This window comes from Miscanthus floridulus, chromosome 2 (assembly GCF_019320115.1).
Source record: "Miscanthus floridulus cultivar M001 chromosome 2, ASM1932011v1, whole genome shotgun sequence".
NCBI lineage: Eukaryota > Viridiplantae > Streptophyta > Magnoliopsida > Poales > Poaceae > Miscanthus > Miscanthus floridulus.
This window is the reverse complement of record NC_089581.1, coordinates 135,320,919-135,393,007: the sequence shown is the minus strand read 5'-3', so window position 1 is coordinate 135,393,007 and position 72,089 is coordinate 135,320,919. Positions and strand designations below refer to the sequence as shown.

The following is a 72,089-nucleotide window of genomic DNA, read 5'->3' as shown; positions in this document are numbered from 1 at the left end:
GGTAAAAATTTCAGGAGTTTGGGATTTACAGTTTAAGAGTTATAAAAATAACAAATGCCCTGTATTGCTTTGCTTCTACTCTGAACAGTTCTGCATGTTTGAATTAATTGGCTCAGTTAAGTTATGAATCATGACTTGGTGAAAATACATGAGTTGTGGTACTTTTCTTAAGCTTTACAAAAAGTTAAATATCATGATTTTTGGCTAAGTAGATCTTGAGTTATACTCGCTTGAATCTCTCTGGCTATTTCTGCCCAAACCCAGAGAGGGTTTCCGTGTTCTTATTGTGGAGCCTTCTTAATAGTATAATTAGTTTTAGGTGTTTACAACAAAGTTGTTTAGAATTTGCTAAGCTTTCTAAAAAGTCTAGAATCACATTTATGGGACATGTATAACTCCATTTATAGCTGTTTAAAGTGGCATGTCAGTTTCTGTCTATATTTTGGACAGAGATACAATTATTGGATTAATTGACCCTTCTAACTGTAGAATCATCTTAATATGAGAATAAGAAAGTTGTAGGTAACTTCCTAAGATTTTAAAAAAGTTATGGTTCATGTTTTTTGGAGGTCTAGAACTCCAGTTATGCTTCTGTGAAGTTCCGATCAGTTTTCTGTACCACTGCTGTTGGGTTGCAATTGCAGTTTTGCTTGTGCAATTATTTTCGTGGTGTAAATGATGTTTGCTATGGTTGTAGTGAATACAAAAGTTGTAGACAATTTCATGATCTTTCTTGTGTTCAAATTGTAAGGTCATAGGCCAGATAGTGTAGGAGTTACATGACTTTTAAGTCTTCTGTCAGGTTTTGATTTCATTCTGAGCAGATCTGAAAGATGCTAGTGTTTGATCTAGTTAGGATTTGAATGAGTTTTTGGTGATAATAACAAAGTTGTAGATAATTCATGTATCTAGCTGCTGTTAAAATTTGGTGGTATTTGGCCTTGTGGTTGGTGAGTTATGCCTGTTTAGAGTTGGGTTTCAGAAATGGCTGCTCTCTGTCAATTGTGGACCAGTTTCTGTAAATGGGTATATATGACTTAGTTAACTTGATAATCATGATAAGATGATTAAAGATGAATTATATAAAATTTCATAAGCTGTCCATAATGTCTTATTGCATGGCTATTGGATTTGTATAACTCTAGTTATGATCCAAACATGAAGCTATTGTTTCCAATCCAGAAATAGACATATGCTAGTTGTGGTTGTTTACTCCATGTGTTGCTAAGTGTGGCTTATGCCCTTGTTGATGGTTAAGTTATGATACTTGTGACCTTGTTAAACTTGTGTCATGCTTGATGTGCTTGCTCTCTATGGTTAGTTGTGTGATGTTAGTTAAATAGCTATTGGTGTCTATGTCTTGTATAATCTTGTGTTGGTCTTGAATGCTTATGTGGGGCATCTTGTGTTACCATTCATCACATTCATACACATGCATCTTGCATCTCATTTAGGTACGCTAGATGAACCACGTGAAGGATGTGATGTGGAGCCAAACTCGAAGATTTGGTTTGGTGGATCTATCCCGAAGATGGAAGGACTAAGCAAGTGCTAGGACCGGAGTTGTCACCAAGTCGGTGCAAGCTAACTGAACTAACTTGTGTTGGATCCCAGGCAAGCCCCAGAGCATTCTAAGTCTCCTAGTATTTTACAAAATATTACTCAAGTTCTTATGATTGCTGCATTAGGTTATAAGAATTGAATGGAACCACTTGATGCATATAAATTCCTTGTCCAGATATATACACCGTTAACCCTGTGTAGGTCCAGGATCAAACATATGCTTAGCCATGCTTAGACCGGTAGAAGTCGGGTGATTCCCTGTCACCTGCGAGAGATAGGTGGAAATCGGAGCACGGTTGGCTATATTTGCTATCGTGGAAAAGAACCATGGGGTAAAAGTAAATCGAGGCCGGGCAGAGTCTATGTGTAGGTTGACTCATGTGATTCTATCTATGTCGATTAAGGACCGTACCGTTGTTGGTGCTTTTGACAAGATTGAACGCATGCCTATCACTTAGCTGGCCGGATAACTCGTTCCGACCGCGAAGCCGAGTAGCTCAACTCAGGCCGAGACCCATTCTGTTGTGCGCTCCTTGTGGGGGGCGATCAGACTGAGCCCAAGGGCAGGCTAGGCCTAAACGTCCTGACATCTGGTGTCCCAGATTGTGCGACGCGGTACGGACCCATGAAATGTGGACCTAAGTTGTACCAAAGGTGACCTAAGGTGACCGTTGATCTGGTCTGCCTGGGTTTGTGTTAGGAATAAATTCCCAGCTGGTTGAAATCGATTCGAATCGCCGTCTCTCCCGGATAGTGAGAAACTTGGCTAGTCCCAACATCGTAGTAATTGTATTATGGAATGTGATGGTTCGGATAAACATGGAATTACTACACCTGCTATGGTTACTATTGTATGATCTAAAAAGATATACCACATGTTTGGCACAGGATAGTTGCTAATCTAGAGATGGATAGTTATAATTAACTTGATGACAGAATTATAATTGTATAATTAAGATAATCGCTTTTTATGCAAAATGTTGTTAAGCTACCTCCACTTATAAAGCCTTGCATACTCCTTGGAGTCAATTTTACTTCTGGTTATGACGGGTAAGTCTAGCTGAGTATATTTGAGTACTCAGGGTTTATCCCACCATGTTGCAGGTGAGATTTTGGCCTGCTGAAGATGGTGGCTAACCACTGATGGGCTCGGTGACTCTATATTCACTTCTCATCTACATGCTTTTGTCTGAGGATGTCACTTATGCTAGCAATGTATTTGGAACTCATATTAATGAAATCCTTCAAAAGCAATGTTGTTTTCACTAATCGGTTTTGAAAACCAAACTTGTACTATTAATTGTGACTCATTGTAATATGATTTCCGCTGCCACTCTGTGTATGTGATGTGTATTTGCTTAATCACGCGATCTTGGTTGTGATGTTGATTTACCGAGGTCCTGCGTGACACTCGGCGGACTACCGGGTTTATATAAGTGAAAGTATGCGCGTGTCAACGTATTAGCGAGGACAGCCGTACTTGATCTTGTATAAATTGGATAGTTCTGTCACAACCTGCATGGTTTCCCACGCTGCCACTGGCTCCCCCTCCACACCCACGCAATGCAGGCAAGCTCAACAGTTGTAGCTGCTTATAGATGGGACCCACTTCAATATGTGCAACACCAGAAAACATTTGCAACATCTAGAGAAAACATTTGCAACATACGTCCGAAAATAGTTAAAACACTTGCAACATAAGTCTGAAACACAAGGGAAACACGTATGTAGCCATTGCAAAACATATGGAACATCTAGAGGAAAACACTTGCAACATATGTGTGAACACATATGCAACATTAGGATAAAACACTGCAACATAAGTGTGAAACATATGCAATACCCAGATAAACACATGCAACATCCATCTCAAACAACTGGAATATTTGGAACAGATGCTTGCAATATATGTGTATAGCCATTACAACATATATAACATCCCGATCTATATTGGTATTTATTAATGCAAATAGAATATGAAAGATTCCACAAGCGCACAGAATACCATTGTAGTATTTTACTGGGAGTATTCCAGGTATCATTATTTATATTTTACCATAGGAAAACAATGGAGTAAAGACTTATTGAGTAATAAAGAAATATCTATCAGTCAACATACCAGCATAGCTAGAGTAAGGGGTAAATGTATTGATATGAATTAAGCATAATGGCACTCAGGGGATAGATCACTAAGATAATGCAAACTAGTTAACTCAAAAGAACAAAGGGTGAGGTTGATTCCTATGATATTCTTATTACAGGATCAAAGTATATATACCTAACTATAGCTAAGACTAACTCTACTCGTGTGCACTTTGGGACGCCGCTTAGACAGTAGAGCATCCACAAAAGATAACTCTATTGACGCGACTATGGTTCTATAATTTAAGAACATACTCAATTCGGAGTGAACTACATAGGATAGACGGGGCTGTAACCTCCTGTTGCTACCACACAACCAGGGAACATGGTGCACTCACAGACAGAGCATCGTATAAGCACCATGCTTACACGAGGCTCGGCTACTTAGCCCAATCGATAAAATAGTAGGCTAAGCGCTCTATGAACCCGCACACAAAAGTAAAGATAAACTTAACTAAGCAAGATGTATATTCAGAGTAAGCATAGCCATGTAGATAGGAATATGATGAATTGATAATAAGTCTTACAAGATGTAGAAGTAAAGATACAAGGCTTTACCGAGCCTGAAGACTAGATCCGGAACATGAGGATGAGCCCAACTCGACCCTCACTCCTGAGCTACTAGTCTACTACATTAGAGAGTTTTAGACCTAATCCTCCTGGTGTGTGTTGATCTCAATGAGAGATATGAATTAAGGTTTTAGGATGTCTCCAGGGAGAGGGGTATAGGTCTATATATATAGGGGGTAGTGTCAATTTTGAACCCTCTGATCAAACTGACTTGAATAAACGGTCTAGATGAAATCTTTAAGGCGGTGGAGAACCGACATAGCGAGGTGAAGGTTGACAGGTGGCACCTAGAAGCTTCTCGCAGTGTTCTTCGGTGTGGTGTCCTCTGGAACCTTCTAGAGTTGTTTACGCCACGGTTATGTGCGATTAAGTCTGATGTTTGGGCCCACCTTTCTGGTTTTCTGAATAAACCCTGCTGAAAACACAGATTCACCAAAACTTATGAAATTTATTAGTTTAAACCCCTAAACCTATATTGGTGATCATTTTTATGCATTTATATAAGTTATGTTGATGGTTTATGATTGATGTTAATGACCATCAACAATCTACTTTTGCAACATCCACTTGAAACACTCGCAACATGAATATGAAACATCTGAAACACTTGAAACATACTCTTGCAACATGCGAGGAAGGAAGAGAGCGCAAGATAAGCCAGAGAAGCCTGCTCCGGATCTGGCCACTCTAGATTTTGTGATGTCGCGAGCTGAGGTCGAGCGTCGCGGCAGCGTCGACGTCGATAACGACCATGCCCTCCTGGTGGGGAACGACAGCATTTGTGGCACCTCAACACCGCGAGGGACGAGGCACAGCGCGACGAGGCGGAGTGGGCACAGCGGGGGATGGTGCACGACGCGACCGCAGACTTGGCGTGGCTCGATGCGAGATGGGGGAGGGGGCGCCGCGAGGCGGCTTGGGACGGGCGAACGGCGTGGTGAGCCGCGACGAGGGAAGTAAGGAGTTGGGGATTTTTGTCGGCTGTCACAGTGTAGATGGAGTAGACAAGCCTGTTGGGCTAGTTGCTGTGATGGAGCGAGCGGAGCATAGCGTCCAATTTTTTTAAGATTCTAGACGTATGTTCTGTAGCAATAACCATTTTTACAGCAGTTTAATTCAGCTAAAAATATTGATACTAGAAAAATGTCCCTCCAATTTCTAGGTTCCAATCTACCCACATTTGAGGAAAAAAATCGCTGCCAAGCGCTCCCTATCGCTTGAGTGGTTTGGACAGGTTCCAATGCAAATATATAAGAGGAAAAAATATACAAGTGATTGAGGTGATTTAGAAATATCCCTAATAACTTTTTTCTTTCTTTTTAGGAACAGGATATTAAAAATAGTTGAAAAATATAAAAAAATATGCATCCTACTTTTTTAGTAATATAAAAAATCCATTTTGATTACAAATTCTTTTTTATAACAGTTACTAATTCCTTTTAGAAAACTACTGGATATGCTCTAGGATGCATCAAACGATCAGCTTGCCAAAAACAACCCCTTTTGTATGTACTTCTTTCCCAAAATAAAAGTATATGTAGAATTCAAATTTTATCCCAAATAAAAGTAATATAGAGATCATGTGCGTGTAGCAATAAATAAACATTTGTTAAGGAATAAAAATGAAAAAAGGATCATGGAGACTCTAGAGGCTCCCCCGTCGCTTGTTCAGCACTACTTATTCTAATGATTTTACTGAATCCTTTTATAAGAGTAGCAGTGTCATTTTTCTCATGTACAAGTTGTTCTCTTGAAACCTAGATGCGCTTTTATTTTTGGATGAAGTGGTACTTGTACCGTTATATTCCTCGACTTCTTTTTTATAATGTCAGACATTCCAGGTTCAACTGAAAATTTGTGCTTAGTGCCCATTATTAATTTTTAACCTGAAATCCCTAAAAAGAGGGAAAAATTGTTCAAAATTTCGTGTGATGGTAGCAAGCAGGACGAGCAAATCATAGGGTTTTTGAGTGGTACCATTACAATTTTGCAACTTTGAGAAAATACTATTACTATTCACCTATTCTGAATGTTATCATTACAATTCATCGATTGTTTGAAATACGCCATGGTATACGCTTGGGAAGGACATAAGCCCACCTACAGGTATACACAGTGTCATCGTATTTTCGTATGTACAAAACTACCCTTCCACCTTCCTCTCTTTACATGTCACTAACGTGTGGACCCCATTAGTTAGCTTCTTCCTCCTTCCTTCTCCATCTTCTTTTCCACATCTTTCCCAGCTGCCCACTGCTGGCCTCCCCTACTGACACGAGCCCGCGCTGCCGTTGGCTACTTGCCGTGCTCTGTAGGCGCGTGGGCGAGCAGTAGCCGCCGCCACCGCGCAGACGCGCGGGCGGGAAGCAGCCGCCGCTGCCACCGTAGCCCGACGAGACCGATGGGATCGAGGCCGTGGATGAGCTCCTCCGGTCTGTTCTTCCTCCTCTTCTCATCTCCTTTGCTGAGCAGCAGCCGTCGCCGCCATGGAAGATGCTGACGCTGCCGTCGGTACGCAAGCAGCTGAGGCGGCCGTAGCCCGGCGAGACCGGCGGGATCAAGGCGGAGCAGGGGTGACCGGTGCGTGCGCTGGTTTACGCGCGTTCCTTCCGTGGGCGCAGCAGGTGGGTCGGCGGCAAGGCGCCATGTGCACGGCGTTCTTCATGTGGCCGTGCGCGGTGGTGAAAGCTCTAGTTTGGTTTTGGTGAATTGATGAAACCCTAAGTGCTAACCTAGTTTATTAAGTGATCATGAGATAGGTAGCACATTCCAAGTGGTGAAGCAAATGAAGATCATGACATGATGATGGTGATGCCATGGTGATGATTAAGTGCTTGGACTTGAAAAGAAAAAAGAGAAAAACGAAAGGCTCAAGGCAAAGGTATAAATGATAGGAGCAATTTTGTTTCGGTGATCAAGACACTTGGCGAGTGTGATCACATTTAGGTTTGATAGTCGTACTATTAAGAGGGGTGAAACTTGTATCGAAATGCGGTTATCAAAGTGCCATTAGATGCTCTAACTCATTACATATGCATTTAGGATCTAGTGGAGTGCTAACACCCTTGAAAATGTTTGTGAAAATATGCTAACACACATGTGCACAAGGTGATACACTTGGTGGTTGGCACATTTGAGCAAGGGTAAGAAGCTTCACCAGCGGAGTGTCCGCCCGTAGAGTGCGGACAGTCCGACGGTGCCATTGGTGCACTATATAGAAAAGATAGAGTTTCACAAAGCGTAACGGACGTATCTGGTGGCTAAACCTAGGTGAACAGAGGTCACTATAAGTGACCAAATGCTGGTCTTAGTAGGACCGGTGCGTCCGGTCAGTGGCAGCAGTGAGCGTGCGGTTTTGGTCTCATGATCGGACGCTAGCACGAGAAATGACCGAACGCTCAGGGCCTGAGTCCGATCAGTATGACATATGATGATATATGAAGCACACAGGGGAGACGTTGAGTGACCGGACACGGGGTGAGTCCGGTCGGGCATGATCGGACATGTCCGGTTGTGATTTTTCGCTTCTGGTACCTTATAGGAAATGACTGGATGCTGGGGTCCTACGTCCGGTCACTTTGAAGCAGCGCATCCGATCACCACTTGAATGTACTGATGACCATTGAGATCGGGCGATCCGCGTTTGAAGCAAGGGACACGTGGTGTGTATCGCGCGACCGGACGCTGGGGTCCTGTGTCTGGTCGATCTGACCGGAGCATTCGGTCACCATGAGTTATGCCTAGTGAAGGGGTACAACGGCTCTATTTCATGGGGGCTTCTATTTAAGCTCCATGGTCGGCTCAAGCTCGCCCTCTTGGCCATTTGCATTGACATAGCAACATTGTGAGCTTAGCCAAAGTCCTCCCACTCATCTCCATCATAGATTCAACATCTTTGTGAGATTAGGAGTGAATCCAAGTGCATTGCTTGAGTGTTTGCATCTAGAGGCACTTGGTGTTCATGTTTCACTACGGAATTCGCTTGTTACTCTTGGTGGTTGCTGCCACCTAGACGGCTTGGAGCATCGAGGATCATCGAGCGAAGGTTGGTGATTGTCTCCGGCTCCGATCGTGGTGATTGTGAGGGGTTCTTAACCTTTCCCTGGTGGAGAGCCAAAAGGTACCGTCGGTGCATAAAGTGACCAACACGTAAATATTTATAGTTTTATCGTACGTTGTGATCGGAAGTGGCCTAGCACTCAATGACACAGGGTTTATACTAGTTTAGGCAACGTGCCCTATGTCCAGTTTGAGTTAGTTGGCGACTTTATTCCTGAGCCTAGGTGCTCAAAGTTTGTGGTGGGGTTACAAATGAGAAGGAGAAAGATGGGGGTACAAGAGGTCTAGTCGGACTCTGGTCGGAAGGGCTGAGAGCGACGAGAGCTCGGCTATGAGCTAAGTGTTCGAGCGTGTGCTTGTGGTTTGAACCTGGTGGTTCTGCTATTGTGTCCTAGTGAACTTGATCAATCTAATGAATCTAAATCTATTGGGAGAGAGCACATCTCCTTTTATAGATGAAGAGGATGGCCTTACAAGTGAAAGGGAGAGAGTACGTATGCTACTAAGCCTTGTTGCCCATGCCGGCAGGTATAGGACGATGGTAGGCACCCACAATACTGTTGAATGTCAGATGCACGTGGGAGGTTGTGTTGTCTTCTTCGGGTATGGCAGACGTCGGAGCCTGCCACACTATTGATACCTAGAGACATGCAAGGGGTTTTACCATGTTTGCTAGGTACGGTTAATGCCGGCGCCCACAACACTATTGATGCCTAGAGGCATGTGGGGGAGCCTTATCGTATGGGAGTTAATGGCGCCCACAATACTGTAGGGGAAAATATCGGCATCTACAACACTACTTGGGTTCTGTCATGCCAGGAGGGTCGCGGGTACTGCCTGGCAGGTGCGCAGGGTATGGTCCTCGGTATTGTGGTTTGACTTGTGCGCCCTGCCTTACTTTCTCTATCCATTCCCTGGTCCTTACCGAGCGAGCGTCCCTGGTCAGTTAGTCCCAATCGGCTCTAAATGCGCCAGTTGGAGAAGAGTAGTGAGTAGGGGTTTGGTGCATCCCCAGTCGGAGATGCGGGTCAAAGTTGGAAGTAGTGCTTTGGCCAGGCCTTCCGGTCGGAGAGGCCATCCGGAGGTGGGCTAGAGACCGAAGTGAGCGCTCTGATCGGAGAGGTGGGCCGGAGTAAAAAATGGGCGCCGTTCCTCCTCGGCCAGGCCTTCCGGTCGGTGATTGGACCACCCTTATGTCCTGTCGTTTAGGTACTTGGGCCGGCCCATGAGTTGCCCATTGTTTGCAACGTTGCCTACTAGGCCGAGCCCCTATTGGGAAGCCAGTTCACAAGGGACCCTGGGTTTATGAACCCGGCAGGAGCCCCCAAGCCCCCGGGCGATTCGGGTAGAATCGTCTAGGGGATTTTTGTCTCGATGGCGGGTGTGCACAAGCGCACCCGTGGGTGTAGCCCCTGAGCCCCCATGCGATTCGAGCAGAATCGTCTAGGGGGTTTTCGTGTTGCCAGCAGGGGAAGTTTTGTTTCATCAGCGGGTGCGCACGAGCGTACTGGCAGGTGTAGCCCCCAAGCCCCGGACGATTCGGGCAGAATCGTCTAGGGAGTTTTTGTCAGCGGGCGTGCGTGTGTGTTTTTAGTCGAGACAGAGTCGTCAACCAAGGTGTCGGTGCGCGACGTGGGATCAGGTGAGTTGGAGTCGTGGATCCTGGCGTCGGTGCGCGCTAGGGGATCGGGCGAGTTGGAGTTGTGGATCCTGGCGTCGGTGCGCGTCGTGGGATCGAGGCAGTTAGTTTATGGATTGGGCAAGACGGAGCTCGTGGATCCTGATGGGGCGAGTTCGGGGTCATAGACCCAGGTGTTTTGGTGTGCAGTCGAGGTGTAGCCATGGGATGGGGCGAGTTCGGGGTCACAGACCTAGGCGTTTGGTGTGTAGTTGAAGCGTAGCCAAGGGATGGGGAAAGTTCGGGGTCGTAGACCTAGGTGTTTTGGTGTGTAGTCAAAACGTAGCCGAGGGATGGGGTGAGTTTGGGGTCGCAGACCCAGGTGTTTTGGTGTCTTGAGCCCCAAGCCCCATTGGGCCTTGGTAGGGGTCAATTTAAGTTGTGTGCGTTACCCTATCCTTGGTTTTTCACAACTGGAGGGGCTGAGCTATGTTGCTTGCCTTGATTGCTCGAGCTCGAGTGATGCGCTCGGTGAGCTCGCTAACGGGTATGATCAAGTGGAATCTAGGTCCATCGTTCATGATGGGGTTAGCATAGCCCTCTTGTGATATTCCACTGCTCCTTTACCTGCAACCTGGTAGATGCCTAGGTCATTTTGGAGACCGACCCAGGTGGCCCACTGGCCTCCCCTTTGTTGGAGACTTTGTGGGTTTAGCAGAGGCTTAGGATCGAACGAGAAGGTTGAGATGACCCTGTCTGCTTTAGGGCAGACTAGGCGAGGGCCGCACGAGGCTCGTCTGCATTTTCTCCCCTGCTCTATTTGACATGGGGTAGCCTCGAGCCCTTTGTGGGCCGGCCTTCGAACCCCAGTCGGTTGTTGCTCATGTCGAATGAGCCAAGTGCCGCTTCGTGACGCAATATGGAGCGTTGTGATGCATTTCGCTGCACGTGCGATGGCTTAGTTCTCGAGCCTCCAGGCGATTCAGGGCCCGAATCATCTAGGGGGCATGGGCGTATGGAATGAATGCGTGTATGAATGTATTAATGATTATATAAAGAAATTGCTGGGATCAATAGTGTTGCCTTGATGACTCAAGTGATGGGGTTTGAAGAGCTCCAGTCGGAAATGTTCGACCAGGACCCGTGCTCGTCGTTCATGACGGAGTCGGCATGGCCTACATGGGGTGTCCCTTTGCTCCTTACCTGTCTCTCAGTGTGTTTTTCTGAGTCATTCGATCGACTTAGGAAGCCCGATGGTCTCTCCTGGCAGAGATCCCGTTGTTTGGGTTTTTCCAAGTCCTGCCTAGGGAGGTGGAGAGCCACCTACGCGTGGTGACGCTTTGGTTTTTTGCGCCCAGCGTGTGGTAGTGGTGGGCCATACCCAGGCCAAATCTCGTCTGACCAGGCATCGTTCCGCCGGTCAGTGTGCGTCCCATCGGTCAGGGTGCGTCCCATCGTTTCTCATCCGCATTGAATGGGGGAAGGGAGAGAGTTTTTTGATTGGATCTTTTGCCCTTCTTCAGCTATCGCATTTCCTCCTTAAATAGGGGGGAGAGGACTTTTCATCATAGTCCTTTGCCTATTCTGCAACTATTGCCTCTCCTCCTTTCTCCTCACCGAGAGTGCCTGTATGCCATGGCGGTTCCTAAGTGAGAAAGAGGGTAAGCGAGGGGGAGGACTTACATATTCTTTCATGAATCTGGAGCATGATGTTGAGCTGGAGGTTGCCCGAGGTGGTGCTGGCTGTCTTTGCCTGAGAAGAGGTGGCTTCCGTCGAAGGAGGTGGCACGATGGATTCATCTATGAGGCCTTTTTCGGGATGGATCCATGTGTGGATTCTTTCCGGTGGATCTTCACCGGGTGAGCCTTGTTAGAGGGGAAGTTGCCCGGGATCATGCTGGTGGAGGGTTCCATGCCTCGGTGGCAGCGTCCCTGCCCGGGAGCTGCCTCGACTGCATGAGAAGGTCAGAAGCTCCATGCTCTTCTGCTGAGCATCTATGGGTGCGACGCCCTTGAGGTACCCGTTGCGCTCGCCGAAGTTGAGGGAGCGGAACCGGGTAGGTCCCTTGAGGTACCCGTTGCGCTCACCGAAGTTAAGAGAGCAGAACTGGGTCGGGCCCTTATGGTGGTGGTTATGTCCGACGGCGTGTGCCATGGCCTCTCCTTTGGTGTCAGGCGATGTCATCGAGTGGCCGTAGTAGTATTTAGAGTAGAAGTAGTTAGAAAATGTAATAGTTGAGTTCATGGGTGAGTCCCCGTGTGAATAGTTTTTTGTATCAATGAATACATTAGTTCTATTTTTGTGATAGAATCACTATTCGTTCCTTGTTTTTATCCTAGCATAGCTTTTGTTTTTGTCCTTTCTTTTTTGCACCTGCCCATTAGTTCTGTAGGCTACAACTTTTAAGAACTTGGGCATGGCCCGTGGGGCTCGGCTGCTTGTAACCGTAGGTTGCGGCGGGGTGCGTTCGGTTAGGAGTAAGAATGAACTTACATAGGGCAATCAAAGGAATGAAATGTGCTTTCATTCGGCGACAAGGTTGTTACCATGTGATAGTAAAAAGAGAGAGAGAGTATTTAGTATTGTACCCTCATAGAGCCCCCGAGTGACCCGGGCTGAAAGTGTTTGGGCTAGGGTGCTTTATAGGAGCAAGTGTTTGACTAAAAAGCGGTAAGACCAAATTTAGGGGAAAACCGACGTAGCTGTTCAATGTTCCAAGTGTTGGTGAGAATGTTGCTGTTGTCATCCTCCAGTCAGTAGGTGCCCGATCAGATCACTTCGGTCACCATATAGGGTCCTTCCCATGGTGGAGAGAGTTTGTGTTTTTCCTTTGTTGATTGGATCCTCCAGAGTACGAGATCACCGACTTTGAGGATCCTCCCCCTGATCTTCCTTTTGTGGTACCTGCGGAGAGTTTGCTGGTAGCAAGCGGAGCGGATGATAGTCATCTCGTAGGCCTCTTCGAGCAGGTCGACTACGTCTTGTTGAGCCTCCGTGACTCGGTCACGGTCAAAAGCCTTGACTCTTAGGGCACCGTGGTCAAGGTTGGAGGGCAGCACTGCTTTAGCTCCATAGGCTAGGAAGAAGGATGTGAACCCTATGGATCGGTTTGGGGTCATTCTCAGGCTCTAGAGGATCGCTGGGGCCTCTGCAGCCCATTGCCCGACATACTTGTTGAGTCGGTCAAAGATGCATGGCTTAAGTCCTTGGAGGACCATGCCATTGGCACGCTCGACCTGACCGTTAGTACGTGGGTTTTCGACCGAGGCCCAGTCGATCCTAATGTCGTATCCATCACTAAAGTCTAGGAACTTCTTTCCGATAAAGTTAGTCCCATGGTCACTGATGATACAGTTAGGAACACCAAACCGGTAGATGATATCGAGGAAGAATTTGACCGCCTCTTCCGAGCGGATGTTGGTGATGGGCTTGGCCTCTATCCACTTGGTGAACTTGTCGACTGCTACAAGTAGGTGAGTGAAGCCACCCGAGCCCTTTTTAAGGGGTCCTACCATATCGAGGCCCTAGACCGCAAATGACCAGGTGATGGGGATGGTTTGAAGTCCCTGTGCCAACAAATGAGTTTGCCGAGAATAAAATTGGCATCCCTTACACCTATGGATGAACTCCTCTGCATCTCGTAGTGCGGTGAGCCAGTAAAAACCTTAGCGAAAAGCTTTTTCAACCAGCGACCTCAGGGCCACGTGATGTCCACAGTTCCTGGCATGGACCTCAAGGAGGAGCTGCTTCCCCTGGTTAGTCGGGATGCACTTCATGAGCACCCCCGATGGACTCCATTTGTAGAGTTTGTCACCAAGCACGACGAAGGTCTTGGCGATCCATCGGGCTTTAGTCCTTTCAGGGGGAAGAACCTCCTTGAGGAAGTAGGCAAGTAGCGGTGCTCGCTAGTCGGTTTGATCGAGTGCCAATACGGCGATGTCAGCGGGTGATGTCATCATAGAGGCACTGGGGTCGAAGCCCTAGCTTGGCGTTGGGGTCAGAGCCCTCGGGCGCCAGCTTGGCATCGAGGTGTGTCTAGATGGGACCTTCCAGGACACAGGCAGATGGTTCATGGAGATCGTTGATGAAGACCCCGCTCGAGGATGGATCCTACCTGGTGGCAAATTTTGTGAGAAAATCTATGGCATCGTTGTCCTTTCAGGGGGCGTGATGCAGCTAGATTCCCTAGAATTTGTTCTTGAGCTTGTGCACCTCTTGGTAGTATGCCGCCATGAGGGGGCTTTTGTAGGAGGACTCCTTCATGACCTGATCGACGACTAGCTCCGAGTCGCCACGAACGTAGAGTCATGTAGCTCCAAGTTTGATGCAATGTGTAGTCTGTTGATGAGGGCCTCGTACTCTACGGTGTTGTTTGAGGCTGAAAAGTGGAGGCAGATGGCATAGCGGAGCCTACTCCCATCTAGGGAGATCAGAACCACTCCAGCCCCCGATCCGAGGGCCATGATGGACCCATCAAAGTACATTGTCCAGTACTCGTGGGTGACGTCTAGGGTCGGTAGCTGGACCCCCATCCATTCGGCAACAAAATCCACGAGAGCTTGTGACTTAATGATGGTATGGGGGATATACCTGATGTCATGGCCCATGAGTAGGAGTGCCCACTTGGAGATTTGTCCTGCGGTGTCATGGTTGCGGACGATGTCTCCGAGCGGGTATGAAGTGACGACCGTGACTTTATGGTCGATGAAGTAGTGCAGGAGCTTCTAGGTTGCCATTAGCACGGCGTATAGGAGCTTCTACACCTAGGGGTACCGAACCTTGGGGTCGGTGAGTACCTCCCCGATGAAGTATATGGGCCGCTGGACCTTAAGGTGGTGTCTTGGTTCCTCCCTTTCGACGACCAGGGTGGTGCTTACCACATGGTTGCTGGCCACGACATAGAGAAGGAGGGGTTCTCCTCGTTCAGGAGCGACAAGGATTGGGGCTGATGTTAGGAATGCTTTAAGGCTCTCTAGAGCCTACTGAGCTTCCTTAGTCCAGACAAAGGCGTCTGTCTTTTTGAGAAACTTGTAGAGTGGCATCCCTTATTCACCGAGCCGAGAGATGAACCAACTCAGAGCGCCTAGACAGCCGGTGAGCCTTTGCATGCCCTTGACGTTGCGTATGGGGCCCATGTTGGAAATGGCCATGATTTTTTTGGGGTTGGCCTTGATGCCATGCTCGAATAATGTATCCTAGCAGCTTCCCCTTTGGAACCTCGAAAACACATTTCTCAGGATTTAATCTGATGTTGAACCTTCAGAGGTTCGTAAACATTGCGGCCAAGTTTGCGATCAGGTCACAAGCTTGAGCCGTTTTGACCACTATGTCATCAACATAGACAGCGATCATTGGTCTAGGTCACTCGGCTTGATCAGGCTGATCGAGCGGGTCGATTTGGTCGACGAAGCATTGCTGCATGCACCTTTGGTAGGTGGCGCCAGCATTTTTTAGGTCAAAAGGCATGGTTATATAGCAGTACAAACCATACAGGGTGATGAATGAGGTTGTGAGTTGATCGGACTCTTTCATCGTGATCTGATGATAACCTGAGTAGGCATCTAGAAAGGAGAGGATCTCGCAACCCGAGGTGGAGTCAACTATCTGGTCTATGCACGGCAAAGGAAAGTGATCCTTTGGACATGCTTTGTTGAGGCCAGTATAATCAATGCACATTCTCCGTTTCCCGATCTTCTTTTTAAAAAGAACGGGATTGGCATGCCAGTCGGAGTGAAATATCTCTCTAATAAATCCGGCTGCCAGAAGTTTGGTGATTTCTTCGCCTATGGCCCTACGCCTTTCATCATCGAAATGGTGTAGGCGTTGCTTAGGGGGCTTTGAGCCTAGGATGAGGCGCAATGCATGCTCAGTGATGTCCCATGGTATGCTCGGCATGTCGGATGGCTTCCATGCAAAGACATCATGATTAGCGTGCAAAAAATCGATGAGCTCGCATTCCTATTTGGCTGGGAGCTGGGTCCTGATCCGTACCATTTTGGTTGGGTCGGTGGGGTCGATTTCCACCGCCTTGGTTTCTTTGAGTGGGTGGAAGGCCATCGAGGAATTTGGTTTGTTGCAGTCTATGACTGCTGGGGTCAATGACTCTCCGAGCTGTGGAAGCTCGGACGAGTTGATGACCGCGGTGGCGAGCTCGAAATGCTCGCGGTCGCACGTGAAGGTGTGCAAAAAGGCGCTGCTCACGGTGATGATGTCATTCGGTCCCAACATCTTTAGCTTAAGGTAGGTGTAGTTGGGGATTGCCATGAATTTGGTGTAGCATGGCCGCCCCAAGATGGCATGGTAGGACCCTAGAAAGTCCACCACTTTGAAGGTGAGGACCTCTGAGCGGAAGTTGGCTCGGTTGCCAAACATGACGGGCAGGTCAATTTGCCCGAGCGGGTATGCCTGTGCTCCCGGGATCACCCCGTGGAAGGGAGAGCCTGCCAGTCGTAGTTCTGACTGGGGGATATGCATGGCATTGAGGGTGTCGATGTAGAGGATGTTGAGGCTGCTGCCTCCATCCATCAGCACCTTGGTGAGGCGCTTCTTGCGGACGATGCGGTCAACGACGAGCAGGTAATGTCCCAGTCTCGCGATATGGGAGGGATGGTCCCTCTGATCGAAGGTGATCAGAGATTCTGACCAGCTGAGGAAGGAGGGGACGGTCGTCTCGGTGGTGCATGCCTCCCTATAGCGCACCTTGTGCTGGCATTTGGACCAGATGGCATTAGATTCAACGAAGATCATGATGCATTCCTTAGGGCCAGGGAAGTCATCTGCATCCTTGCCCGCCACACCTCCTTTCTTGGCTACCGCCTCTTTGTCGTCTTCTTCTTTCGGTCCATCGGTCTATCATAGGAAACGTTTGAGGAGCTCACAGTCCTTGTAGAGGTGTTTGATGGGGTAGGCATGGTTGGTGCATGGGCTGTCTATGAGCTTGTTGAAGTGGTCAGGCAGTCCCTATTGGGGTTGCTTGCTCATGCGATCAGCTACGGCGACCAACATGGTGTTGTCCGATCGGCACCGATCCTTTTTGTTATTCTTGCCCCTCTGTGTGCAGGGGCCCTCGTCTTGGTCCACGCGCTTAGCCTTGCCTTTGTCCTAGCCTTCGTTGAAGACCGCTCCGACCGCTTCCTCGTCGGAGGCATGGTTAGTGGCGACGTCGAGCAAGTCACAGGTGGTACAAGGCTTCAGGTAGCCAAGATTGTGGATCAGGGACTCACAGGTCATCCTAGAGAGAAATGCGCTGATGACATCCACGTCGATGACATCAGGGAGGGAGTTGCATCGTTGGGAGAACCTACAGATGTAATCCCGTAGGGACTCGCTGGGCTCCTGCTGGCAGCTCTTGAGGTCCTAGGAGTTTCTAGGGTGGACATACGTCCCCTAGAAGTTTCCAACAAAGACCCTCTTGAGGTCTACCTAGTCATGGATGCTGTCATGCAGGAGGAATTTAAGCCATGCCTGAACATGTTCCCCTATGCAGATGGGGAGAAACTGAATGATGAAATAGTCATCATCCACCCCTCTGGCTCGGCAGGCGAGCCGGAAGTCTTTGAGCCAAATATCAGGGTTTGTCTCCTCAATGTACTTGGTGATGTTGGTGGGTGGTAGGAAGCGCTGTGGGAACGATGCTCTCTGGATACGCTGGTCAAAGGCCTGTGGTCCTAGGCCCTTAGGGCTGGGACTCCGGTCGTCTAGCCGGCGACCATGCCTAGGGCGCATTTCACCTCTCCCCTCGATGGTTCAGCCGGGACCCATGTCGCCTGCCCTCATCACCACCCGATGGACGTCATCATCATGCCAAGCCTGATGTCGATTGCTAATGACGCTGTGAGTGTCTTGGTGCGGACCAGATGTCGGTGTAGAGCAGGCACCAGGTCGGACCACGGTGCGGTCGCTGCCTCCCGAGCAGCACTTGGCGGCTGTAGCGGTGAGCGGATGGAGCGATCCATTTAGCGTGTCCCCACTCCCCTGGTGGGGATAGAGGGCGCATGTCAGAGTCATGATGTGAAGCTTTCCGCCTGTTGAATGGCGGCGGCTTCTACCAGCACTCAGAGGTTTTGGTAGACCGCCCGCTCCTAGGGGTCGACGGGCTCGAGAACGCCACGCAGAAGCATTATCGTAGCAGCGATGTTCTCGCTAGCCCAAGCAAACTATGGGAGATTGTTCCCCTCATTCATGATGTTGTGTTGGACCTGGCAGGTGCGACCTCTGGCGCTGCCCGTCGGGTCATGCGCATGGGGCGCAATGTGCTGCACCGAGTGCATTGGCTCAGGCGGTGGCTGGTTCTGCCGCCGTTGTCGTAGTTCCTCGGTGTGCTTTTGTGCAAACATGAGGGCCCCCGCACGTGGGTCCAGAGGGGTATGAGTCTGCACAGACTCAGCAACCATCGGCGGTTGTCCCAGAGCGTCCGCCATAGCGCACTCCCGGGACAGATGGTGGCTAGGTGCCATGTCGCTGATGCTAGAGCCATCGCTTTCACCTTCATCATCCGAGAGTTCATGGAAAGTGGTAGGAGCATAGCTCACCATTCCCATGAATTTAGATGTGAGAGGAGATGACGGTGGCATCCTTCGGAGCCCCTGAGCGTATGCGTCCATGGGGGACATGAGGCCGTAGGGGAACCGATCGTACGATATTTGAGGTGCGGTCAATATGGTCCCTCCAGATAATCGGTGGGAGATAGTAAATAGAGAGTAAATAATAGTATGCACATTACTCATAGTGGGGTTTGAGTAGAGAGTTTGCTCAGAATGAAGCACAGATGCCTCATTGTTGAAGTCATCGTGCGTCCTAGAGTCGATGGAGGGCGCCCCTCCGACGGGCGCCAAAACGAGTGTCTCCTCCTGGAGGTGTAGTACGCCGAGCCAGTTGGCGACGAAGTCCAGGCTTCCGAAGAGGAAGGCCTAGGATGGCTCGGAGATGGGTGGAACCCACATCCCAATAGATGGGATAGCAGGAAATTCCAGTGAGCCGAAGCGAATCGTATCGCCTGAGCCTGCCATGGTGAAGGTGGCGGAAAAGTGGGCCATCTGATGACAAAAAAGTGTTGAACATACAACGTCTTCCCCACGAACGGCGCCAACTGTCAGTGCAGAAAGTGACCAACATGTAAATATTTATAGTTTTGCCATAAGTTGTGATCGGAGGTGGCCTAGCACTTAATAACACATGGTTTATACTGGTTCAGACAACGTGCCCTATGTCCAGTTTTAGTCGGTTGGTGACTTTATTCCTGAGCCCAGGTGCTCAAAGTTTGCAGTAGGGTTACAAACGAGAAGGAGAAAGATGGAGGGTATAAGAGGTCCGGTCAGACTTCGGTCGGAAGGGCCGAGAGTGATGAGATCTTGGCTATGAGCTAAGTGTTCAAGCATGTGCTCGTGGTTTGAACCTGGTGGTTCTGCTGTTGTGTCCTAGTGAACTTGATCGATCTAATGAATCTGAATCTATTAGGAGAGAATGCATCTCCTTTCATAGATGAAGGGGATGGCCTTACAAGTGAGAGAGAGAGTACGTATGCTACTAAGCCTTGTTGCCCACGCCAGTGGATACATGATAATGGTAGGCGCCCATAATACTGTTGAATGTCAGATACACATGGGAGGTTGTGTTGTCATCTTCGAGTATGGCAGACATCGGCGCCTGCCACACTGTTGATACCTAGAGACATGCAAGGGGTTTTACCATGTTTGCCTGGTATGGTTTATGTCGGCGCCCATAACACTGTTGATGCCTAGGGGCATGTGGGGGAGCCTTACCGTATGGGAGTTAATGGCGCCCACAATAGTGTAGGGAAAAATGTCGACGCCTACAACACTGCTTGGTTTTTGTCATGCTAGGAGAGTCGCAGGGTACTGCCTAGCAGGTGCGCAGGGTATGATCCTCGGTATTGCAGTTTGACTTGTGCGCCCTGCCTTACTTTATCCATCCGTTCCCTGGTCCTTACCGAGCGGGCGTCCATGGTCGGTTAGTCCCAGTCGGCTCTGAATGCGCTAGTTGGAGAAGAGTAGTGAGTAGGGGCTTGGTGCATCCCCAATTGGAGATGTGGGTCGGAGTCAGAAGTAGTGCTTTGGCTAGGCCTTCTGGAGGTGGGCTGGAGACTAAAGTGAGCGCTCCGGTCGGAGAGGTGGGCTAGAGTCAAAAACAGGCACCGTTCTTCCTCGGCCAGGCCTTCCAGTCAGTGATTGGATCACCCTTCTAGCCTGTCGTTTAGGTACTTGGGCCATCCCATGAGTTGCATGTTGTTTGCAACATTGCCTGCTGAGGCAAGCCCCTATTGGGAAGCCGGTCCGCGAGGGACCCTAGGTTTATGAACCCGATAGGTACTCTAGTGAATTGATCGTGGCTTGTGTGATCCTCATCTTGTGTTGGTTGTGCGTTACCCTATTGAGGGTTTGGCGTGTGATGCCAATTAGCACGTGAACCTCTAAGTGAGTGAATCACCATAACGAGGACTAGCTTGCTGGCAAGCAAGTGAACCTCGGTAAAAATCATTGTGTCATCATTTGATTCCGAGGTGATTGGTCTTCATTAGTATTCATTCTTATGATTGATTGGCTCCTTCCTCGACATGGCAGTATAACCATCTTGCTCACTCTCTTTACATTTCCGCAAACTAGTTGTCAAGCTCTTTAGTGTAGCTAGTTGTGATAGCTTGTTAGTTTGGTTAGTGTGGCTCTTTAGTTAGCATTTGAGAGAGCACTAACTTAGTATAGTGGCATAGCTATTATGTGGATAAAAACTATATAAACTAGAATTGTGGTAGGTGGCTTGTAGTTTTAGTAGGCTAGCATAACACTTGCTTCGCCTCATAATTGTCTAACCGGTTTGTTAAGTGTTGTTGTAGAAATTTTTAATAGACTATTCACCTCCCTCTAGCCATTAGGACCTTTCAGGTAGACGTGGCATACGGGCACGCCTGTACAGGACGGGTGAAGCCGCCGCTCGCGCTTGGGGAAGAGAGCCGCTCGGAGCTCTGGCAGCCTAGATTTGGGTCGCTGTCGTCGTTGGTCCAACCACCGTCGCGTGGGGCACGCGGGCATGCAAGCACGAAGCCACGACCACAACCCAACCGACAAGCATGAGCAGCCACGTGCGCAGCGTGGCTAGAGACGCGTGCGGGTCCAACACCTTTGGCTTCACCGCCGGCCATGGTCCCAACGGCCGTGCGTTCCAGATGATAGAAACATTACAGGATCACTAGCCATAGATCTAGCATACCTACTTACTTTTGATGAAGTATAAACCCTAGAACATGTACTAGTATGGGGGGAATAGAGAGACAGTGGGATGCGGGTGTCAAACCATCGGTCGCCTTCATAGAAGACGAGCTGGCCATCGCAGTGCTCGGTGGAGACTCGGTGAAAGGCGGCAGTGTAGTGGCGGCATTGTCCGCAGTCGTAGGTGTGGTCTAGTGGCGGCGGCGAACCTCATGGTGGTACTTCCTATCACTGGCTGTGCACCCTCTCTAGATCGGTGTTAGGGTTTTTATCGGTGGGAACTATAGATCGGTCAACCTCGTGAAGAGAGCCACCGACCCCCACCTCTTTTTTTATAGCGCAGTGTGACAAGGGCCCACCAACCATGTAGGGCATGGATCCAAGGGCCCATTTGGCCATTGGGCCAATTAGTTGGAGATCATCTAACATTCTCACCCTTGATATCACCTTATGACTTAATCTCAACTTACATAGTTTATCTTATTCCTATTCCACCACATATCAGTGCATAGAGCGTGCCTCATCATCACAGTCAGTTGCTATTAGATTAAATAGCCACAATGCACCTCTCTGTTTTGAAACAAATTCTTAACTAGGCCCTTATTGTCCAGGAATCATAGGCTTTCCCTTAAACCCATGCCGGCTAAGTGTTCTTTGAACACGCTGGGTGGTAAGCCTTTTGTAAGTGGATCTGCGAGCATCTTTTCTGTTCTTATATGCTAAAGACTAATTATATGATCCCGGACTTTATCTTTCACAGCATAATACTTTATGTTAATGTGTTTGGCAGCACCACTTGACTTATTATTGTGAGCATAACATACTACTGGATTATTATCGTAGTATAACTTGAGTGGTTTGTGTATGTCGTCTACCACTTTCAACCTCGGTATGAATTTCTTCAGCCAATTCACCTGCCCTGTGGCCTCATAACATGCTACAAACTCGGCATACATTATGGACGATGTAGTGACAGTTTGCTTTGAGCTTTTCCATGATATAGCTCCTCCTGCGAGAGTGAATATGTATCCTAACGTGGATTTTCTGTCATCTCCCGCATAATCAGAATCTGTATACCCCTCTATGTGCAGGAAATCAGATCTTCTGTACGTTAGCATGAGACCCTTCGTACTTTGCAGGTAACGTAAAACTTTCTTCACTAATTTTTAGTGTTCTATTCCTGGATTTTTCTGATATCTACCAAGTAATCCGGTAACAAATGCTAAGTCAGGACGAGTATACACTTGAGCATACTGTAAACTTCCGACAGCTAAACTATATGGAACCACTTTTATTTGATCGATCTCATATTAGTTCCTAGGACATTGAAATTCTCCATATCTGTTGCCCTTGACTATGGGAGTAGGTGAAGACTTACAATTTTGCATACTGTATTTCTTTAGAACTTTTTTTAAGTATGCCTTTTGTGATAATCCTATAACCCCCTTTTCTCTATCTCGGTGAATCTCTATTTCTAGGACGAACGAAGCTTCACCGAGATCCTTCATATCTAACTTTGAGGATAAGAACTTCTTTGTTTCTAGTAGTAGATTAACATCACTGCTAGCGAGCAAGATGTCGTCCACATACAAGACTAGGAAAATGTATTTCTCATTCTTGAACTTTGCATAAACGCAATTATCTTCTATATTTTTTTGAAACCCAAACTTTCTTATTATACTATCAAACTTCAAATACCACTGTCTTGAAGATTGTTTTAATCCGTAAATAGATTTCTTCAGGCAACATCCCATATGTTCTTTTTCTTCCACAATAAAACATTTTCGGTTGTGCCATGTAAATATTTTCCTCCAGATCTCTATTTCGGAATGTCGTCTTTACATCCATCTGATGTAATTCTAAATTGTAATGTGCTACAAGCGCCATTATGATTCTAAAAGAATCCTTATATGAGACTGGAGAAAATGTCTCATTATAATTCTCTTTGCATGAAGCCTTTCGCCACATGTCGCGCTTTGAATCTTTCTATATTCCCTTTGGAGTCATGTTTGGTTTTGTAGACCCATTTATAGCCTACTATCTTGGCTCCTTTAGGAATTGTTTCTAAGTCCCAAATACCATTGGTTTTCATTGATTTCATTTCATCTTCCATGGCTTCAAGCCACTTTGATGACTGAGCGCTTCTCATGGCTTCTTCAAATGAGGTGGGAACACCCTCCATTTGAAATTCCTCACATTCATAAACTTCATAGTCTTCAGGAATGGCTGATCTCCTGACTCTTTGAGACCTTCTAGGGGCCTCGTTAGATGATGCTTGTTCTATATGAGGCTATTGTTGCTCCTCCTCATATGTGACAACGGGTTCTATGGGATCCTGAACGATAGGTTCCTCATGTTCATTCATTGTTGCCATAGGAGAGCTAACAACAAGTGCTGTTACTACACTGTCTTGCACTGTTGGTACAATAACAACACGTAGCATGAAGAATAGTTCTTGAACCATTGGAGTGGGCACGTATACCCACTTCTCTTCAAAATTAATTTCTCACGCTACCATGCTCTCCCTTATCATATCATCCTCTAAGAACACAGTATGTCTTGTTTCTACAAACTTCGTTTGTCTGTCAGGACAATAGAAGCGATAACCTTTTGACTTTTCTAGATAGCCAATGAAATAGCAACTGACTGTCTTAGAGTCTAGTTTCCCTATGTTTGGGTTAAAGACTTTAGCCTTAGCTGGACAACCCCACACACGTAAATAGTTAAGTGAGGGTTTCTTTCCTGTCCACAACTCATACAGTGTTTTGGGCACCGACTTGCTTGGCACTCGATTAAGAATATGAATGGTTGTTTTTAACACCTCCATCCATAAACTTATCAGTAGGGTAGAGTAACTAATCATGCTTCTTACCATATCCATTAAGGTATGGCTGCGTCTTTCAGCTACTCCATTCTGCTGAGGCTCGCTTGGTGTAGAATACTAGGCAACTATGCCATTTTCCTGTAAGAACCTTGCAAAAGGTCTAGGAACTTGACCATATGGGGTGTGTCGACCATAGTACTCTCCCCCATGGTCGGATCTTACTATCTTAATCTTTAAATTATGCTAATTTTCTATTTTAACCTTAAATATCTTAAATTTATCCAACGTTTCCGATCTTTCCTTTATTAGATAAATATAGCCAAAACAAGAATAATCATCTGTGGATGTTATAAATGAATCATAACCATCCATACTTTTCACAGGAAAAGAGCCACAAATGTCTGTGTGAACTATTTCTAAAATTCCTATGCTTCGTTTAATATCTTTCTTTATTTTCTTAACGTACTTTCCTTTTATGCAATCAATGCATTGCTCTAAATCTAAAAATTCTAAAGGTGGAAGAATTAATTTATTAATCAATCGCTCTATTCTCCCCCTTGAAATATGGCCTAAACGACAGTGCCATAATTTCAAAGATACATCACGTACTCTCTTCCGCTTATTTGTTACATTCATAGATGAGGAAGCATTCTCATTCTCAGTGCTCACAGAATTCATATTTTCAAAAAGTGATAATAAATAAAGCTTGTCTTGTCGGAAGGCAAGACTGTCAACAAAAAATGCTCGGCAGTTCTCCGAGGGGTATCCTATGAAGGTAGATTGATCGGTGGAGGTGTACGTAATCAGGAACCAGATGGTGACACAAGGCGTAGAGACTACGTTTTAGACAGGTTTGGGACATCTGATCGACGTAATACCCTATGTCCTGTGTCTTTGGTGTATTGTATTGAATATGAGATATATGTAGATGTCGACTAGGGGACCCTGGCCTCTCCTTATATACTCTGGAGGGGTAGGGTTACAAGAAAAGTATTCTATTTGGTACTATACAATATCTTGTGGTGCACATCGACTAGTGCCGTGCACACCATGATCTTGTGGGCTAGAGCACCTCTGATGGTGCGGCCCATATTTTATCTTATGGATACCGGGGGTCATATCCCCCACAGCTAGTCCCCGAGCACCTTGTATCCTTTGAGCAACACCGTCTTGAGCTTGTCCGAGCTGTCCAACTTATTGCTGATCATCAGGAACAGGTGTCCAAACAGTTTGATTAGGAGCTGAGCTGTTGAAGCGAGCATCTGAGCAGTTGAACAGGTGTCCGAGCAGTTGAACTATCATTCGAGCCGTTGTCTGAGCAGTGGGAACGGCGTCCGAGCAGTTCAACTATGAGCAAGCCCAGACTTACTCGAAGCTGAGGTTTGCTAGAAGGATATAAGGGGCTCAAGATAAAATTTGAAAATTCTTCCACTTAGGAGAAGTGTAGCCACTTAGACTCCATTAATAAGGAGGATAAATCAAGAAATAAGCAGTACATTCACCGCTAGGTGAAGTGTAGCCACTTAGTCCTCGAGCTTGCTAAAAGATGAAGAATTAATCTTGTAGCAGGGTCAAAGAAAAGAAGTCTAAAAGCTTGCCGACGTCATCTAACATGCGCGTATCAAGACCCCAGACGTGCTGCCCAAGATCAGCACCTTGATCCGAACAGCATGGAGCAGCTTGATAGCACACCAATGAGACGGAGCAAGATCCGACCACCAAAGGAGTCCTCAGCTTAGCTAGCGACACTTACATGAAGAATTCGAACATGGAGGAGTCCCCGGCGTAGCTGGCGATGTCCGAGCACCGAGGAGTCCCCGATGTAGCTGGCGACGTCCGAGCACCGAGGAGTCCCCGGCGTAGCTAGCGATGTCCGAGCACCGAGGAGTCCCCTGCGTAGCTAGCGATGTCCGAGCACCGAGGAGTCCTCGGCGTAGATGGCGATATCCAAGCACGAGCGACGAACAGTCCAGTCAACTGGTCGGCGACGAAGTGAGCATTGAGTAGAAGCGATCGACGAACAATCTGATCAACTGGTCGGCGATAAAGTCTATGAACCTAACGGTTCAACCAGTTGATCGATGGAGAAGTCCGAGCACCAGGTGATCTGATCACCTGGACTATGATCCTGCAATACAAATATATAGAACGGGTAGTGCATGATGTAAAAATATATGAACTCTAGAGAATAAATAGCATATGTAGCTCGGCGATTAGTTGGTGTGAAGACATATTTATATTTAATATAAACCGCCCGACCAGTTAGTATGTAGCTGAGTCTCTAGCCCTAGCTAGCCCGTTAACCATAACACGAAGCGCAAAGCCCGTGTGCGTGTAGAAAGAACAAAGCGTCACTAAGGAGCCGCTGCCAACCACCCATAACGTAGAGGGCAGACGCTCGTGCACGTGTAGGGAGGAGCCGGAGATATGGCCATCTCTGGAGACATCTAAGCATCAACATAACTGTTCGGGGGTTCGAAAAATCATTTGTAGAGCAAACATAGAGAAAACAGCTTGGAGAAACATTATGGCGATATACGAAGATTAGAGAATATTTAGAAGAATATTAAAGTGTGACTTAGCTTTAGACAGAAAGTCTGGTCGGTGGCGTATGACGTTATCTGGTCGACGACACGGGCAGCTCGCTTAGCGGCTCGCTTGACGGCTGAAACGAAGTTGATCTCATGTTGGAGTAGGACGGACGTAGTCGGAGCTTGGCAGTGTCAATCCTCGTGTGAAGATGTGCGTCGTGGTTGTCAAAGGATGTCAACATGATTAGCCAAGTTGCCTCGAAGGATGTTGATCTTGAGTTATGCCATCTGGTTCGCTAGGGATCAGCGCGCACGAGCCCCACGGTGGGCGCCAACTGTCGACAAAAGATGCTCGACAATCCTCCGAGGGGTATCCCATGAAGGTAGATTGATCGGTGGAGGTGCGCGTAATCAGGAACCGGATGGTGACATAAGACATAGAGACATCGATTTAGATAGGTTCGGGCCATCTGATAGACGTAATACCCTACGTCCTGTGTCTGGTGTATTGTATTGAATATGAGATATATGTAGATATCGACTAGGGGACCCCTGCCTCTCCTTATATACTCTGGAGGGGTAGGGTTACAAGGAAAGTATTCTATTTGGTACTATATAATATCTTACGGTGCATGTCGACTAGTGCCGTGCATGCCTTGATCTTGTGGGCTAGGCCACCTCTGATGGTGCGGCCCATGTCTTGTCTTATGGATACTAGGGGTCATATCCCCCATAAAGACCAACAGAATTATTATTAATCACAATCTGACATTTGCCATTACCAAAATGGTAATCATATCCATCATCATCTAATCTTGAAACACTTATCAAGTTTCTACGCAAAGATGGTACATAAAGAATATTTGAAAGCTGAAGACTAAAACCATCATCTAATTCTAGAGAGAGATCTCCAATGGCTTCAACTTCAGCTTCAACTTCATTTGCAACTTTAATTCTTCTTTCTCCTCTTTGCAGGATCCTCCTCGTATTAGAATCCCTGTAATGAATTTGCAATATAAACAGTTGCACCTGAATCAATCTACTAAGTAGATTTTGCATAACTTACATATAAGGACTCATCTATAAATGTAATATGGTCCTCACCTCTCTTCAGAAGGCTCTTCAGAAAGTATGGATAGTCTCTCTGGTAATGTCTATGTTTCTTGCACCATTTGCACTGATCCTTTTCAACTTGAGCATTGTTGTTCTTCTGATGGTGCTCAGTCTGAGGGACTTTCTCTTGAGGTTTGGCATTCGTATTTAAATTCTTCTTCTTGTTGTCCTTCACAAGGTTAGTAGAGTCATTCTATGAGCTTTTCAGCCTCTCCTCTTCGTGAACACACATTGCAATGAGCTTCTCTATGTCCCATTTATCAGGGTGCATGTTGTAGTTCACGACAAAAGTTTCATATTCTTTGGACAATGAAGCAAAAACTAAATGAATAAGGAACTCATCCTTGAGCCATAAATCTATTGGCTTCAGCTTTGAAGCCGTGTTGCTCATCTTCAGCATGTGCTCTCTGATACCGCCACCAATGTATTTCTCATTGAATAATTTCTTGATCAAAGTACTGGCATAAGCCTTTGAAGAGCCAGTAAACTGACTCTACAATTTCTTTAGGTATTCCGTGGCGGTGTCACAATATGGAATAGACCCTCTTATCGCATCTGAAATTATGGACTTAGCCACCATTAAACACTTATGGTTTGAAATGTCTCATTTCTTGCGGTCGAGATCATATTTCATCCACACTTCTGCATGATCTCGCTGTCGAGCAGTGAAATCAGCATCAGACTTATTTTCTTTCCTCACCAGGTCCACTGGCTCAGTAGGACACGAGGAAGTAAGCGCTAGATTATTTTCAGACAACGCAAGTGCTAGTTCATACTTATCTCGTCATACCGTATAGTTGCCCCTTTCAAGAGGCGGTATGTGCGAGATAAATGCTATTGGGTTTAGTCCTAAAAAACACCGTCAGAGATAGTGAGAAAAAATGATATTATAATTGCATGCTTTAATTTAACATTGGTCAAAATTAAAACATATAACATTCTTATACACTAATTCTACATCACAGTTGGACAAAAATAGAATTAATGCATGAAAAACTTATGAATAAACATTATAATATTGCTATTATCAATGTTGGCCAGAAAAATAACAATATTATAATTTACTGACTAAAAATGACTACTCTTCAAATTAAATTCTCTCGTTGGTTCGAATTTAATTAGAAGATAATAAACTTTAATATTACAGTGGAAACATGAAAGAATTATTTATCTACTTTTCAGAAGCGTTTTACTATACTAATCTACTCTCTGAAAACAATTATCCCGTTGGTTCAAATTTTAACGGAGATTGAAACTAGACAAAAACATCAAAATTTCCTTCTGAAAATGAATAAAACATAAACTCGTAGTTCTCTGTTCATTTTCCCCAGACTGCAAAACAACCTGGCCAGCTCTGCTCTCGCGCGCGCTGCGCCTTCGCAGGACGCAACCTAGGCCTAGGTCGGCAAAGTCGCCCGCCGCGCGCGCCCGGCTGGGCCGAATGCTGGCCCGTTCGTTCTTAGCCATTTATCGCGGATCGACGGTCGAGCGCGCTCCTCGACGGATCAAAACCAGCACGTGGTGTCTCTCCCTGAACCATAGGTTCATTCATTTCCCTCCCCTTCCTCTCTCAGCGCAGCGACCAGCGGGCACTGAGCGAAGGCGAGAGGTGATGGCCCCATCGCCGGCGCGCGCGCTCCCTAGCAGGTGAGCGCGCCACCGTTGAGTGGCCTAGCCGCGATACCCTTGTCCCGAGCTCGCGCAAGCCCGACGAGCAGCAGTGGCTCGGCCTTCTTCTCGCGCGCCGACAAGACGGCAGCACGGTGCAGCGGCGAGGTAAGCCGTCTTCTAAGCCCTTCCCCTTTCCCCTTCTTCTCTCGCTTGTATCTCGCTCTATTCTTCTCAGATCTTATTCGATTGGGGTTAGGGTTAGGGTTAGGTCGAGTTAGGGTTAGGGTTTGAGTTCCTTTTCAAAACCGTGACCCTTTTTTACTCATTTTCTTCACCCGATTTGTGCTTAGGGTTCGATGAACCCTCTGTTTAGATCCAAAAACGGATCTATCACCTCCTAAATTCTGATACCATTGATAGAAACGTTACATAATCACTAGCCATAGATCTAGCATACTTACTTACATTTGATGAAGTGTAAACCCTAGAACATGTACTAGTACGAGAAAATAGAGAGAGAGTGGGATGCGGGTGGCAAACCATCGGCCGCCTTCGCAGAAGACGAGCTGGCCATCGCAGTGCTCGGTGGAGACTCGCGACGGTGTAGTGGCGACAGTGTCCGTAGTCGAAGGTGCGGTCCAGTGGTGGCAACAAACCTTGTGGTGGTACTTTCCGTCATTGGCTGTGCACCCTCTCTAGATCGGTGTTAAGGTTTTGTCGGGGGGGGGGGGACTGTAGCTTGGTCAACCTCGTGAAGAGAGCCGCTGGCCCCACCTCTTTTTTTTATAGCGCAGTGTGATGGAGCCCACCAACCATGTAGGGTTGGGCGCCCTCGATCAGGGTGCGGATTCAAGGGTCTAATTGTCAGTTGGTTGGAGATCATTTAACACCAGCCCCTCCTCCGGCTCTTTTAATCACCTGTGCGTGGGCCCAACGTTGTTAAATCCGTATAAAATGGCACAATTTAAGCTATTGAAAAATTATAATAACATGTTTCAAATAACGCGAATAGTAACGCTACTTATCAAAGTTGCAAAATTGTAATTGTACCCGTTAAAAAACCCCAAATCAAACGAGAACCGACTATCCTCGAAGTCGAACGATCGATCTCACGGTCACGGGGCGTGTCCATACTCCATGGGCTTGAGCTAAACGAAACGGGACCTCTGCTGGAGGCTGTGCCGGACTCCTGCAGCTTGAGCCGAAAAAATGGTGACGGCCGGCTAAACCCCCTTTCCTCTTTCAAATCCCATCTCCCTGTCGCCGCCGCCGCCTCTCCTCCCCGCCCCACTCCCGCTCCCACTGTCCAACCCACCACCCGAACCTTAAACCCCGCGAACCTCGCCCAAACCCTAAACCTCGTCGAGCCGCAGCCCCAGCCATGCCGAAGGTCTTTGGCACCGGCGTCTTCGAGTTTCGGCACCCCCGAGCGGCCGAGTACCCGCTCCCCGGGGACGCCGCCCCCGCTACGGCCGCGGCGCCCGACAAAGTCCCCGCATCCACCGGCGGCGGCTCCATCACGCTCCTTGACATCCAGCGGGACCGCCTCACCCGCGTCGCCACCGAGCATTGGGGCACGCCCGCCGCTGCGTCCGCCTTCGACGCGGACCTTGTCAGGAAGATCTATGCCACCGAGCTCCGCGTCGAGGGGCGGGGCCGGAAGACCGTGCCGCTGCAGCGTGTCATGATCCTCGAGGTCAGCCAGTACCTCGAGAACTACCTGTGGCCGCACTTCGACCCGGCGGACGCTTCCTTCGAGCATGTAATGTCCATCATCCTCATGGTCAACGAGAAGGTCATCCTCTGCCCCGAATTGGATTCGAGAGCTTGCTGCCTGCTGCTAGCTCGGGCAATTTCTAGGGTTTCTGACATGGTTTGGACCTTATGTGCAGTTTCGGGAGAATGTGGCGGCTTGGACATGTTTCCATGACCGGAAGGATGCATTCAAGGGGTTCCTGTGGCGGGTTCTCAAGCTCAAGGAAGAGGTTTGTGTTGATTTTGCTTTGCCATTCAAATTTTGTTTCATGTGAAAATCTAATTTATGACACAGTTGTTTTTGGAGTTCATTTATGTGTCTACTTTAAATAATTTTTGTAGAGCATGGATAAATCTGGGTGTTGGCAATTGTTTGTATTTCACTTTAGACAAAATGTAAGAGGTAGTGAGATGTAGTCACTATAGTTGGTGGTGAATTGAGAACATCATATTTGATTACCAAAGCTTAAGTTTGGTGGTTTGAATTGATTCTGTTGCACAGACGATGGTTTCCCCACTTCATTGTTCAGTTGTTTTGAGCTCCAGTTGAAGAGCTTGTGCAGAGTATTTCTTTCTCAGATGCTCTGGTACAAGTCTTCTCAATCTCAAGTAGTCCAGGTGCCTTGGTTGTTATTTCTTACAGGCTGGGTCATAGAGTTGAGAGGGGATACTGGTCGTGTGTTGCTTATGTTCTTTTTGTTTTTTGTTGTGCACATACCAGCTGTTTTCATATACAAATAGTTTGGTTGTTTGTCCATCTCCAGCTCAAAACTTATCTGCTTATGACAGTATGGTATCTATGGCTTCTGGATGGTTCCTTATGAAAATATTTTGAAATTACGATGCTTATTCTGAAATTTTCTTCTTATGCTATCATGCAGGAAAGGGCTCTTAATATGGCCGAGAAAACAAATTACCTCCTGTTCATGATAAATTCATTTCAGGTACTCACTATATTTTCCTTGGGGCAGTATTTGCATCACATGCTGATGCTTCATTTTCTCAATATACTTTGTTTAATAACCTCTGTTCAACTAGACAACCACTACATACTCGATCTTGAGGTTAAATGGAGATATAAGTTCTTTATTGAATTGATATGTGCACTGATATTTATTTTATAATTTTCAAGATTATGAGCAATTGTCAGGTTGCCCTAATAACTTCAGATTTAGTTATGCAAGGCTTACTCTTGTGTATACACATTGGGATCGTCCAATGACATGTATTTTATGCTTTGCTGCAGAGTTTGGAGGACGAGCTTGTCCGGGAAACGATACTTCAGTTAGTAAGCCTAAAGCTGTGGAACACTCTTTCTTTTGGACGACTTCAGGTAATTTTAGGTTTTCTTCCCTATGAATAATTTTTTTATGTGCTAACTTTTGGGTTCTTATCTTTGTTTCAAACATATACAGATGGAACTCTGCCTTAACCCTGAATTGATTAAGAAGTGGACCAAAATCAAAAGAAGAGAGGCAAAGGAAGCAAAAAAGGCTGACCAACCTATGGACCCTTCTGAAATGCTCGAGAATAAGTTCCTTAGGAATCTAATTGAAGAATTCTTGGAGGTGCACCTTTGAAACTATTCTTCTTACTCAGTTGTTGCTACATATGAATCTTGCTTAACTCCTGTGGAACTTCTTTGTAGATTCTTGATTCAAAGGTCATACTATCCAATCAAGATGGTGGTGAAGAATCTGTATTGAACGAGTCGCTCAGTGGGCAGATCGATGATTCTTGTGTCCTATATTGTGAGAGATTTATGGAATTTTTGATTGACATGTTAAGCCAGCTTCCTACTAGACGGTATGTAATTACTAATCTTGTATGCAGCACCTTTATAAGAGTAGATTTACCTAATAAGTCATTCAATTTTACACGCACACTCCACATAGATCCAAGAACCTGAGAACTTAACATCCTGCTCTGCTATTTTTGCAATTATGTCGTTAGTGCAAGTAGGAGTTCCTCATGATATAAATACCCATACACATATAGAGCCTTTAGGGGCTTGAATGCTTATAATTCTCCAGTTCATTCATGGGTCAAAATGGAAACCTGGGATAGAGTTATATACAGAGCAACTGCCTTTTTTGACCATGCAGTTCTCAATGTTCTTGCACATCAAATAATCATAGAAACAAATTGTGAGTACCTGGCTCTGTCCACCCTGAGCAATTCAAATCATGAAGCCATAAACCAGTGTATTTCCCTCCATTCAAGGGTGTTTACTTTCTGCTGTCAGAATCTCTCATTTTCATAACGGGACATCAGTTCTGTGATCTGGTTGTCTCTATAAGTTCGTATCATGTCAATTATGTGATATGGTTGTTTCTATAAGATCGTATCATGCCCACATAACATTTTTCCATTGTATTTTTACCTAGATTTCTTTAGCCTGTTCAAGAAACACATCTATATTCCTAAGCAAAGGAATATCTTGATTCAGTTAAATATCGTTTACAAGTGGCATTGCTAACAAACCTTAGCTTGCATTTGCTTATGTCTTATCTTTGCCCACTTATGTTGGTTATAATCTGCAGATTTTTGAGGCCCCTAGTTGCTGATGTTGCTGTTGTTGCCAAGTGCCACTTAAGTGCACTCTATACTCATGAAAAGGGACGCCTTTTTGCACAGTTGGTTGACTTGCTGCAGTTTTATGAAGGTTTTGAGATTAATGATCACTCCGGGACACAGCTCGGTGATGATGATGTCCTGCAGGCGCATTATTCCCGTTTCCAAGCTTTTCAGTTGCTAGCATTTAAACAAGTGCCTAAGGTGTCCACCTTGTTGTCTTGTCTAATTTGATTTCATTTTGCAGTTCAATTTCTTGTACGCTAGTAGTAACATTGAAGACTTATTATTTTTTGTTTTAATTATTGCAGTTGCGAGATTTTGCCTTGTCTAGTATTGGTTCACTCCATAAGCGAGCTGACTTAACAAAAAAGCTGCTTGTCTTGTCAGATGTGGAACTGCAAGATCTGGTTTGTAACAAGGTGAGAATTTTCACATTTTAGTTTGTGCTTGTTGTCTATAAATTATGTCAGACTCTTTTGTTGTTTGTAAATGGATTCCGGATTCCCTGACATGTGTCAGCTGGATATGCTTCTTGCTTGTCATGGGTAGTCTATCTTTCAAAGTTCGATGGTGCTCCAATATCCAGACTTAAATTAATAAAATAGCATGAAAACCACATGCGTCAATTGGTCATTTTGATAATTGACCATTCAATGACTGATCTGATTGTAGTTTGTTGGAAATTTCCACACACATTGTATGTTTTTTGAGGTTGGGTGTACAGGAGCACTTAAATAGGCTGGATAGGTATATATCCTCTTAGATTGAGCTGCATAGCTTCTACTTCTTCTCCCCCTTGTCAATGAGGCTGCAATCTGAAGAGGTGAGACTTACATTGAGTCCCTTTTACCTCGGTGATATTAGGTGATCTTAGCTGCAGGTTTCAAATGAAATTGCTTCCCATGTGGTTGCATTTGGGAATCACTGGACATTAGAATCTGCACATGATATACACCTTACAAACAGCACTGAGATCTGACATGCACCGACTTCCTTAGGCCTTTAAATGTGTGGAGCAAGAAACGATTTTCAAGAAATTATATGTTCAAAAGCAGTAAACACCGTCTCAAAATAAGCAGCAAATGCATTTCCCACTTGGTCATATGTTAATCCACCAAATAAATACTTCTCATTCTTATTTCATAGCATGTCCTGTGCATTGTCATTAGTGGTTAAATGACATCAATGGTGAGCAAATATGGAACTGTCAGCTACCAGTCAAAGGTCCGAGAAGTTATCTCTGATGACAATGATTGCTCACCATTTATTTTGTATTTTCACCCGAACAGCAAATTAGTTCCATACTGGAGTTGGCTTAAAAGTTGTTCTCATGGTTTATAGCTTATTATTTTATAATTGCTTATTAGTGATTTTTTTTACCTGTATAACTGAATGCATGCTTTTGAGGTGCTAATATGTCCTTTTTAAGCAGCTTAAGTTAATCTCAGCGAAAGATCCATGCAGTGGAAGGCGTGATTTTCTTATCGAAGTCCTAGTTGCTTTTTTTGAGAAGCGGCAATCCCAAAAAGATGCAGTAAACGCACTTCCTCTATATCCAAATGAGCAGATCATGTGGGATGAAAGCCTTGTTCCTAGCATTAATTACTCTGGAGAAGGCTGTCTTGCCCTCCCAAAGCTCAATCTCCAATTCCTGACGCTTCATGATTATTTGTTAAGAAATTTCAATCTGTTTCGTCTTGAATCAACTTATGAAATTCGTGAAGACATTCAGGAAGCTATTCCTCATCTACATGCTTATATCAACAATGAAGGAGAGACTGCCTTCCGTGGATGGTCTAGAATGGCTGTTCCGATTAAGGAATTTAAGATTACAGAAGTGAAGCAGCCAAACATTGGAGAAGTTAAGCCTTCTGCTGTAACTGCTGATGTTACTTTCAGCATATCAAGCTACAGGCATCAGATAAAATCTGAATGGGATGCTCTGAAGGAGCATGATGTTCTATTTTTGCTGTCAATCCGCCCTTCTTTTGAACCTCTTAGCCCTGAAGAGGCTGCAAAATCAACTGTGCCAGAAAGGTTAGGATTGCAATATGTACGTGGATGTGAGGTTATTGAAATTCATGATGAGGAAGGAACACTCATGAATGACTTCACAGGAAGGATAAAGCGAGAAGAGTGGAAACCACCCAAAGGTGAGATTCGTACTGTCCGAGTTGCCTTAGATACAGCACAGTACCACATTGATGTTACTGAGACAGCAGAGAAGGGCGCAGAAAATGTGTATGGAACATTTAATATTCTAATGAGAAGGAAACCCAAGGAGAATAATTTCAAAGCAATCTTGGAATCTATACGTGATCTAATGAACGAAACATGTGTAGTTCCAGAATGGTTGCATAACATATTCTTGGGTTATGGAAATCCTTCTGCCGCACAGTGGATGAATATGCCTGATCTTCTGGAAGTTATAGACTTCAAGGACACTTTTCTCGATGCCAACCATGTTCAGCAAAGTTTTCCAGATTACCAGGTATGTATTTTGACTAAAACAATTGCTTTCTCGGAGTGTATCTATTCTCATTTTCATCTTCAATCTCCAAGCTTCTAATGCTTGAATTTTTCAGGTTACATTTATCAATTCTGATGGTACAGAAAACCTGCATCCAAGTCCCCCTTTTAAGATTAGGCTATCCAAGAAAATGAGGGAAAGCAGTCATGCTCTACCTGGCAACGTGAGCTCCAATTTGACTGTTAAGAGCAGTAATAATATTGCTGATGGGGAGCCTCAGAAAGAGAAACTAATTGTTGAGAGTTACATTCCAGCTGATCCTGGGCCGTATCCTCAAGATAAACCTAAACAGAACTCAGTGAGGTTCACACCCACTCAGGTACTCTTCAGACTATCAGACAATCCAATAGTTTCAATTGGTGCATTGAGGCACATTTAGAGCATTTTTTGTGCATATTAGATGCTTCTTCCAACATCGAAGATATGATACTGTCTCTGGTCAAGAATCATTATTTTTATCTAAGTGTACATGCAATGGTTATCTGACTGGAACTTGAGTACATAACATATTTGCTCTCTTAAGTATATAGAATAAGCCTACACCGACATGTGTGTAGGCTCAATATGTGTGATCTGCTAGCGTCTTTGCTTTCATGATGAGTGTGGATCTTATTCACCTTAAAAATTCTGACCGTGATAATATTATTTATTTGTAGATTGGTGCTATAATATCTGGTATTCAACCTGGGTTGACGATGGTTGTTGGTCCTCCTGGTACGGGGAAAACAGATACAGCTGTGCAGATATTAAATGTTCTATATCACAACTGTCCTTCACAAAGAACACTGATTATAACCCATTCCAATCAGGCTTTGAATGACTTATTTGAGAAGATAATGCAGGTACCGTTTTTGTGCAATATATGATCTAAACTTTTACCTCGTACCTTACATCAGTACTTTTTCAAGATATATGGTGTGTCAATGCTGTGCTGTACATTAATGTGACTTGTTACTGTTGGTGCACCTGACTGAAAATTAGTCGAACATTTCCCTGCTCTTCCATGTATAATTGCAACATGCTTGTTTTACTCCTTGTTGATTCTGATCTGTTCTGTTAATAGAATCCAAAGGTAAAAGGGTACATGTTCTGAGGGAGTGAGGGATTTGAACCTCATGCTTCCATACATTGTTGCTTAACATGCCTAAATGCTACAGTTTATATTTTTTATTTTCCTTGAATTTTGACTGGTGGCATGAATCATTTTATTCACTTCATGATGGGTGATATATGTTTGCTAGATGCTTTTCGTATAATTGCAGAATATTTTTAATAGGACTATCTGTTGCATGTTAGTTTGCTACAGGACATCTAATACTTTTTTTTCCTGCCAGAGGGATGTGCCTGCTAGGTACCTTCTCCGCCTTGGTCAGGGTGAGCAAGAACTGGCCACTGATCTTGATTTTAGTCGTCAAGGACGTGTCAATGCTATGCTGGTCCGGCGGCTAGAGCTGCTCGGTGAAGTTTCTAAATTGGCGAGATCTCTTCGTCTTCCAGAAGATGTGGGCTACACATGTGAAACTGCTGCATATTTTTGGCTATTACATGTTTATGCCCGTTGGGAACAATTCTTAGCTGCCTGTTCTCAAAATCAAGACAAACCCTCTTTCGTCAAAGATCGCTTCCCATTTTCAGAGTTCTTTTCAGATACTCCACAGCCTATTTTTACTGGTGAGTCATTTGAGATGGATATGCATGCAGCGAAAGGTTGTTTCAAACATCTTTCTACAATATTCCAAGAGCTGGAAGAGTGTAGGGCTTTTGAACTACTTAAGTCAACAGTGGAGCGAGCAAACTATCTAATGACTAAACAGGCCAAGATAGTTGCTATGACTTGTACTCATGCAGCATTGAAGAGGAGAGACTTTCTTCAATTAGGTTTCAAATTTGACAATTTGCTGATGGAAGAAAGTGCACAGATATTGGAGATAGAAACTTTTATACCGATGCTGCTGCAGCGGCAGGAAGATGGCCATGCTCGTCTTAAACGTTGCATTTTAATTGGTGACCACCATCAGTTACCCCCTGTTGTGAAGAACATGGCTTTTCAGAAGTACAGCCACATGGACCAGAGTCTCTTTACAAGGTTTGTTCGACTTGGTGTCCCTTATATTGAGCTCAATGCTCAGGGTCGTGCAAGACCTAGTATTGCTGAACTTTATAACTGGAGATACAGAGAGCTGGGAGATCTGCCTTATGTCCGTGAGCAAGCAATCTTCCATAAAGCTAACGCTGGGTTCTCTTTTGAGTATCAGTTAGTTGATGTTCCTGATTATAAGGGAAAAGGCGAGTCAGTGCCTTCTCCTTGGTTCTACCAGAACGAAGGGGAGGCTGAGTATATTGTTAGTGTGTATATCTATATGCGCCTGATTGGTTACCCTGCCAATAAGATTTCAATATTAACCACCTACAATGGTCAGAAGCTTCTTATTCGTGATGTGATCAACAAAAGATGCAAGCCATGGAATATTGAGCCCCCTAACAAGGTAATTTGCAATAAGTACGGTGTTTGCTAACAGTTTGTTGGCTTTCGTTTTTTTTTTGGTACTGACATCCATTGGCATATCATATCTAGGTTACCACTGTGGACAAGTTCCAGGGCCAGCAAAATGATTTCATTTTACTCTCTCTTGTCCGTACCCGTTTTGTGGGTCATCTTCGTGATGTCAGAAGACTTATTGTAGCTATGTCCCGTGCTCGTCTGGGCTTGTATGTGTTCTGCCGTCGTTCACTGTTTGAACAATGTTATGAATTGCAACCGACATTCCAGCTGCTCCTCCAAAGACCTGATAAGCTTGCCCTGAATCTCGAGGAGTGCACTCCTTTTACCGAGCGACCTTTGGAGGAAACTGGAAACATCCATTACATTACTGGTATTGAAGACATTGATCACCTAGTGAAGTTCAGGCTGGAACATCTTCATCAGGTATGTTGTCCAGTATATCTCTGAAATAAATAGTTGCTATTTTTGGTATTTAAAAAAAACCTAAGCCAAAACTACAATTTCTCTGTGCAACAGATGCAATACATGCAGTATTATGCTCCTCCGGGAAATGAACTGCCTCAAGCAGTGCCAGAAAATATTGCTGATGCAATCCCTTCTGAAAATGGGAATGCTGGTAGTGCTCTAAATGATGCAAACGAGCACATGGCAGTGGAAGAAAATGGTGGTGCGAATGACGCAGTGATCGGTAATAGGATGGACGAAGATGGTGTTGAGGCAAAGGATGACATGACACAAGAAGGGAACAAGGGTGAAGGGAGTGGCGTGGGTCACATGGCTACAGAGGATACACAAGGGGAAGCACAAGCTAGTACAAATGACAAGATGGAGGAAGCAAATGCCACGTCGACGGACAAGATGGAGGAAGCAAATGCCATGTCGATGGACAAGACGGTGGAAGCAAATGCCATGTCAGCGGACAAGATGGAGGAAGCAAATGCCATGTCGATGGACAAGACGGAGGAAACAAATGCCACGTCGACGGACAAGACAGAGGAAGCAAATTCTGATCCGAAGGACAAGATGGATGAAGAGTGACGTGGTGCTGTAGCCAGTTTTGAAATAGAGGTAGACTTGTGCTGTCTAGCTACAGATCTTGATTTGGAACATCATATATTCAACTGTGTTACCGCAGATGAAGGCTGATAACATGCCCCCCAAGAGGTGTAGCCGTGTGGGCAGAGCCAAGATTGACATACGATGGCTTATGTTCCTGCGGTTAATGATGGTGAAGGTTGTTCGCTACCATCTTGGCCATGCTATGGCTCTGTTCGGTTTATCCTATATTCGGTTTGTTCGGCTTTTTTTTTTCAACCGAAATAGTATTTTTCTCTCACAATAATTTAGCCGAAACAATGTTTTTCAGTCAGTTTTAGTCAAGTTTTAGACCAGTGAACGAGGCATATGCTGGAAAATATGCCTTTTCTTTGCAACCAATGTATTGAGGAGAGAGGGGAAATGTTTCATGGAGATGAAACTAGTCAGCGTTGTTTCCCACGCATTGGAAAACGGACGAAACTTGCACCGAGACGATTACTGTCTTGTTTGACTTATAAGCTGTAATTTTTAGTTAATGAAACAATGAATTAGCGTACTTTCAGCCATGGATTGTTGTCACCCGATCCACTGTGGCTCGCTGTGGCAACGAGGCTGTAGGCTGATCAAGCAGCCGCGTCAAATCTCTTACCCTTTCCGTCAAATCTCCATGGCCCACCTGCTCCCCTTCACGTTTGTCCATTCCGTCAAACCTCCATGCTCCCCTTCACGTTCCAAATCTCAATTTCTCCGATTCTTTTTTTTCTTTTGTAATTGTTTATTTTGTCTCTCTAGACTGCAAGGGTCGATGAATATGATTATATATAATATGCTGTGTGAAAGTGTAATATTCTATGTGTCTATGAATACTATATATATAATATCATGAATTTGTGTGAATGTGCCAGTTTAAAAAAATATACAATAGTTACATAGTTCACATGACACAATTATCCTAGCACCTTACCAGAATTAAATGTTACAAGTAGTCCATGAAACAGTGAAATGAATGTGTGCACTGAGGCCCCGTTTAGATCCAAAATTTTTTGGATTTTGGCTACTGCAGCACTTTCGTTTGTATTTGGCAATTAGTGTCTAATTATGAACTAATTAGGTTCAAAAGTTCCGTCTCACGTTGACGGCCACGACGTTTTCAAGACTCCGAGCGCTAATCTGGCCGTGGCCGCCAACGAACTTGCTCACCTCCCGCAGACGCCCGAGCTCGCCAAGGTCGCCGCTATGCTTAAAGCGGCACACCGTGGGAGGGTCCTTACATCGTAAAAGGTGTTACTCGACCAGGGTCTTATCGCTTATGCGACTTAGATGGACTCGATGTTCCCAACTCCTGGCACATAGAGCACCTTATACGTTTCTACCCCTGAAATAACATAGATATGTATTCTTTACTTTAATATTAATAAAGTTCTGGTCTCCATAATTTCTCTACATTTTTTCCTTCATCATAAGCTTCACTTACCGTTAGCGGGATATAAGCCACTCCGCGACGGCCTCCAATACGCTCGACAAGTACGCCCAAAGCGCCGAGTACGATTTCTCCAAATCGCCGAGCACGGTAACTCCAAATCGCCGAGCACGGTAACTCCAAATCGCCGAGCACGGTAATTCCAAATCACTGAGCACGATTTCTCCAAATCGCCGAGCACGATTTCTCCAAATCGCCGAGCACGGTAACTCCAAATCGCCGAGCACGATCTCTCCAATTCGCCGAACACGTTAACTCCCGATCGCCGAACACGATCTCTCCAATTCGCCGATCGAACACGTTAACTCCCGATCGCCGAACACGACTTCTCCAACTCGCCGAACACGTTAACTCCCAATCACCGAACACGATTTTTCCAAAAATCGCCTACTATGCTTCCTCCGGGTCGCATAGGTTTTCTACAAAAACAACGACGGTCTTACGTTCCAATTTTCGCAACATAGCCCGCCGATCGTCAAGCAGCACACCTTTTTCCTTCTGTTTTCTATGGAAACGACCCAGTCCCTGACTACATCCTACACGCGCTTAGGGGCTCCGCCCTCTGCGTTACGGTTGGTCGGCTACGGTTCCTTGGCCATGCCTGTTCGTCCTACACGTGTCAGCGCCTCTGCGCTCGACGTTATGGACTATGGGCTAGTCAAGGCCTAGATTTCAGGCATGAACTAAACTCTCGGACGCCGCTTTAGCCATTTCTCTCGCCACGTCACTCAAGTTGGCTGCTGGGCAGCACGTTTTTTCGCAATAGTAACTCCGGAGGACACCAAGGCTCTAACATCCCACCAAACGTACTATAAGCTCGGTGCTCTACGTGTTGGGCTGTAGGCCACGGTCTTATGACAACGCCTGTTTCTCCAACATACGCATGGGCTCTGCGTTATGCGTTACGGATCACGACCTAACTAAGGCATCAAGTTTAGTGAAAACTAACTGATCGAACACAACTTATATTACGCATAACTGCATCGGGTTGATAATACGAAGATTCTTCATAGCCAGATAAATCAAGTATTACAGGCGGTAATATCCGGGCAGTTCGTTAAGCTTCGCCAACAGTTTCTGTTTCGCCAAACAGGTCTATATCGCCGACAAGCACTTTTGCCACATCCTCGACGTCATCCTCCAGCTGCTGGGTTTGCGCGTCGCTCAGCCCATCGGCGAACCCACCACCTATCGACTAGATGTCGACGGACGGATAATGGGACCGAACCACTGCAAGGGCATGAGTAGCGGCGGTCAAAACGGCATCGCGGTTGAAGTTTTTGAAGTTCTCCCACGCTGCCTTGCATCTCTGAACGATGGTGTCTGGTCCTTGCTGCCTACCATCAGGATGGGGCGCCGGTTCAACGTCAACGCAGTCGAGTACTGGTTTTATTGCGGCAGTTATAGTGTTGAAGTTGTCCTTCTGGACTTTGGCTTCCTGCACCAGCACATCGAATTGTGCCTTGGTTTTATGTCGATAATCTGCAAGAATTACAATGGTTCGTCACAGCAAAAAAATATTACGGCGTCACTTCCGATCAAGGGAAACCTACCTTTCAATTCTTTGGATAGTTTGTCGGCTCGCTCCGACTCCTTCGTTTTCTCTTGTCGAATTTGTTCGACGGTCTGGCGAAGCTGGTTGAGTTCTGCATCTTGCTCTGCAAGCACAAAAGATAAGAAACGGAAAAATATACGGCCACTTACTGCAAAGCACATTATGTGAAAAAGAATACCGGATTTCAGCTTGGATACATCCTCCAACTGTTGGCACTTCCGGTCGAGCTGCTCAGTTTTACTATCGAGTTCTCCGTTTTTCTTGCTCAACTGCTCGGACATTTTCTTAAGTTCCTCGAATACAATCGCCAGCTCCTCGGATGTCTTCTTTAGCTGCTCGGACGAAGCCGTTAGTCGCTCGGACAGAACCTCATTCTGATGTTCAAGGTCCCGCGAGTTCGACTCCGCAAGGTCCCGCTCGCGCTGGGCCCTCTGAATACTTTTCTCCGAAAGACTTAAAGCCTCCCGGAGTATCTTATTTTCCTCGGTGAGGGGCTCCATCCTCTTTATCAGTTGGTGCCGCTGATCGGCTGTCCGAGCTATCCCCTGCGGATTAACAATGAAAGAGATAAACCTTGATCTTCCGACAACATATATCAGTGTTATTGGCGCGGCACTCACCTCGATTTGAGTCATAACTCCAGCGACGGCGGATTTCAACCTCTTTATCTCCCTGGTGGTGTTTTCTTCCTCGACGACTACCACCTCTTCCCCGCGTTTCCGGAGAATCCGGACGGACTGGGGCTCAGGTGCGGCACGCTCGATCTCCACGACCTCGTCCTCCTCCGCTGTCACTTGAGGCACCACCGGGGGGCTCCGTGGTCGGACCGCCGCTCCGACCACTCCTGGCATCCCTGCGGGTGACGACGTTTGCTCCTCAGCCGTTGACGGAGTCGCATCTGTAACCTCCGGCGCATCAAAAACAGCCGCAGTTTCCGCTTCCAAGGTAATGACTTTTTCGGTCGTAGCCGAGGTTGCGGTCGCCGACGCGCCGATCGTGTGCGCCAACGATTCACCATCGCCAGGTCTGCTGGGAGCGGCGGCTGGCCTGTCCTCTGTTCGTCGAGCACTAGGGGACTCCCGGACGGGAGTAGTCGTCGTTTTTTCTTCTGAGGTCATGGGCCTTGGCGTCGCACTGCGTAATATCGGCTTCTCAGTAACAAGGAGAAATCAAGGAACAATATTATTACTCCAAGGCAAATATACTTACGGTTTGGTCTTCTGATTGATTTTCTTGAATCGGCGATGCCTACCTGACCCCCCAGGCGCGGCTGCTTGGTCGGCTTTATGGGAGGACTTCTGCGCCTCTGCAGCGGGCTGCCGCTCTTCTTGGTGCCCGGGGGCACCCCCTTCTGTGCGTTGTTCGGGGACTTCGGTAGTTTGCATCATCGGGACGTCCACTGTTGCCCGACCATAACTTTCCTGTGATCGATGCTTGGGAGCGTCAGCATCCGCCGGTGCCTCCGTCGTGCTCGGCGGAAGCGCTGACTGGTCCTCGTCATCGTCCGACCACTCCAGCACAGCCATTCGTCGTGGCCGAACTGCTCGGTCCTCTCCAAGAGAGATGTCGCCTGGTTTGTGTGCATGAGAGCTGGCGGTTTTTCTCCTTTTTTGGACCGGCTCGTCTACTGCCGGTCTTTTCCCGTGGACCTTCTCTGACACTGGGGATGGACTATCCAATGAGGAGCTTGGCTCATCCTCTTCGAGCTGTAGTGGCCGCCGAGGATCTACTCCTTTCGGCCAATCGGCTCTCGGCACGTCTGAAAAGTATATTGCCCTATCCTGCGAATGGATCTTTTCATAAGTAAGTCAGTCCTATGCTCGGCAATTAATGCCTGATAGACGCGAAGCGAAATGGTTACCTGAGGAGGTGGATTGGTGCAGTTGAAAGCCTTCGTTCCTTTTGGCCAGCTGAATAAGACATTCGAAGTAAATAGAACCATGGCACGGTCTATCACTTCCCTCTTCGTCAGACGGTCTGTGTTTTCCCGGGTACCATCGTTGTCACCTTTATAGTCAAATGCCGGGTGGGCCCTCTCTTTGCAAGGCTGAAGGCGCCACACTATAAAGCTAGCCGCCACCAGTTCACCCCGAAGCTCAACGCCCTTAATCAAGTCCAGCAGTTCCATTACCTGCTCCATCTCAGCATTGTTGGGTCTCTCCGACCAGTTAATATGATTAACCGGGATGTGGTGGACGTCGCATCGAATCATTGGGTGACTTTGTTTGATATAGAACCATCTGGCATTCCAACCTTTGAGGGAGGTATTTAGTGGAACGCTGATATATTCGCTGGCCATCCCATCCTTGAGTTGCAGGTAAACGCCGCCGACCACCTTGGAACCGCTACCCCCCTTCTTCTTCAGACAGAACAGGTGCCTGAAGAGGTTGAAGTGCGGAAGAACACCAAGAAACACCTCGCAGAAATGGATAAAGATAGAAACATGCAGAATGGTGTTGGGGTGCAGATTACAGAGGCTAATCGCCCAAAACTCCATAAGATCCCTCAGAAAGGGGTGGACAGGAAACCCTAATCCTCGCCAGAAATAATCCTCAAATACTACAACCTCATCAGTATGTGGTGTCGGGAAGGGCTCACCACTAACTGGCCGCCATCCAGCAATGAGACGGTCTGGGAGAACGCCCGCCGCCACCATCTTATCGAGATCCGCCGCCGACGTCTTCGACGGCACCCACTCCTCGTCGCGGCTGGCTCTGGTGGCCACTTTCTTCGGCTTTGCGGCTCCTTTTTTCGGCGCCATTTCCTATGGATTGGTCCTAGGGTTGGAGGCGAATGCTCGCGATTGGTGTGGAATGTGAAGCACAGGGATTGCGAAGGCAGGAAGCAGGGTGGCTTGACAGAGGTAGGAGGTGATGTGTGTGGCGGTGCGGTTATAAAGCACTTTCCCCACTCTCCCTTGACTCTGAGGGTTTTTGGGAAATCGTTCCCGCGATCAGCGCTACTTCGACTCCTCCAAAATGGTTTAATGGGCCGCAACTTGGGCTATCGCGTCACAGTAGCCCACGCCGCTCATTTATCGCCACCACTTATTCTCCGAATTCTCCGCATTTTAATAAGGCTTAGTAACTGATACTGTACAACCATTACTCCGAATTTCTCGCCACGGTTTGATTTATCCAATATCTACGCCTGAAACACGAGGACTGGCTACCTGCTCGGACGGTTTACTAATTTCTGAGCCTGTGAAAGGTCCTAATATGGCTAGAGAGGGGTGAATAGCCTATTTAAAAATCTACAAATCAACTAGAGCAATTTGATTAGTATGACAAATAGCGTAATGTAAACTTGCTCTAGCTCTACAAGGGTTGCAAGCCACCTATCCAACAATTCTAGTTGCAATAATTACTTAGGCACACAAACTTGCTATGTAATTACTCACTAAGAGCTCTCAACCTTGCTACTCTAAAGAGCTCAACTAGATGAATATAAATAATAAAGCAAGCTCTCAAATCTAATTACACTAAAGAGCTTGTGTCAACTAGTTTACAAGAATGTAAATAAGTGAGTAAGGTAATTATACCAACGTGTAGGGGATGAACCAATCACAAGATGAATATATAGCCAATCATTGAGAGAATGCCAAAGACAAGAGACAATCGATTTTCTCCCGAGGTTCACGTGTTTGCCAACACGCTACGTCCCCGTTGTGTCGACCAACACTTGGTGGTTCGGTGGCTAAGAGGTGTTTCACAAACCTCGTCCACACGATTGGACACCGCAAGAACCGACCCACAAGTGAGGTAACTCAATGACACGAGCAATTTACTAGAGTTACCTTTCGGCACTCCGCCGGGGAAGGTACAACTCCCCTCACAATCACCGAAGGCAGCCACGAACAATCACCAACTCGTGCCGATCCTTCACCGCTGCTCCAACCGTCTAGGTGGTGGCAACCACCAAGAGAAACAAGCGAAATCCGCAGCGCAACACGAATACCAAGTGCCTCTAGATGCAATCACTCAAGCAATGCACTTGGATTCTCTCCCAATCTCACAATGATGATGGATCAATGATGGAGATGAGTGGGAGGGCTTTGGCTAAGCTCACAAGGTTGTTATGTCAATGAAAATGCGCAAGAGTTATCCCTTGAGCCGGCCATGGGGCTATAAATAGAGCCCCCATCAAATAGAGCCATTATACCCCTTCACTGGACAAAACGCGCTCTGACCAGACGCTCCGGTCATACCGACCGGACGCTGGCCCTCAGCGTCCGGTCGCCCGATGGACGCCACGCGTCACCAGCTTCAAACGCTGTTCGTCAGATTTCAACGGCTACGAAGCTGACCGGACGCTCCGGTCAAAACTGACCGGACGCTGAAGCCTCAGCGTCCGGTCGTTTCCAGTAAGCTCTCCGAGGCATGTTTTTTCGACCGGATGCGTCCGATCCACCTTGACCGGACGCAGACCAGCGTCCGGTGCTCAACCCTACCCACTGTGTCGTCTGACAGCTCGACCGGACGCAGCCTTTCAGCGTCCGATCGCTGAGTGACCCAGTGTCCGGTCAGTAGACCGACGCCAGCATCATTTTGACCAACTCCATTTCAACTCTAACTTCTTCACCCTTGCTCAAATGTGCCAACCACTAAGAATTTTGCATCCGGCGCAATAGAAAATAGACATTTCATTTTTCCAAAAGCGCCGAATCGGCGCTTTCGAAAAAATGAAATGTCTATTTTCTATTGCGCCGGATGCAAAATTCTTGGTGGTTGGCACATTTGAGCAAGGGTGAAGAAGTTAGAGTTGAAATAGAGTTGGTCGAAATGATGCTGGCGTCGGCGGGAGGGAGAGAGGGACCCAAACCCATCTCAACCCTGCAAACACCTTGTGCACATGTGTTAGCATATTTTCACAAATATTTTCAAGGATGTTAGCACTCCACTAGATCCTAAATGCATATGCAATGAGTTAGAGCATCTAGTGGCACTTTGATAACCGCATTTCGATACGAGTTACACTCCTCTTAATAGTATAGCTATCTATCCTAAATGTGATTACACTCACTAAGTGTCTTGATCACTAAAACAAAATGGCTCCTACATTTTATACCTTTGCCTTGAGCCTTTTGTTTTTCTCTTTCTTCTTTTCCAAGTTCAAGCATTTGATCATCACCATGCTATCACCATTGACATGATCTTCGTCATTGCTTCATCACTTGGAGTAGTGCTACCTATCTCATAATCATCTTGATAAACTAGGTTAGCACTTAGGGTTTCATCAATTAACCAAAACCAAACTAGAGCTTTCAGCCTGGCACCACGTGACTACGTCACCTACTGTCAGGCTCGAGGACTAAGTGGGCACACTTCATCTTGCGGTGAATGTGTTTGTTTTTTGTCTCGAGGCTACGCTCAGGGACTGGCTGCCTGCTCGGACGGTTTGCTAATTTCTGAGCCTGGCACCACGTGACTACGTCACCTACTGTGAGGCTCGGGGACTAAGTGGGCACACTTCACCTTGCGGTGAATGTGTTTGTTTTTCTGAAAGACTCCGAGCCTCTAAAAGATAAAACCAGGTATCTTTACCTTCGTTTTCGGATTTTAAGTGGGCACACTTCCCTTTACCATGCAGGAATTTTTAATTTTGGACTTGAGCTCCTTACACCCTTATGACAAGCCGTGCTCAGAGCACACTGCTCGGCGATGTTGTACGCTGCTCGGCAGCTGCTCACAACCGCTCGGCGACTCCTTATGGTGGTCGGACCACGATTTGGACAGTTCGGTTTTGGTTCGCACCTGCTCGGAAAGTCTCAAGACGGCGTTGCACAACGGGTACAAGGCACTCGGGGACTAGCTGTGGGGGGTACGACCCCGGATACCCACGGCAGGTCACATGGGCTATGCCTCCAGGGGCGGCCCAGCCCGCAAGAAGGAGCCTTGCGGGGCACGGTTCTGCTCGGCGACCCCCGCAAGGCACGGAGAGGATATCCTGAAGATGTTACGAGATCTGATAGGATACGTACGATCCTATGTTTCTTGTAATCTGTTATTACTTTCCGGTTATCTCTCAGATCTAACCGACTTGTAACTTTGCCCCCCAGACTATATAAGGCGGGCAGGGACCCCTACGAATTCACGGCAAATCATACGATAGCTAATACAAACCAACAGACCACAAGAGTAAGTTATTACGTCGTACTGACGGCCTGAACCTGTATAACTCGTGTGTCTCTGTTGCCTTCTTGTTCTTGATCACACGCTCCTCTACCGATCAATCTACCATCGCGGGATACCCCTCGGTGGACTGCCGACGATATTCTGTCGACACGATTTCTCACCAAACTGTGCAATTAGTTTTTTTCGTCTACATTTAGTACTCCATGCATGTGCCACAAGATTCGATGTGACGGATACTGCGCAAAATTTTTTGGAATCTAAACAGGCCCTGAGAGTATCTGTTTCATTCACAGTTATCAATGATGTCACATCTTGGAGATAGTGAGATGAAACCTCCCATTGATACTGGTCTGATAGGGTAAACTGTAGAGATTTTTTTGGCAGTCTGTCTGAATCACTCGGATATCAGAGGCCATGTGCAGCTTCTCAACAGCTTACGGTGGGGAAAAAATCAGTTCAAAGTTTTTTTTTCCGGCTGTTTGTCTGAATCACTCAGATATCATGAGTTCCCGGGGCTTTAATTTAGTGTGCACAAGTTCCATCTGTAGTTGTCTTCTAACATCAGCGTGTTCGCTGGTTGATTTCTGGGCTGGTTTGGACTGACTGGTGCTGGTTTATTGTGAGAGAAAAACACCGTTGGCTGGTTGAATAAGTTTGGCTGAAACCAACAACCGAACAGGATGCATAACACAGCTAGAACGTTGCTTTTGTATACTTGGTTGACTATATTGTAATTTTGGCACAAGCATTAGATTTTTGCAGATTTGATAGACCTTATTGGTCTACTGCTATCTGCCCTGTTCGTTTGTCTTCTTGTCTTATAATCCGTACTTTTCAGCTTGTTTTTTTAGCTAGAATAGTATTTTCTCTCACAACAAATTAGTCGGAACAATGTTTTGGCTTAGTTTTTCAGCGAAGTGAACGGAGCCATCATATGACAACTATCTATCAGGCCAAATGTGACCAAGAGAAAGGGTTGTCATAAGTTTGAGCTAACTGCATCTTTTGCCTAGCAATTTTTCTCCTGACAATTCGAGGTTTTACTTTATATTTATAGAGATAAAAGAAACACTTACTGGTGTCGTGGATGGAAAACTGGGCTACACGTACACGGTATACGCGTCTTGAAAAAGAGATGGCAGTAGATAGTTTGGCAACTCGAGGAGATGGCAGTAGAGAGATTTGGCAACTTGAGGCGAGGACGGTGTACGATGCAAGTATCCAACGGCGCGCGTCGTAAAGGAGTCGGTGGCCCGCAAGGCAGATCCCCTCCCCCTCTTGCTTCATCTCTTCTTCCCACGGTGTTGGATTCCCTGTGTGTCATAGAAAAAAAGATCGCAACTTACTGTGTATCTTTAAAAAAGTTCAGTAGTCTTCCACGTCACTGCTCCCTCTATGTCACCGTTGTTAGTTTGGGCTTTAACGGCGTCAAACTGTAGGTGTGAAAAGTTGAAAATACCTTTAAATCTAAATATGCCATTAATTTTTTTGAGCATCTTAACGACTTCAATGAAAAAACTTAAAACTAGAAAGTTGTAGATCTCGTCGAGATCTATAATTTTTATATAAAAATTATCTTCATTTAATTCCGTAAAAAATATGATTTGATAGGATTAATATATCTTAGAAAAATTATATCTATTTTTTACGGAATTAAATGAAGATATTTTTTATATAAAAATTATAAATCTCGACAAGATCTATAACTTTCTAGTTTTGTCTTTTTTTTTATTTGAAGTCGTTAAGATGATCAAAAAAAATTTAATGACATATTTAGACTTAAAGATACTTTCGACTTTTCATACCTGCAGTTTGACGGCGTTAGAGCCTGCAGTTTGACGACGTTAGAGGCCAAACTGATAGTAGTGGTCTGAAGGAAAAAAAAAATTTTGAAACAATGACGCCGAAGATCAACTTTTTCCTAGGCACACTCTACGTTATGATTTTTTTTTTATTGACACACACCCCCACCCCCACACACAAACCGTCGAGCTCCCCCCCCCACCCACCCCACCCCCCCGCACACGCGCGCGCGCACACACACACCCCCACCTAAGGATGAAAACGGAACGGAAATATCCCGAACCGAACCGCATCGTTTTCTATATTTAATCCGACCGAATCCGCATTTTCTTGTCTGACTTTACCGTTTTCGCTTTCGCATTTGAGATGTTTCGTATTTCGAATGTAAAAGTAGAAAACGGTTTACACATTTTTCGACCGGTTTCTACTTTTCTACTTTTAATTTGAAATATTCCGAATTCAAAATTCGGTTTAGACCGAATTTGACCAACTGCACAGGTCATACAGCCCAATTACAGGCTGCTCACCACGCAACTGTGTTCTTTCTACCGGTGGCTAGCTACCCTCTCTTATAGACGGCGCCTAGCCTCATCTCTCATATTATGTATTTGGTCGTGCACTTGTTTAATGCTATGCACTTGAACTAGATCATGCACTTGTTAGTTGTGAACTTGTTATGTATTTGGTCGTGCACTTGTTTAATGCTATGCACTGTGGGTCGGTATTTCGTATTGAATTTTCGCATACCGACCGTGTTCGACATAATTCCGCTCGAATTGGTTCGTTTTCGAAATTCTAGATATTCCGTAAGTTCGTGTTCGTTTTCGTGTCCGGCTTGTCCGCTTTCGCTTTCGCTTTCGTATTTCAAATGTAAAAGTAGAAAACGGTTGAGGAGTTTTTCGACCGAGTTCGACCATTTTCATCCTTACCCCCACCCACCAAGCCCAACTCTTTCCCCCGACCGAAGAAAGGAAACGAAGGCGGCGGCCGGCGAGGTAGCCGTCGAGCTCGGCTATGGGGGACAGCCAGTACTCCTTCTCTCTTACCACCTTCAGGTCCCAACTCTCTCTCTCTCTCTGCGGAGACTTACCGTCAAGATGACTTTAAATGGGTCTCGGTGCCTTGCAGCCCGTCGGGGAAGCTGGTGCAGATCTAGCACGCCCTGACGGCGGTGGGCTCCGGCCAAACCTCCCTGGGGATCAAAGGTGCGATCCTTACCCCCTGCTTAATCCTTTCGTAGTCTCTTTCGTCAGTGTTAGGGCCAATGTGGAGTCGCGGACGAGGGTTTGGGGCTTGCGGGTTTCTGAGTGCGCCTGGAATTCGGGGATTAGGGTTTGGCTAAGTGTAACCGTGTTTATCCACGCCGCTCTAATCTGATTAGGCTGGTTTATTTCTTAGCAACTTGGAATTGTACATTTGATTCATAACGTGTGGGCTTTCCGAGGTTTGAGATGGCTATGGGTATTGGTGGCCATTGTGGTGAATTTGTGATTCCCTGGTGGCACTGGTAGCGCGTGCTCGTTCTAAGACAGCATAGAGTCTTGATTGGCCTGCTCTCTTACCCGAGATATACCATGGGCGCAGTTAGGATCCACAATATCAGCAAATTTCGTGGAGACAAGTGGTATCTCCTTAACTAAGCCCTGTCTAATAGTAGCAGTTGTGACTTGTTATTTTGGTTTTGATGATCAACATGACTTTTTATGCTTTCTGTGTGGTTCTGGTTGTTTGCTGATACAATGTGCACTGCGGACTCACATACAAGTGCAAAATCCCAAGTGGTTCAGGAGTCAATTTAATGCCTAAGAAATGCACTGTAGTTAACAAATCTCATAAAGTTGGACCTTTCTTTATCTTGGAGTCATGGGGGACTGTTAATACCTTCCATAGTGATGAGATGGTGGCATGGTCCCTTGGAAGGGGTTTGCTAAAATTCCAAGTCGTGGACATATTTTTTTTTTCTTCATTCCTTCATTTATTTTTGTTGTCGTTGATATCCAATTATCCATCATACTGATGGTCTCTTCTAATTGCTGCCACTCAGCAGCTGTGTTCTGGAAGCAAGTTCAATATTTGGATATTTCACTCTCGTTATCAATTTGTGTCTGAACTCAAATTGCTGAATGAAACTACTATTTGACTTGTATTTCCGACATAATTGCTCCTGCTGATATAGTTAGCTGTTACATTATCACGAATTTATTGTATACTGTGTGCTCTTTCAGATATTTCTATTCTGTATTTATACCTGGGATCTGGCAGTCTGTAACTATTTCACTACCTTTTGTCTCTTGATTATTTATTCTGATACATGCCATATTGCAGCTTCTAATGGAGTTGTTATTGCCACTGAGAAGAAATTGCCGTCTATTTTAGTGGATGAAACATCTGTATGTGTAACATCATCATTATCTTTTGCTTCCTCTCTCAGTCAAATCGCATCATTTGTGCTTCTTGTAAATGCATTAAAAGGCCCCCCAATTCCTAACCTGTAGGTGCAAAAGATTCAAGCATTGACTCCAAATATTGGAGTTGTTTACAGGTACTTTCCTATGCTATTTGGACCTATTGGTTGCTTTGCTGTTCACATCTTACGTTCTGGATGCTGACAGCCTTGCTCTATACATTTGCCTCACATTTCTGAACTTAATAATGTATAAGGTCACAAATCATAATCTTTCGACATGGCTGATGTAGGGTTTTAGTGTTAGCTCCTTAGAGCTGTCACATCTGATTTGCACTTGTCACTAATGAGATGGTGTAATAAAAAGTAAAAAGGCACTATGCTTACCAAAAGAGAATTATATGTTGAAAGGACAAGTTCTTATATGCATATGGGGAATTTGTTTTAAAACAATTGTGTACAGACCAAGTTAAGCCAAATTTATTTCAGTTCAAGTTCCCTATTGATTCTTTTAGCTTCCCACCATCAATATAAGGTATTAAGGTTTAACAGTTCAACTCAGTGATATGTACATTACTGATCATTGAGAAGACCCATGACCATGAACTCTCACCGTTTTTTCTGTCGCATTTCCATGTGCTTACCTTGTGTTATTTTTCAGTGGGATGGGTCCGGATTTCCGCGTTCTAGTGAGGAAAAGCCGGAAACAAGCACAGCAGTATTACCGGTTGTATAAGGTATTTGTGGCAGTTCATTTGGTGTACATTATCTTTGCATTTAAATGGTGGTGCAGGTTCACACTTTGGATGTGTTACCAAATTACCTTTTGTTTTTTAAAATGATTTGTTGAACATTATTATCACATACATTTGTTATTTTGAAGTGAAACTAATAATTTGTGCTGTCTAATTGTTTAAAATTTCCATCCACTGCAGGAAACTATACCTGTTACACAGCTTGTCAGAGAAACAGCTGCTGTTATGCAGGAGTTCACACAGTCTGGGTATGATAAGTTGGTACACATGTTCACTTTCATTGCTGCGTTGAAACTGTTAATCTATGAATAAGCTATGTCCGATTTCTGTATCGAGATTTCTCGATATTGTGGATGCATAATATAATATAACTCTGTATCACTGTTCAACATGATGCACTAAAATGTTATGCTATGTTGATAACCACTTAACAAGTTCGATGTAAACTATTAAAGGACTCTGATAAGTGGCATAATTTCTTTTTCAAACAGTTCTAGAAAGGTCACCTCACAGGAATTAAGATCCGCACAAGATGCCCTAGTTTTGCAATACTCTCTTTTTATGATAATTTATAGAATACTCTTAGGAAACAAAAAATACCAGTGATAACCGGGTGGTTCTTTACCAGCGTCCAACCTGGAACGGTTGAAGCAATGCTGGTATTGATGTACTGCTAATGATTATGAAAGACCAAACAAACATAATATTGCGAGGAAAATCTGTGTACCAAGAACAAATGCATATTGTTATCCAGAATAGACCCAGAAAATACCAGTAACAGGTCAGTTGCAGATCGCACTAGTAAATCTTAGTAATACAGTTTTTGGATCCTTGCTCATACCAAAAGTTGGTCTCTATGATGCCTAGTTCTTATTCTGATTGGTGAGACCTGAAGAAGTGAAAATCACTCTTAAAGGGCGTACCCAGTGCAGAGAGCTCCCACTCTGTGCGGGGTCTGGGGAAGGGTGTCAGTGGCAAGCCTTACCCTCGCTTGTGCAATGCGAGGAGACCGCGACTCGAACCCAGGACCTTCCGGTCACAGGCGGTAAGACTCTACCGCTTGCACCAGGCCCGCCCTTCGAAAATCACTCTTTTGATCCTGGATATTTTCTCTCAAATTGAGGTTGTCCCCATTTCCATTATCATCAATGGAAATACACCGAGTTCAGACCAGAATCTGGGAAGAAGGGAGAACAGCAATACAGCATATGACAAAAAAGGAAGGCTTAAACAGTAACCACACCTCTGCTTCAGAGTATGCGTTCCTGGGGAGAAGCAAGGCAAACCACATTCTACACAACCTTATTACAGACATGAATTTAACAAGCACAATACGATACTACATACAATTTAACGAAAACGAGACTCCTCAACCAAATGAAAACTAAAGTCAGCGGAACAACCAGCACTATCCAGCGGTAGCAGGTAGTCAATCTTCATCATCCGGTTCTGCCTCCTATCTTCCTTCAATCCTTGGTACTCCGGTTATTTCATTTTGAAGGAATCGGTACTCCAGTTGTTGCTGTCTGCATCATAATCTGGACACCTTCAATGATCAGTTCCTGCATCTCCCCAGAGTAGAGAACTGCCCAATGTTGCATAAAGAGCACAGGCATAAAAAAAAAACAATCTCAGAAGGGCACTTGATGTATTTTCCATCAAAACACGCTTTATTCCTTGTCTTCTAGATTGCCCAACATAAAGCTGCAACCCCAAAAGCATGCACTTCGGTTCCATTTGGCAGCCATTTTTAGACCCACACCCAGGCTTGAGCAAGATTTCTAGGAATGTCATTAGCTCCAAAACATACAGCAACACGACCCCAAACTACTCGAGGACTACTTGAGCAACAGCGCGGTTTTAAAACGGATGAGAAATAAAGAATGTTCTTGGATATATTTTTATTATGACCTTGTTTGTTGCAGCGGTGTAAGACCATTTGGTGTATCTTTGTTGATTGCTGGGTATGATGACAATGGCCCCCAGTTGTACCAGGTATGGACAGAGAAATACAAAATAGAGGCCTCTGGTCATTTTACATTGCTCAACAAATGATATTATCTCATTTTTCAATGATAGTGAGATTTTGTCATGATATTTGTGCTGACTGTTGACTTAGAAGAGTTGGAAATGGAAACTTTCTAAGTTGAACTATTGGCTCCGACCATTTACTGAATCTATCATCCGCGGCTTGTTAATAAAATTTTGTACTCGAGTTTTGATATAGTCATTTTTTTTTGTAGGTAGACCCTTCAGGATCATACTTCTCCTGGAAAGCATCAGCTATGGGGAAAAACGTGTCCAATGCAAAGACATTTCTTGAGAAGAGGTATGTAGAAGATTGACTACACTTGATAGCCAAATGCTGTTTCTTTGGAAACTTTAAAACATGACAAGTTGGTTGTCTGCTTCCATTCACATTTACTTGAAATGATATGATGACCTATATACTTTAGTAGACACTGTTGTTAGTTCTATTTTTTTTTTCAGTTTGGTCATTAAAAAGTTGTCCATGAACTTTAGGGAATTTTTTTGATTTGACACTGTTGTTGCTTTAAGGTTTCCCACGCATTGTCTCACTGATAGATCCTTATAATTTTATCATCATATCTGCTTAAGTGACAACTACACAGTTCGATCTCTTTCCTTAGTCATATATGACCTTTATTTGTCTTTCTTTAAAGGTACACAGAAGATATGGAGCTTGATGATGCCATCCATACTGCAATTTTGACTCTGAAAGAAGGGTATCTGATTTCTATATATTGCCTCTGTTACTGTGTTACTTTGCGAACATCACCACTGACAAAACTCTGGGCTTGCCGGCTTGCAGATACGAAGGGCAGATCTCTTCCAACAACATTGAGATCGGGATCTGACCGTGAGTTCAGGTATGTCACTCCCTGATTTGGCCCCTGGTTCCTCACGCTTGTGTCAAGGAGATTTGTTTCACCTTAACCCAACTCTCAAACATTGTCAGTCAGTTTAGGGTCTTTGAGCTGTTTTTGGGTCTTCGATCCTCTATGCTTGTGACTACTCCCTTTAATCTGAATAGATGCTGGAAAAAAGGTTCCTGCATGTATTCTCCCTTCCCCATTAGAAATCGATTCATTATAGCTGTTTATTAGGAGTAGATGTCTCGTTCCTGCAATAAAATGGTTTGCTGATACAATTTTTTTTTACCATGCAAAACACAGGGTTCTGAGCCCCGCAGAGATCAAGGATTTTCTGGAAGAGGTGGAGTAAGCTGCCCCTCAACGATTTGCGAGTTTCAGAAACGAGAGAAGCATGAATTCAAGTAGCCGGGCCCAAGCCCCCATGAAGTTTGTCAGATCCTTTAGTTTATTATTATTTTTCAATCTTTGAACAGACTATCTGCAGTAGTGACATTGTAGACTCGGAACAGGTAGGCTTCCAGGTAGGTGCGTCGTGCATCTAGTACCCGCTTTGTCACGCTGTCTGCCACTTTAATCGCCTGCCTTGCCCTGTTCGCTTGAGGGCTGCACCAGCATCTATGTGGTCGAAGTTGAATGCTGCAGACTATAGGGATCAAAGTCAAACTGGACCATCTTAATCAAGATGAAGAAAAATCCATGTTCAATCGTTAGCTTTGAGGTCAGGTGTGTTGAACTCTGCCCAACTGTCAACCCTTAGTCCGGTCTGTGGCTGAGGACGTATGTGACGGTCAGGAGACGGCTGGACGCATGTACCTGTCAGCTTCAGGCAGATTATTCGCTTATACGGATCAATTAAGTGGCCATTGACCAGCTCTCTGAGCCACCTGATGAGCACGTACCAGGCAGATCGGTAGTACTTGACGGGTTTAGGTTCACACGCTAAAACTGGTCGGGTTGCCTGCATAGATCAAGAGTGCCCTGTTTCGTAAGGTGAATGACCATTTTGACTAGAAATTTGCATGGCTGACAGTGCATGTGTTTGTATGTTGCTGGAGGCTAGTACGATAGTATCATGAGATTTATTTTTATTCCGGACGAAGAAGTTAATCTTTGAATTTAGTGAGTCATACACTCTACTCCTAATTCCTATATAGGGCGGATATCAAGCCAATTTGGCTAGGAGCTAACGAACCAGCTTGGCTCTGCTCATTAAGGTAATGAGGTAGAGGGCTGTCTCGTTTAGCTCACGAGCTATAACAAAAAAAAAAAAAAAGGGAACAGTGAATACATGTTTGTACAATATCAATACATTAATTTCATACCTAATCAATATCCACTAGTACAGAAATGATTAGACGCCTCCCTTACGGTTTTTTTAGACGCCATCTCTAACCTTCGCGGGAGACACTGTAGCTTCATGACCGCGGCTAGAAAATCAATTTTCAGGGATGGTTCTATTAAGAAAAAACACCCCTTCATTTCTAGGGCGGTTTTGTTAACACTATCTCCCCTAAAAAACGATTTTTGGGGACACAGTCGTCTTTACAGAACTGTCTCTAGAAGAAGTCGATTATCAAAGACGGAGAACTGTGTCTCAAATCTAATATCAGGGGCGGTGCTCTTAGTCAACCGCCCCTAAAAATAACCCCCCTAAATTTCCTTCTTCCTCTTCGCGGGATAGTGCTGCTCCGCACCCATTGTTGAGCTCACTTGGAGGCGAGAAATAGCAAAAATAGAGGGGGAGGTTTTGCCCTTTGAACTTTTGAAGGAGTTGGGTTTAAGAGGTGAGCTTATGGCATCCCTAAACTCTTTTTAAACTTTACCTATGCATTTCTTTCACTAATCTTTTGTTCTCATGTAGATCTAGAGAGACATGCATGATGTTGGATTTTTTTTTCCTAGCAATTTAGACTCATTTTTGCCCAACTTACTTGGCTCACATGAACTCTAGTTAATTTGTATATTTACTTTGTCATTTTTGGTACATAGCTTTTTTATATCATTTTTAAGGTCTAGGTCTAGAATAATATAATATTTGTAAAATAAATAGACAATTCCTTCAAAATTAGTTGTTTGTAATGTAAATTAAATTATGCCACAAATACTTTGTTGTTGTTGACCATGTGTGTATTAGTTAACTAGTTCACTACTATTTATATATGAAGTTAATTTGAATCAATTGCATTTGGCTCTGAAATTTGGTGGGAAAACACGATTTCAAATATGGCAGGAAATTTCAAATTCCAAATGTTTGAAACTGATTTTCAGAGGCGCTTCCATGACCGTACTTGTAAATACATTTTTAGGGGCGGTTGCATTGGCACAACCGTCCTTCAAAAACAGTTTCAAGGACGGTTGCAGTGCAGTAACCACCACTGAAGATATGTTTACAGGGTCGACGTGCTTACTGAAACTGTCCCTGAAGGGTGGTTCTCGTACAGCAACCATTCCTAAAATACCATTTTCAGGGGCGGATATCATAACGGAGCCCCTAGAAATACTTTTTAGGGGCGGTTAAATTCCGACGACGCTAGAAACACTCTATCTTTACCATCGGTGGCATTGTAACGGTTTTTCAAACCGCCATTGACAACTTATTTTAACCGCCTCAAAAGCTTTTCTGTACTAGTGATCAATTTAGCACTAAAATGAAGTAATAAACCATTGATACAAAGGCAATAGCAGGGCATGACGATAGATCGAGTAGGTGAAGATGTGGGATGTTTTGTCGCTTTACCTTGGCCAATCCACACCGACGAGGAAACCTTATCGGCGGCGATGGACTTCGCTCCTGCACCTCGACGGCCTCGTTTTCCTTCTCCATCGTGACTGGCGAGTGCGAGCGACACTAGCGCGTAGTGTGTAATAAGAAGTAAAAAAGCACTATGCACAACTAGACATTTAAGTCAAGAGGAGTTCAATCTATATTATAGTCTGAGGTAGCCCAATTGCAATTTAATTAGATACAAATTGAAATACCTCAAATGTGAATATATATTGATATTGGACTTGAGTTCACTTTAAAGTTGAGGCTTACATTTGAATCCATTTAGGGTCTCAAATATTCATTTGAAAATCGGATGAAGATAAAATGAGAAGGACGAATATTCTAAATAAACACAAGTACGTGTCCTATGGATGGAGTGGTTAGAGGAGGAACGTGTGAGTATTGAGGTCGTGGGTTAGAACCCTATGAAAAATTGCACGACTAACAACGCGCATGAGGCTGCCTGGTGGGGTGTCTCCCAAATCAATTTTTAGAGGCGGCTCCAATTTTTATAGACGATTGGACCAACGCCTCTACGAATCGTTAATTTATAGAGATGGAAAAGCAGAGGCCAGTAGATTTCTATAGTAGTAGTGGCTTACACACCTGGCAGTGAAAATAAGTACACTGTAAAAGTATTCATGGTATATGTCTCATGTCATACTTTAACTATTTTTATAATTTTAATCAAACTTATAAAAATCGATTTATTTAGAGACGGGGAGGCTGTTATAGACAAATATAATGCCACTGGCAGGGTGAGCCATTGTACTAAGCTAGAGGCTAGATAGATTGGAGACAGATGGAAGCCATTATCATGCATATGGCTGGCCCGTACGTGCATGCAGCACCTACGGGCCGGGAACCGGACGAGAATAGTTCTGACCTCACCACTCTACCTGGCGCAGAGAGCTAGCAGAGCAGCAGGCACATGCATGGCAATGGCATGTCGGTCCATGGATCGGCCGGGTCCGGCCGGCCGGCCGCAACTTGGTATGAGATCATGATTAGCCATGCACACATATCCGCCGATCATCGAGAGCAGCGGAGACGACGACAACGCGACGGCTGGCCAGCGCACGCAGCTCCGACCGGCGGACCATCTCCCTCTGCAACGTGCAAGGACACGCACATATACGAACATCATTTCGTGCCAGGACTAGATGTGCACGCACACTCACACAGCACACGCTGACACGCACACGTCTGATTGTTATTAGGCGTATAAAAAATCTACCAGTGCAGTACCTGCTTTTCTCTCAGATCGATCTACTCCCAGTAAAATCCCAGATCTTTCTTGAAGAAACCAAAAGGTCAGCTAGCGATGCATAGTGTATATATATATTCTATTTATTACCTGAGTACTAAATAATAATATATATCCGAGTTCAAATCATCAAGCCAACCACGGGCACTTCCCCGCACCGCCCCCCATCCCAGCTCCCACCTCGGACCCGCGCCGGTCCCCCCCCCCGCTCACAGGCCCGGCCGAACCACTCACGAGCTCTAGCTGCTATGCTGCTCCGAAGCTCCCCCACCCACCGACGATTTCTTTGCGGTTTCTATTTCCTCACCCCGTCTCTCCTCATTTCCTCCCTCCGCCAGCACCGCCTGTCCGACCCCTCTCCCTACCACCGCTGCTGCGCCGCTGCCTACTTCTCCGCCGTGCGCTGCCTACTAGTAGCTTGACCTAGGTGAGTCTAGTGGGTTAGGTGTGGTGCACACTTATCAAATCTAGCACTAGGTAGCTCAGGAGTAGCCTTAAGATCAATTGGAGCAAAGTTCATTCACAAAGGATTTCGAGTTGGAAGTGAATGGAGGGTCAAATGACTGACCGAACGCTGGTCTGGTTGTGACCGGACGCTGAAGGGTGAGTCTGGTCAGTTCATTGGATCAACTAGAGTCGTCTGGTTGCGATCAGACGTTGAGTGAAAAGTGACCAGACGCTAGGTGCCTGCGTCCGGTCAACTCCAGAGAGGTTCCAGAGAGGGAGTTTCCTGTGTTGACTGGGCGCTGGTCAGGATCCGATAACTGACTGGACGCTGAACAACGAAGTGACCGGACTCTGGGTGCTAGCGTCTAGTCAACATCAGTAAGGTTCCAGAGAGCGTTTTTCTTGACCGGACGTAGGTCAGAGTCTAGTCAGAACTTAACAGCTCTTTCTGACACAGTGGCAGGGATAACTGACCGGAGCGTCTGGTTACCCCACAGAGTGATGACTCAGCCTCCAAACGTTATGTTTTGAATGATGGGGTATAAATACTTACTCCACTCGTCCAAGGGAGGTCTCTTGCCCATTTGTTCAACTGAGAAACACCCTTGAGAGTGCAAAGGAGAGCAGGAGCCTAGTGAGGTGATTGATAGTTGAGAATCCAAGATTAAGGCCTCATTAGTGCAAGGAGAGTAGCAAGTGTGTATCCACCCTTCTCATTAGGCTTGTCATGGTCAAGTGAGAGTTTGTGCTTGTTACTCTTGGTGATCGCCATCACCTAGACGACTTTGTGGTGATTGGGAGTTTGGTGATCATCCGACGGAGCTTGTGGATGACCCAACTCAAGTTGTGAGCGGTTGTGGGCGATTCACCGTGATGGAGTGTCGAAGAATCAGCCCGTAGAGAGCACTTGATCCTTGCACGGATAAGGGGGAGCTACACCCTTACGCGGGTGCTCCAACGAGGACTAGTGGGGAGTGGCGACTCTCCGATACCTTGGCAAAATATCGCCGTGTTCCTTTCTCTCTCTTTACTTTAAGCATTTACATTTGAGCAATTCATTTCTTGTCTTTACATTCCTAGAATTGCCATGCTAGAGTAGGATTGGAACTTAGGGTGCAAAACTTTTGTGCGGTAGAATAATAGAATCACATTCTAGGCACAAGGGGTGGAGTGGGCTAAGTATAAGACTTAATTATTCAAAAGAATTTAGAATTAGCCCAATTCACCCCCCTCTTGGGCATCTTGATTGTTTCAATTGGTATTAGAGCCTCGTGCTCGCTAAATTAGGCTTAACCGCTTAGAGAAAGATGTCTCACGGGAATAGACATCCTCCTATCTTTGAGGGAGACGATTTAAGGAAAATCCGCATGGAGGCTTACTTAGAAGCTCTAGATGTTGGAATTCTTAGAGCCGCCTCTCAAGGTTTCCCAAAACCTAAGGACCCCACACACCTTTAAGGCGATGAAGTTAATTACGAGAAATGAAATGCAAAGGCTAGAAACACCATCTTTAGAGGCCTTTGCAAAGATGTGTTTAACCGTGTGCGGAACCACAAGGACGCCCATGCACTATGGTCGGACATTTGTGCGCTCCATAAGGGAACAAAAAGTGAGCGTGAGGAATGCTATCATCTTGTTATGAAAAAGCTTAATTCATTTGAGATGCTTCCTAAAGAAAATGCTAATGAAATGTACTCACGCTTGAATGTTCTTGTAGAGGAAGTCAAAGGGCTAGGACTTACACAAATGCAACCCTCCGATGTTGTAAGAAAAATCTTAAGTGTCCTCCCCATCGATAAATATGGGCATATTGTGACCGTGCTTCATCAATGTGATCTTTCCATAACTCAAATATTGGAAAAGATCAATGCACATGAGATGTATATGCACATCACATCATAAGATGACTCTTCTTCCACCAAGAAGAAAGACTTGGCATTCAAGGCTAGCCAAGAGAAGAAGGGTAAAGCAAGAGTTGAACATGAGAGCTCAAGTTATGATGAAATTGATGATGCAAGTCTTGCTCTCATGATGAGAAGAACTGCCAAGATGCTTAAGAAGCTCAACAAGAATGGTGTCAAATTTGATGGCAAGAAGAAGAAATTCTTCACTAGCAATAGAAGAAAGCCCGAAGCCTAAGAAATACAAGTACAAGAAGAAGTACAAGGGCAAAAAAATAACTCAAGTGATGAAGATGATGATGAGAAGAAGAAAAACAAGCCATACAAGAAGAAGGATGGCAAGAAGAAGGATTTCCACAAGAAGAAGAATGTCATGGCATACATCGTTGGTGATTGGCTCACGGATATTGATTCATCAAGTTGCTCATCCGATGATGAAAGTGAGAACAAGAAGGTGGTCACTATTGTAATTGACTCTTCACTATCTTCACCGACACCACCACCGTCATCCTCTACACACCTATGCCTTATGGCAAGGGTGAACGAAAGGTACAAAATGATGATGATAGTAGTGGTGATGATCATGCTAGCAATAATGATAGTGATAGTGATGATGAATTTGAATCACCCTCTTATGATGATCTTGTCAAATTGCTCAATCAATATACTAAAATCATTAGAAAGACAAGAGCTAAAAATAAAAAGCTAGAACTTGAGAATGACTCACTCTTAGCTAAATATGACAGCCGAAAAAGTTAGTGTTGAGCTTAGAGAAGAAAATAAAACTATGTCATCCAAACTCAAGGAACTCAAATCATCTAAAAAGGAGTTTAAAGAAAAATATGATAAACTTGAGGGGATACATAATGAGCTCACCACTAGCTACAATATGCTAAAAGAAGAGTATACAAATCTCAAGGTTAATCATGATAATCTTGTTGTCTCTCATGAGTTATTATCCAATGAGCCACATGATGCTACTAACCATGTTGTTAAGATTGATATAGCTACATCATGTGATGACTTAATTGTTGAGAGCATTGAGAAAGGATCTAGTGACAAAGGCAAGAAAGTGGTTGAGACCGACAACTACGATGAGTATGTCAAGCTCAAGCGTGAGAATGAAAAGCTCAAGAAAGATCTTGAAAAGCTATCAACCACCAACACTATTGTGATAGAGAACCTTGATCATAATTGTGATGTAGCTCTTAAGAATGAGAAGCTCAAAGAAGAGAACAAGAGACTCAAGATGGAGAAGAATCATGATGAGCTTAAAGAAGAGAACAAGAAGCTCAAGTTGGAGAAAGAACATCTCAAGACCAGCTTGAGCAAGTTCACAAGAGGCCAATATCTCCAAAGTGAGCTACTCATGAACACCGTTATGAAGATGGATAGAAGTGGCATTGGGTATTTGGCAAATCAAGAGAAGAAGGCTCAAGCTCAACATCATCAACAACACAAGTCAAAGCCAAAGCCAAAGAGGTGTTTTGAGTGTGGACAAAAAAGTCACTTTGCTCATGAGTGTCAAACTCCACCACCATAACCCTTGCCCAAGCATGCTAGACCCTTTGCTTTCAATGCTCATTACATGCTTAAAAAGGACTCTAGTGGAAAAATGAAAGTCATGTTCTTAGGACCTCCCAACAAAAATAGGCCTAAGAAAATTTGGGTTGCAAAGTCACTTGTTAAGAAAATCAAGGGCCCTCATCAAGTTTGGGTCCCTAAACAAGTTTGATCTCTTGTGTGTAGGTGAACTACAAGGCCAGTGGAAGTTGTGACAGAACCGCCCAATTTATACAAGATCAAGTACGGCTGTCCCCGCTAACACGTTGACACGCGCATACTTTCACTTATATAAACCCAGTAGTCCGCCGAGTGTCACGCAGGACCTCGGTAAATCAACATCACAACCAAGATCGCGTGATTAAGCAAATACACATCACATACATAGAGTTGCAGCGGAAAGAATATTACAAATAGGTTCATAAATAATAAAACAAGTTTGGATTTCAAAATCGATTAGTGAAAGCAACATTGCTTTCGAAGGATTTCATTAATATGAGTTCCAAATACATTGCTAGCATAAGTGACATCCTCAGATAAAAGCATATAGATGAGAATAAATATAGAGTCACCGAGCCCACCGGCGGTTAGCCACCATCCTCAGCAGGTCAAAACCTTACCTGCAACATGGTGGGATAAACCCTGAGTACTCGAATGTACTTAGCTAGACTTACCCGTCATAACCAGAAATAAAATTGACTCCAAGGAGTATGCAAGGCTTTATAAGTGGAGGTAGCTTGACAACATTTTGCATAAAAAGCGATTAACTCAAATATACAATTATAATTCTGTTATCCAGTTAATTAGAACTATCCATCTCTAGATTAGCAACTATCCTGTGCCAAACATGTGGTATATCTTTTTGGAGCATACAATAGTAACCATAGCAGGTATAGTAATTCCATGTTTATCCGAACCATCACATTCCATAATCCAATTACTACGATGTTGGGACTAGCCAAGTTTCTCACTATCCGGGAGAGACGGCGATTCGAATCGATTTCAACCAGCTGGGAATTTATTCCTAACACAAACCCAGGCAGACCAGATCAACGATCACCTTAGGTCACCTTTGGTACAACTCAGGTACACATTTCGCGGGTCCGTACTGTGCCGCACAATCTAGAACACCAGATGCCAGGATGCTCAGGCCAAGCCTGCCCTTGGGCTCAGTCTGATCGTTCCCCGGAAGGAGCGCACAACAGAACGGTTCCCGGCCTGAGTTGAATTACTCGGCTTCGCGGTCGGAACGAGTTATCCGGCCAGCTAAGTGAGAGGCATGCGTTCAATCTTGTCAGAAGCGCCAACAACGGTACGGTCCTTAATCGACACAGACGGGGATAAATCCACACCCAAGACCTCCATGTCTTGTTGCTTCTCTATCGACTTCCTGTCCGGTCTCGATTTACTTTTACTTCATGGTTCTGTTCCATGATAGCAGATATAGCCACCCATGCTCCGGTATCCACCTACATCTCGCAGGTGATAGGACATCACCCGACTTCTACCGGTCTAAGCATGGCTAAGCATATATTCGATCCTGGACCTATACCGGTTAAAGGGTTAATATCTGGACAAGGAATTTACATGCATCAAGTGGTTTCATTCAACTCTTATAACCTAATGCATCAATCATAAGTACGTAAGTAAACATTTGTAAATTACTGGGAGACTTAAAATGCTCCGGGGCTTGCCTGGGATCCGACACAAGTCAGTTCAGTTAGCTTGCACCGACTTAGTGACATCTCCGGTCCTAGCACTTGCTTAGTCCTTCCATCTTCGGGATAGATCCACCAAACACTGTCTTCGGGTTTGACTCCACATCACATCCTTCACGTGGTTCATCTAGCGTACCTAAATGAGATGCAAGATGCATGTGTATGAATACATGGAAGTGCAATAGACAATGCATCGCAGGCAGTAAGTAGGATAAGCACAAGGTTACGTTAACATGCACAAGCACTTCGCATTGCTTACTATAAATATCTCATAATTTATCATGCCACGATAGCAAAGAAGATGACAACACCAAGCATGACACAAGTTTCCCAAGATCTCAGGTACTCTAACTCAACCATCATCAAAGGTATGAGCCACACTTAGCAATATACAAGCAAACAACTATAATTGGAATCTATCAATTTCTGGACATGCAAACAACAGCTACAAGATTTAGCTATAACTGGAGTTACACAAATCCAAATGACTTGCAAGAAGACATTCTGGAAAGCTTATGAAATTTTCGACAATTGATATTTAATCATCTTAGCATGATTCTCAAGTTAACTAAGCCAAATATACCCATTTTCAGAAACTGGTCTAAACAAGGCAGAGAGTAATCAATTCTGTAACCCAACTTTAAACAGGCATAACTCACAAACCACAAGGCCAAATACCACCAAATTTTAACAGGAGCTAGAAACATGAATTATCTACAACTTTGTTATTATCACCAAAAACTCATTCAAATCCTAACTAGATCAAACCCTAGCATCTTTCAGATCTGCTCAGACTAAAATCAAAACCTGACAGAAGACTTAAAAGTCATGTAACTCCTACACTATCTGGCCTATGACCTTACAATTTGAACACAAGCAAGATCATGAAATTTTCTACAACTTTTGTATTCACTACAACCATAGAAAGCATCATTTACACCACGAAAATAATTGCACAAGTAAAACTGCAAATCCAGCCCAACAGCAGTGGTATAGAAAACTGATAGCATCTTCAGAGAAGCATAACTGGAGTTCTAGACCTCCAACAAACATGAACCATAACTTTTTGAAAAGCTTAGGAAGTTACCTACAACTTTATTATTCTCATATTAAGATGATTCTACAGTTAGAAGGGTCAATTAATCCAATAATTGCATCTCTGTCCAAAACATAGACAGAAACTGACATGCCACTTTAACCAGCTATAATTGGAGTTATACATGTCCAATAAATGTGGTTCTAGACTTTTTAGAAATCTTATAAAATTCTAAACAACTTTGTTGTAAACACCTAAAGCTAATTCTACTATTAAGGAGGCTCCACAATACCAACAAGGTAACCCTGTCAGAGTTTTAGCAAAAACAGCCACTGATATTTAAGTAAGTATAACTCAAGATCTACTTAACCAAAAATCATGATATTTAGCTTTTTGAAAATCTTAATAAAAGTACTACAACTCATGTATTATCATAAAGTTATGATTCATAACCTAACTAAGCCAATTAATTCAATCTTGCAGGCCTATTCAGAATAGGGGTAAGGCCATACAGGTACTTTGTTATTTTTATAGATCTCAAACTATCAAACCTAAAATACTGAAATTTTTACCAGACATCACTAATCACATCAGTAACACTCCACAAAAATTTCACATTTATTTCAGTAAAATAAATGCAGTTATAAAAAGAACAAGACATGACTAGCATTAAGAACCTAACTTCCTAAATCTATTTTTACAGCTAAACCTTTAAACTAAAACATGTAATATTATTGATCTAGTACATAGATAATTTCACAGGGATTCCAAAAAGTCCACATTTGTTATTTTATGATTTTTCTACTAATTAATACGGATTTTCAAAGTGGAGCATTCAAATCTGTAAAAACCAGAGAAAAAGGGATCGAAATCTTGCATCGGGGCCCCTGCGGAAAACACAAATTAAATACGAACAAATCGATCCTTTTTGGCACTGTTCACTGGAGTCACTAGTTCTTCACAAAACCCCCTGCCTTTTTCCCTTATTGCTGCGTGAGGTCCGTCGTCTTCCTCCTCCGGCCGGAAGCAGGACACCTCGCCGGAGCTCCTAGTTCTGGTGGCAGTGGTCGTCGTCGGCGTCGGAGAAGCTGTGGGGGAGCATCCAAGGGCCAGCGCAGACACGTGGGGCTGCTCATCTAGGCCGAAGGCGGGCCAGGTTGGCCTAGCCGCGCGCACAGGCATTCGCGGTGGCCACGGCACCGGTGGCCACGCGCTACGGCGGCGAAGGAAGGCCGGGGTGGGGCGCGCGAGGCTAAGAGGAGGGCGGCGGAGCTGGTGGCGCACACGGATAGACACGAAGGAGCCTAGAGGCAGCGGGGACGCGGAGGTGGCCAGCTCGGCCATGGCGGTTCCGCGGCGGACGCGAGAGCGAGAGCTGGAGAGGGAGTGAGTGAGTGCGAGCGACTGAACCGGGCAGTGCGGCGTCCCTGTTAACGCATGCCAGCGCACGACGTTGAGGGCCTAGCGTCGGCCAGCTGCGGCCATGTGATGGCCACGTGGCGGCATGTTTCTGCCGTGGTCGGCCATGACCCAGCGCGCGCGGCGTTCTTCAGTGACTGAAAAACCGACCTGACGACGTGATTTGAAGTCGTTCAATCTCCTAAACTGTGGTGATTCAGCGTTTAATTCCTTAATCAAAGTTGGACATCTACCTACCAGCTACAAAGTTGTTTTAGAAATCAAAGACCAATTCTCAATGTATAAGAAGATATAACAGCCCAAAGTCGAGCTCGTCACACTGTCAATGCTAAACACTTGGAAGAATTTGCTAAGTGCTGAAAACAGTGAAAAGTTGATCTTTGTGAGCTAAATTGAAGCATGTTAGGAGCTGAACTAGCCTCTGACCCAAAAATAAAAGTTGTTCCTCTCATCAACTACTACAACTTTTCTTTAGTGAACCCATGCAAAGTCTCTATGACATAGTTCAAACTGGGTCAAACATACCACATTTAAATGATGACTTACACTTAAACTATGACTTAGCGACCAAATTAGCCCTAGCCATGTATACCAAAGTTGTTCATAATGAAACTCTAAACATGTTTAATGTATTCCTAAGGTCACACAAGCACTTTATACATTGGGTACATATTTTACTTTCTAGGTCAACATGCATATCATCACTTAGGAGCTTAATTATGCAAAGTGATCTACATGAACAATGTTCCACTAGCCATCCTAAGCCTAGCTAAGGTGTTTTAGTGACTAACATGACCCACTTGCACTCATTCATACATGATCATAAGTATACACAAAGAAAACATGAAATAACAAAGCATGTTTCATATGTTTCAAACATATGTTTCCAATATAAAAGCTTATATTATGAATGCCTCATGCTCATGCTCATGCTCATGCAATGCAAGTCAAATTATGCAAGCCTAACACCTAGGGTGTTACAGCCCTCCCCCCTTATAGGAATCTCGCCCCGAGATTCAGTGCGAAAGACTTTTAAGGGAAGAGAAACATGTCAACCAGTTTCCAACATCAGTGATAGCATTAGGCTACTTAACTTCGAAGTATCAGAGAGGCTAATTTGGTCACGACACTTTCTGATACTTGTCCTTTGTAGTAAGTTTTGTCTGAAGAATTTCCTTCGTTGGCCTTCATGAAGTATTGTTACTTTGGGAGGAATCCAAGATAGCAATGTCCTACGTACTTCGTCTAATAGAGCCCGGGACAAATCCGTTTGTGGTACCTAGGGGCACAATGATGCTGATCGAAACTAGGGATATGAATTCTCTAGTTCTTTACTTAGCTGATACAACATCTTGCACTATATACGTGATTGTCCAAGATGGAATTGACTTGATAGCACATTTGGAGAAGAAGTAGCACTTGCATTGCAGGGCCAGGTTTGTTGTTTCCTTTATCAACATTGTTCTGTGAGATCTGGTCTTCATAGTGACCAAATAGTCGTTACCTGACTGGAGACTAACTTTCCTACTAGTAACTAATCAGTTGTCTCTCAACACTAAAAAGGTTCCAAATCTTCACTCTTGATAACAAAATTGTGGTCGAAGCATATAGATGGTCGCCATTAAAGTCAGCAGAAAGGGGTCACACCAAGGAAGGTCGGTTCATCTACATGACCCTTATGCACCTAAAGAGTGAGAACTTGGATAGGAACTCATATATACTAGGTGACCTATTACAGCACATAATATATTGGTCCATTTATCATCCGACTGATAACTTGTTCAACCTTAAGTGTGGTGCACCTTTCTGATCCAATGAAAATGACATAAGTTGCTTACTAGAGGATCGACGTCATTACAGGGACAGTCACGTCAAGTCACTTGCCTACCATCTCTTGCAGTCTATTTATGTTCCTGTTAGTGACCTGTTCTTCAAAGGTTAACCGTTGGATGACTCTAGAAGGAAGTCCTATTGCATCTAGTTTGACATACAGATCTCTTGACCTGATAAGGAGAGATAACCAAGGAAGAGCTCATGTGAAAACAACACATCGGTGTAGTTCTGCAATGGATCATGACTAGAAACCTCGATACCAGCGCGTGCCGAGCAGCACAGCCTTATGTGTGCACCCACAAGAGGCCCTCGGTTTCGTCACGGCACCGTAGATCGCTAATCGTGGCACCATTACTGAACATACAACCCACAAGAAATCTCACATGGCACAAATTGGGTTGCATAGGAGCAAGCACTATGTGAAGGAGGGATAGCAAACAAAGGTAGTCACAAGGTTAGGAGTCAACAAGCAGGGGATCCGAAGATTAAAACACAGCGTAAGAGAGCATAGCCTAATTGCCGAAGGCAACTAAGCAAGAGACTCTTGCTGAATTTCCATATATGCCATGTGTCCACCAAGTGATTACCAGATAATGATTAACCTAAGATTTGGTCTTGTCAAGGAGCAACATGAGATTAAGACTGATAAACATCCAGAGACTTGAAAGAGTTGGAGACAAAATAAACAAGATTTAAGGGACAGAGCCAAGGCACTGACTAGGGATTCAGTTGATAAAACAACGACATGATCTACGAGGAAAAGGTTCCAAAGCAGGGTAGATAGCGATTAGTGTTGCACCAGATCATCAGTAGAAGGAGGAGCAATGAGATCTAACAAGGATTTTGGAGCAAGGTCCTTCCACACAAGAGTGGGACAACCATGGCACATGCAAGCATTCAAGGGAACTTCGCTGAGGCCTAAGGTCAAGCCAAGGCATGGATAAAGGTCTTCGTAGCACAACTTTCAAGGGCTAACAACCACGTGTATAGGCTCAGGCTCCTAAGAGAGAACTTAATTGAAAACGACAACCATGAGATTACCAAAACTTGGACGTTGTTCCAGGATAGCGCTCTTCAACACTCGTATGCTTACCGAGGACAAAAGGAGTGACAGCTATGGCACTACCTAGATTATGAGCATTCACACCTACATCATGGTCTTAAGCAAGCATTTCAAAATACTCAATCTAATTAGCTTAAGCGACTATTACTAAGCACAAAGCTCACACCTAACAACTAGTCACCTACAACAACACCGCTACACATATCATGCAAAACATGGTGGTAAAGTATTGTTATCTTTTATTTCCTTTTTACTGAGTAGGTGGATATCTCTACAAAACAAGTTTTACTTACATTTAGCAATTTAGTTTTCAAAGGGGTGAACCTTTTGCTAACTATTAACTTTGTCATCTATTTCCTTTGGAAGCAAACATACAAGGCAAAGCTAATCA

The 72,089-nt window shown here is 45.0% G+C and overlaps 2 protein-coding genes and 1 pseudogene across 2 annotated transcripts; 2 read left to right on the top strand and 1 right to left on the bottom strand.

Annotated features, from left to right (window-relative positions):
* The first annotated feature begins 30,381 nt into the window (after window positions 1–30,381).
* Window positions 30,382–40,117, top strand: LOC136530643 (uncharacterized). Its single transcript, XM_066523368.1, has 14 exons — window positions 30,382–31,049; window positions 31,147–31,239; window positions 31,891–31,953; window positions 32,256–32,342; window positions 32,425–32,577; window positions 32,658–32,815; window positions 33,553–33,787; window positions 33,895–34,005; window positions 35,019–36,077; window positions 36,172–36,435; window positions 36,773–36,958; window positions 37,451–38,602; window positions 38,692–39,042; window positions 39,136–40,117. The coding sequence occupies exons 1-14, from the start codon at window positions 30,636–30,638 to the stop codon at window positions 39,655–39,657; spliced, it is 4,848 nt and encodes a 1,615-aa protein (XP_066379465.1). The 5' UTR covers window positions 30,382–30,635; the 3' UTR covers window positions 39,658–40,117.
* A 2,077-nt stretch (window positions 40,118–42,194) lies between these two features.
* LOC136537115 (uncharacterized) lies at window positions 42,195–45,453 on the bottom strand. The gene is made up of 5 exons (XM_066529190.1): window positions 45,259–45,453; window positions 42,871–43,237; window positions 42,691–42,795; window positions 42,479–42,619; window positions 42,195–42,325 (listed from the first exon to the last, which is right to left on the bottom strand). The coding sequence occupies exons 1-5, from the start codon at window positions 45,451–45,453 to the stop codon at window positions 42,195–42,197; spliced, it is 939 nt and encodes a 312-aa protein (XP_066385287.1).
* Window positions 45,454–51,567: 6,114 nt separating this feature from the next.
* On the top strand, window positions 51,568–57,395 carry LOC136539767 (proteasome subunit alpha type-2-like; annotated as a pseudogene).
* The last annotated feature ends 14,694 nt before the right edge of the window (window positions 57,396–72,089 follow it).

Bases quoted from the DNA above. Each gene is read 5' to 3' on its own strand.
- LOC136530643 (XM_066523368.1), top strand. From the start codon at position 30,636: ATGCCGAAGGTCTTTGGCACCGGCGTCTTCGAGTTTCGGCACCCCCGA. The intron at 32,816-33,552 runs GTATGTAATTAC...TATAATCTGCAG, and splicing joins AGCCAGCTTCCTACTAGACG to ATTTTTGAGGCCCCTAGTTG. The intron at 39,043-39,135 runs GTATGTTGTCCA...TCTGTGCAACAG, and splicing joins GGCTGGAACATCTTCATCAG to ATGCAATACATGCAGTATTA.
- LOC136537115 (XM_066529190.1), bottom strand. From the start codon at position 45,453: ATGGCGCCGAAAAAAGGAGCCGCAAAGCCGAAGAAAGTGGCCACCAGA. The intron at 42,796-42,870 runs GTATTCTTTTTC...TTGTGCTTGCAG, and splicing joins TGTATCCAAGCTGAAATCCG to AGCAAGATGCAGAACTCAAC. The intron at 42,326-42,478 runs GTAGGCAGCAAG...TCTAGTCGATAG, and splicing joins ACCGGCGCCCCATCCTGATG to GTGGTGGGTTCGCCGATGGG.